The sequence below is a fragment of the Chamaea fasciata genome, unplaced genomic scaffold (assembly GCF_029207755.1).
Source record: "Chamaea fasciata isolate MVZ Bird 193981 ecotype frontalis unplaced genomic scaffold, bChaFas1.0.hap1 SCAF_27, whole genome shotgun sequence".
Lineage (NCBI taxonomy): Eukaryota > Metazoa > Chordata > Aves > Passeriformes > Sylviidae > Chamaea > Chamaea fasciata.
In genome coordinates this window covers 173,089-243,715 of record NW_027094112.1, presented here as the reverse complement: position 1 = coordinate 243,715, position 70,627 = coordinate 173,089, and the positions used below count along the sequence as shown (strand labels likewise).

Here is a 70,627-nt window from a genome sequence, read left to right as displayed (position 1 = left end):
TCCCTGGCTGGTTTTCTTAATCTCCACTGTTCATGAAGCATCAAAGCTGGAAACCCAACACTCCCAACCCCTCCCCAGTTCCAGAGCCAATGATAATGCAAAATATTTGTTGACACAGCCAGGCTATCTCCTGCCATGGATCAGTGCCAGTGCCTCTGGCTGGCTTTTTGCCCCCTGTCTGAGGTGTCCTGGTGTCACAGCTGAGCACAGGAATCTCCCTCCAGCATTCACTCATTCACACTCTCTCTGTCCTCTGCTTTTAAGTGGGGACTTAAAACATTGCAGCAGGGACCTTGTCACATTATATTAGCAGAGCATCTCTGGATAATTCCCTTCCATCAGCTCAACTAGATCTCATTTTTCAGGAAGGTTTTAGGAATTTTTTAATATGTGTCATCCAGAAAATAAGTCTGACTTTCACAGCAGAGTTCTCTTACAGACCAGCCAGTCCTTCACTCTCTGCTTTTGGTCCATTCTTTGAGCTGATTTTTCCCCTGTGTCTGATAACTTTCTTCCTTCTGTCTTGAATTCACTGAGAGTTTGATTTATCTGATCTAACAGATGTCTTGTTTCAGGTGGGAAGGAGTTTAAGGTGACTAGTTCCAGTCAGGAGACCTCCACAGTGAAAAAGTACAACCTTTCCCCACCAAACAATATAAAAGTTAAATCAAAATTAACTGAAAGGAAAAGGTGAAATATGTCATTTCACTATATGAAATATATCAGTGCCTTTAGAAACTTCTCCCATGCTCAGTACCAGGATTCCTTTAGGCCTTTTCCACTGTGAACCAATTCCATTTCCCACTGAATGGTGTTTTCCAGCCCCCAAATCATTCTGTGTTAAATATTCCCAGTTCCAGGCTGGTTAAATGGCAGCAGATAGCCATAGATCAGTCTGTCTCATCCCTCCAACCTGCTGATTACATGGAAGATGGATGGGCTGGGTAATATCCACAGAGCAGCTATTAGGCTGTCTGGGGCTGCTCCAGGTCCTCCGGCTGGAATAACGAGGTTAATCACACAGACTCCTTTCCCTGTGATTACTTTGGTGGCTTAGGCTCCCCCCTCACCTTCATCACAGCACCACAAGCACAGCAGACTCCCCTGGGCATGGCATGGGGGGAGATCCAGGCCCTGAGCTTATCCTGCTATTGGGAAACAGGATGATTTCAGCTTCCAGACATGGATTTGGGGGTGGAAACTGGTTGAGCCATTGCCCAGAATCCCACAGTCAAACCCTGGTCGGCATCAGCAGGGTTCTCCTTCCCAATCCATGAAGGGTGCTGCAGCCCTAGAAAGCTCATGGCAGAGTAAAACTAAGGCACAGTTGCGTGCTTATGGAGACTCCCATGAAATAAAAGCGATTTGAAGGGACCAGAGCAGCACCCAGATCTGATGGCACCATAGCAAACAACAGCTGATCACAATCAAGATGCACAGAACTCTTTTTCCCACCTCTGAAGTCAAGTGTTCCTGAGGCCTGGCTAACAGGGTGTCATGGTTTAACCTCTGAGCATGGGGGCTGGATGAGATGACCTTTGAAGTTCCCTTCCAATCTAAACCATTCTGTGATTGTGTGATTAGATTGCAGAGCTTTGCAAGTAACTCTGGAATTTGTCCTCTCCCCCATGTGAGGAGGGATGGAGGTGCTTCAGAGAAGCAGCTCCCTGACCTACCTCCCTTCACCGGAGAGCAGGATGTTCTCTGGAGCTGCTGCCCCTGGAGCACACATGGGATTCAGCTGGGAAGGCAGTTCAGTGCCCTGGGAAGAGCCAGGATGCAGTGGGATCCAGTGCTGGCTCAGCATGTTGGCAGCATGACATAAATCATTCCCTTCCTGCCCGTGCTGCTGCTCTGTGTGCTGGGAGTGCAGGAGGCACATTCCCTGTACTTGTACCAGCAGATAATAAATGTCTGGGCCGTGCTCGGAGGCACTGACAGATTGGAGACTCATTTTGTCCTGACCTCCTTGCACATGGAGGAGCTGAGGATTCAGCCCTGGTGGAAGCCATTCTGATATAATTCGTCCAAGGACAAGGACACAGCCCTCCACTTTCAAGACATTTTACTTTGCTAAGGCATATTTTAGATCCTTCACCTGGCATGTAAGGATACCAAGACCATAGTGCATCACTCAGAGGCTGGACTAGGCTCCCATTTAAACCCCAGCAGCCCAGAGAGGCTTTTATGCTCATCCTTGCATCCACCTGGTCCAGAGGAGCAAAATGAACCTGTGGGGACACCCTGACCTGACCTTATCCCTGGGCAGAAAAGAGACCTCTTGGCAAAGCCACAATTCATTCAATCCTGAACCTGTACAAGGTGATGAGTAGGTGATGCTATCAGAGCTGGCACTGGCTGGCTGGGATTAGCTGTCAGAAAGATAAACCAGCACTAGTAACCCCAGGAATGGAAGAGAACCACAAATAACATTCCTGGAGACCCCAGTGAGTGTCCCAAGCATCTTCTGCACTCCCAGTCTGCCTCGCCACCTGCTCCCCTGCCTGGGCCACACAGCCAATTCTAGGTTAAAGGCCTTTTATTGGCTGACAAGCCTCTGGAATGCTCCAGGCACTCTAGAAGAACTGAGTTGGTCCCCGTGGCTTCCCGGAGGGAAATATTTAGGTGGTTTTGAGGGCGCAGAAGTGACAGCTTCCTGTGAAGCAGCTGTACTGCCGGCAATCTGCCCTTGGAAGTGCCAAGGAAAATATCTCCTGGTCCAGAACTTTTCAAAGGGCATTTCTGTGCCTCACTCAACCAGTTTTGGCACCTTCAGCTTCAGGGGAGCCTCTCACCTGATGCTCAATGCATCTCTCACTGACTAGAAGGCCTTAGTTATTAGAAAGCCTAAATCTCTATGTGATTTATTAAAAAAAAAAAAAAATGCACTTTAGGGGTTTTATCCTCTTGTGTTGGGTATCTTTGGGTTGCTTTGGGCCTTTATTTTCTGACTTTCCTCTGTGAATGGACAGTGATCATTCCTGCAGGGTCAGGAGCTGGAGCATGAACACAGATCAGTATTTTGAGACTCAGAGCAGCAAAAACACCTCCATGCCAAGAAAGCAAATAGAGCCAGTTCCTTCCCATGTGAGGGGAAATTCATGGATACAGTGACACCTCTCATAGCAGCAGCAAAGCTTTCAAGGGCAAGCAGCTCACTCAGCCTTAGATGGACAAATTCTGCTCAGTGCCTTTGCTGAGTACACCCTCCAGCCAGAGGCAACTCTGGGCAGACCAGAGCACTGATGCCAAGCTGGAGCCAAACCTTGTCAAATTAATTAATTTAGATGCTTATTCTCGAGTTAATGGGAATGTGGAGGCTTTAGCTGTGTTGAGTCATCCTGTGTATCAACAAAATCTAAGTAGGAAAAGACCCGTGAGGTCATGTCCCTGCTCTGGAGTGGATGTGGTTGTGTTGGAAAGCTCCTGAGCTGGGCTGACAGACTGAGCCTGGCAGACCTGAGTGTGGCTTTCATCTGCTCACAGGTAAAAGTGCTGCCAGTGCACCTTCCTCTAGCACAGGAATAGAGGTGGCTCCAACTGCTTCCCATTCCCTTCCTGCATGGAAGATGTAACCCTGCCATTTTCTGTGGGGCTGCTTTCTGCACCGTCTCTCTGGATAACTGGCAAAACACAAGTAGCAAGATTGATTGTGGGATTGAATTAGATGCCAAGGCTGAAGCTGCACATCTCAGCCCTGCCCCAGGGTCCCAAAACTCTAGAGCCTGTCAGCTGTGCAGCAGGCAGGAAAAATCAGGGGGAAAGGATGGGAGGAAACAGTGAGCTGCAGCAGACATCTGTCAATGCAGCCATGAGGGCTCTGCTGTCGAATGGAATTGCAGTGCTGGGAGGTTCTGGGATGGTGTTCCATCTCCCAGTTCAGCACAGCAAATGCCAGGTGGCTGGGATATGGTGAGGACTGTCCTTGTCCAGTGCACCTCCCAACCATGGCAGGGACTGGTGACATCACACAGTCTGGAGGTGGCCCTGGGAAATCAGACCTTCCTGCAGCCCTGCATCAGCATGCATGAAGTCTGACCAGGCTGCATTTTCCCTAGTGAAAATCATTCCTGCCAGCAGGAATTCCCTGGTAGCCTGAGGTCAAAAAGAAGCCTGGATGTGGGAGATGCCTCTGGCTTCCCATCCCAGAGAGCTTGGGACCTGCACAGAGGAATTAGAAGAGTCAGGCAGCAAGGAGGAGAGATTGGCAAGAGGGAGGTGCTGCTGTTCAGAGAGATAGGAAAGGAGGAAAAGCAGGATTTTTCTCCTCTCCTCTCCTCTCCTCTCCTCTCCTCTCCTCTCCTCTCCTCTCCTCTCCTCTCCTCTCCTCTCCTCTCCTCTCCTCTCCTCTCCTCTCCTCTCCTCTCCTCTCCTCTCCTCTCCTCTCCTCTCCTCTCCTCTCCTCTCCTCTCCTCTCCTCTCCTCTCCTCTCCTCTCCTCTCCTCTCCTCTCCTCTCCTCTCCTCTCCTCTCCTCTCCTCTCCTCTCCTCTCCTCTCCTCTCCTCTCCTCTCCTCTCCTCTCCTCTCCTCTCCTCTCCTCTCCTCTCCTCTCCTCTCCTCTCCTCTCCTCTCCCTTCTTTTCTCATTTTTTCTTCTACATCCCAAAAGAGACCTGCCCCGCTCTGAGGGCAGCTGTTCCCTGTTCTTGGCTCCACAGAAGTCACTCGTGCAATGCCATAACAATGCTCCCCGTGCCTGCAGGGATCACCAGCTGCCACATACAAACTTCCCATTCACACATGGTGCCACCACAACACATATGAGGAAAGGGGAAATAGATCCCTGTGCGAACTGAATCCATTTTGGCAGAGCAGGTTTGTGATTTCCTCTTTCCCCTGTAATAGACTGCAGCCCTTTGGTCGACCCTTTACTTATTCCTAAAGAAGGAAAAATCCTGACTGAGCAATGACGGAGTAAAATATGCATGAAGAATACAGTTAGCAAACTGCCAAAACTTTAAACTCTCTGGGATGAAGCATTATATATATATTGATAATCTCTGGGCTTCTCATAGACTGAGGGACTTTATAGAACAAGAGGGCAAGCCCAAAGACATCCTAAATAAATGACTGGCCTTTATTCCCAGCAGAAGCACTGAGGACCTACAGGATCATAGTTAACCAGTGCCTGGAGAAAAATATTTGAAAGAGGATTTTTACTATGTGACTAAATTATTTTATAACCGCAACTATTAAACAAGGTACTCACACTACTTCCCACATCACCTGCACACTGGTAACAACCAGAGAAACAGAGATGGTGGAAAGTTTTTGGCCTCATCAAATGTCAGGAGATTATCTGTGAGATTATGTCTTTGGGTGACATCTTTTCTGTACAATAAAGAAAATGGGCTGAGAGGTCATGAACTGAACAAGACTGCCAGACTCCTTTTGGCTGCAAGTGCAAACCCTTTAGTACCAGCACCACCCACAGAAGCAGTGAATGTTTTCCAAGGGCCATCTCAGGAAGATGGAGCAGCGTGTCTCCTCAGATGGTTGCTGAGTCCAGTTTGAGGCTGCATCACCCTGCAAGCAGATGGAGTTGAGGCCTTGAAGGAGCTCTGCAGGGAGAATTCCCCTCTGGAATTCCGTCCTCACCAGGCTGCCAGTCTCCATCACACTGAACGGCTGCTCCCAGTGCCAGCTGCCACCACCTCCAGCACATCCACCATCTGCCTTCCCTCCACTCCCACCACAATGGCTTCTGCTGGCCGGTGCCTTGGCACCAGCCCACCCTTTAATTAAGGCACAAGAGAAGGAATGGGAAATCTTAAAAAAAATCCCACCAACAGTTCTCACGGAAAAGCTTCAGACCAACCTGAGCAACTGCCTGGTCCAACCTTTTCACCCTCTTCCCTCCATGGTTCTGCTTGGCCTCCCAAGCCCTGAGGACACCATGACACTTCGTCTCTGCCCTTTGAGCCAGTGCAGAGATGTCTTTTATAGAATTTTACATTACATTTTGAATTTTATTTCATTTTTATTTTGCTGCTTTTAGTTGTCTGTGTTGAGGCCCTGTGCGTCATCTCTTCTCAGTTTTATTTGATTGCCTTTTGGAGATGAGGAGATTAATATTTCATCAAATGTACAGGAAATAAAAAACCAGGTTTGAAAGACATCCAGAACCTTTCCTGCCTTGATGGGCATTCACAGATCTGAGGAGTGGGGACGTATTTTTACCACAGACTGTTTCTAAGGATGTCACAATCCCATGATCTCTGCAGGACCACCCATGACATGTCCATGACGCTATGGGGTTATGCCCAAAGGTGTGAGTGCAACACTTAGATATGCCCATTCCTCTGTGGGACAGAGGGAGGGCTCAGCCTGGAGAAAAGGAGGCTCAGGGGAGACCCTGTGGCTCTGCACAACTCCCTGACAGGAGGGGACAGCCGGGGAGGTCGGGCTCTGCTCCCAGGGAACAGGGACAGGAGGAGAGGGAACGGCCTCAGGCTGGGCCAGGGGAGGCTCAGGGTGGACATCAGGAGGTATTTCCTCATGGAAAGAGCTATTAAGCATTGCAAGGGGCTACCCAGGGAGGTTTGGAGTCCCTGTCCCTGGAGGCATCCAAGGAACACCAGGACATGGTACTCAGTGCTCTGGGCTTAGTAACAAGGTGGGGATGGGACACAGGTTGGACTCAATGGTCTGGGAGGGCTTTCCCGATCTTATGATTCCATGATCCATGCAAGAGCCTCTGTACATCCATGGAACTTGTCCATCTGCAACAACACCATGGCCAATGCAGCAAAATCATCATGGGTCCCTGTGCTGTCAAACACAGCCACAAAGAGGCTGACAGGTGCAGGGGGGAAATGGGCCACTGAATAACCAAATCAGTATGATTCCAATAGAAGCTGTTTATTGTTTACATTATGTCTTGGTTTGGGAAGACAGGTATCTGCCAAGTAATAAAAAAAAAACCCAACTGCAGTTTCCTTTGGGATGGAGAGTGTAAACCCCCCCTTCCACCCCCTTTTTTTCTTTTTCAATTATAAATTACAATCAGAGGCTCTTAGGCAAAGATTTGGGAAATAGGAATAGCAGTTCTTTACTAGTATGTATTACAAAGCAAACAAACACAAAAAAAAAAAAAAAAACCCCACCAAACAACTACAGCATTAATAACAAACGAAAACAGTACCAAGAACCTTGAGGGCTTTGTTTCACAAAACCCAGGGCAGTTCGGTCTCGGTGTCTCTGCAGGATCCTCAGAGCACCAAGCTGGAACAGTGGAAAAGTCCCGGGCTGGTAGCTGGGATGGCAGGGTGTCCCGGCAGCACAGGGGGTGCAGGGTCACGCTGCAGCAAGAGGAGCAGCGCCGAAGAAGCCGATGGCGAGGCAGCGCCTGGACCAGCTCCCGTGGGTGGCAGGGAAAACTCAGGATTCAGGCCGAACCGGTGATAGTAGATTTCCCAGGACTGGATCCCTTTGGCCACAGTGAAACTCTTCCAGCCAGAAACAGCCGTTCTCCCTCTCCCCGAATGCTGAACGCCTGAACGCCGGAAAAAGAAGAGCCCGCAGCTGCCTCAAGCTCTGTCTTTTACCTGCATTATCTCCCCCTTCCAACTTTGTCCACCTCTTTGTTTCGGTTAAGTACTCTCAAGTATCCAACACTTGGTCTCCTTGGTAACTTATGGGGAAAAAATTCTTTAGAGAAAGAAGGAACAAACATAACCCCCAACACATTACATGCCAGATGTAGATTCTAGGTCTGCTGTCCACATGGGCACCTCTGGGTTGGCCAAGCTTCTTCTTCATGAGGCAGGCACACAACCCTCAGGACATCCAATTGGTCAATGTCCATCCTCATGTTGTGCTTCCCCTATCCAGGCTTTACATTTTTTGCTGACATTTTCTCAGGCTCTTTTCTTATTTTTGATCCTGTTGTTTTCCCAGTAACCTTGATGAATTCCTGAGAGCTCTAACAACAAAACTGCAGGTGGTTTGATAATATTACTCACAACCAGTTTGGCTGGTGCATCAGAATGGCCTGTTATACAGATACATTGCTACAGACAGGGTTGGGCATCTCTGTCACAGAGTGTGTGAAGACAGAGCCACTTTCAGCTGGTGTATTGATGGAATCAGTTTCCAGAATAAAACCATGGAGGTTTTTCCCAACCACAAACCACTGTGATCTGTTTGATGGGAAATGTCAACTGCTGATTGGGAAATTTCAGTTGACTTAGCTTTGAATGAGAAAAATAATAATTACGACTTTTATTGTGATCAGCTTAGCATTCTGCCTTGAGGTTTAATTAGCTGTAAAACAAAAGCTTTTGTGTTTCTGTTCTATTCAAAATGGACACATCCTCCCAAAAGCAATTTGCAAACCATGGCAAACAGTTTTGAGAAGTTTGGGAAGCGAATGAGAAATTCAGTTAGATCTCAGATCTTTGTGGGTTTCCTTCAGTTTGCTTGTTTTAGTTTGCAGTTGCCATGTTTTTGTTAATGTGGGATCTCCTATCAATGCACATAGTGTGAGAAGAAGAAATGGCAGGCGGGAATTATTTGGGTAAATTAAAGAATCAGTCACTTACTGCATGGAGCAATGAGTCAGAGTAAACCCAGCTCCATGTGTCTGAGTTTTCCTTCTCCCAGCAGGATGCTGGTTTGTCTTCCTGCATGGACAACTTCTTCATCTCCAGCAGAGTGTGGTGGGATGAACAGGGGTCTGAAGTGTCCAGAGGTCACCCAAGTATTTTGCAAGGCCTTCAAGACCAAGAAAATCTGCCAGTCCAGCTCTAAGGTAACACTCACTAAATGAGTTTGGTAACAATCTTTGGTTTCCTTCCCTGCAATATTTTCAGCAGGGCTGTGGCTTCTGCTGTCCTGCTCCTCATCTCAGAGCAGCTGTGAAACTTGTAAGGGTGAATCAGGTGATACAGAGTGGTCAAATACAACAGGGATACCCAAATTTGAGGCATGATTATCCTATGTGGTGACCGGGAATGAGGGAAACCTGGTCCCAGCAGCCACTTTCTTTTTTCAGGCAGAGTTTGAAAGCATGTTCCCTCACTGCAGGTCTAGGAGGAGGGAAAAGGACACAGGACAGAAAACCTGGAAACTTAATTTTAAAAGCTGGGCAGAAAACAAGTCTCCTGTGAGAAACTTAATGCGTTGGGTTGGATTTTTTTCTCAGCCTGCAGTTGCTAACACAGCCCCGCGTGCTGACAGCCTGTCCTCCCCCGAGCAGCACTCAGAGCATTCGCAGCTCCACTCGACCTCCTGGGAAAGAAACAGTCCCAACACACAGGTGGGAAAATTGAGGCACACTGCTGATCTCAGCTGAGTTTTCAGCTGAGAAGCCAAATTCCACCCTTCCACCAACATGACCTAAATGTCCAGGACACTGAGGATTATTTTTTCCTACAGATGTCCCAGCTGGAAGCAAAGGCCTGCTACCAATGCCCCATGTGGGAAGCAGGGACACATTTCCCTGTACCCTGTCAGTACACAGACCAGTCTCAGTCTCATCCCTGTAGTGCAGGAGGGACACATGGAGTTTTCCCAGACCATGGGAGAGTTGGCTGCAGGGACAGGATAGGAGCAGGGCAGTGGTGTAAGTCCCACAAATAGCCCAGTAGAGCAGCTGTCATGGAGCTGCTCAGACGCAGGACCGTCAAACCACGTGCAGTGACATAAAATAATAATAATTTACCAAAGGCAGGTAAGTCAGACTAAACCCCTCCTCTGCCTCCTTCCTGGAGATCCAGTATGTCTCTTCATTGTCTCCATCCTTAATACCCATTCCCACGTTTGTCTCTGCACCACACCGAGGAGTTTGAGATTAACCATGATGAATGGACTGATTTCCATGTCTCAGTGAATGTTTTATTTTTCCTTTGCCACATCTGACAAGTTGCATTTTACTATAAATCCCCTCAATTAGGTGCTTCAAACAGCACTGAAGCCTTTTCCCTGGTCTATGGGGAAGGAATTATCTTCATGTCCCTGGCAACCAATTCCTTATGTAAAAATAGTTAGTATTCACTTCTGCCTTCCCTGCATCACCTCATACTTTGGGCACCTGAGCAAAGCACCACGTGTCCCACTTGGTGGCCATGGGCAGACTGAGATGGTGAAAGACAATCCTTGGCCTTGGTGCGGGAATGAGGTCTCTGGTGCTTCCCACTGCAAGGTCCCTTCTGTCCCCTGGTTGCACAAAGACCTGAGCAGCCCCCAAAACCAGAGTGTGTTTTGTGACCAGGAGCTGTGCCCTAGACCTGCAATGGTAGAAGGTGTCTCATGGCAAGGGGTTGGAACTACGTGATCTTCCAACTCCAACAATTCCATGATTCTATGATGCACTCAGCTGCATCCAGGCTGCTCAAAGTTATTGGGAGCTTTCTCAAGCCATTTTTAGAAAACTTTGCATTTTTCATGGGTTTATTGAAGTGAAAGGTAACACAAGAATGGCTCTGGAGTCTGTCTCATCCCATCCTTGTCAGGGGAGGGATGCTAAGAGACTTCAAAAACAAAAAGTTTCCTGAATTTACCAGAGCTTTATATATTTTCAGATTTCTTTGCCAAAGCAGTGACACAATTTATTAAATCCAGCTAATGCCAGAAGATTTATGTCTGTCTTGTTTATTCCTCTTAATTACTGGGCTGGGATGGGTCACTGGGTGCCCCCATATGCTGGGGCACAGCCCTGGCCAGTCCTTGTGCCTTGGTCCCACAGCTCAGGGAGGACCTTGATCCCTTCCTGCCCTCCTGGGTGCCCCAGAGACAAAGAACAGCTCAGTGAAAATGGATGGAGGCTGTGGCCATGAATTCATCAAAGGGACACTGTCCTCCTATTGATCCATCTGCAACCCGCTGTGGTCAGCAGCTATTCTCAGAGGCAGAGGCTGCCGTTGGGAGCACGATCCAGCACCCCATGAGAGGCTGGTGGTGGATGAACCATCATCAGCTAAGGGAAATATCACCCCCCTGGATGGTGGTCCCATGGCAATGTTTTCCAGCATCCCCCTCCAGCAGTACACCTCACTGATCCTTATTTCCTCAAGGAAAGAAGGAAGCACAATGTGTTGCCTGGCTGTCTGCTCCAGCTCACCTTGGGCTGATGGAGCATGGCTCACTCCCAGGATAGATGCAGCACCCACAGCTGGGGCACCCCCTAAACCTCAGTGGGTACAGAAGGCATGCTCTGAAACTGCCCCGGCATGGGGGAGCAGGTTTAACCCAGCCAGAAATTCATCCATCTCAGGGATGGAACCAATCCTGACCATGGCTTCCCAAAGATACGTGGGATCCCTCCCAGGAGAGCAGGGCACGGCTGCCAGGAGACGGCAGGAGCTGAGGCACAGAGATATGACAAGAGACCCTTTAAAGCCTGAGGGTTATGCTGGGGGAGAAAGGAAGTGTCATTATCGAAGACCTCAAGATCATCATCCAGGCTCTCCCACACCACTGTCCCCCACCCTCCCAGGACACTTGTCCTCCCCCTTCTCTATCAGTTCAAGCCCCCCTGCTCCTGCCCCATCGCCTCTGCCCCTCCCACCACCCATCCTCTGGGACAAAGCACGGTGCCAGCAGCACCTCCACCTCATCCGGGACCGCTCTTATGATTAAACACCCCCCGCACAGTCTCGCTGTGTGAAAGACCCGCATCCACCTGCCCCACATTCCCGTCCTCTCGTCAGGAGCATCTCCCTCACAAGGCAGGGCTGAAACCCTTTCCACCTCATCCCTGTGGAAGAGAAAAGGGGCTCTGCCCTCCCTTCGTGTTCACCATCCATTTTGCAAATGGGCTGCAAAGGCTGGCGGGGGAATCCTCGCCTTGTCCCAGTTCCTCTGCCAGAGCCCTGGAGTGAAATCCCCAAATGCGTAACACCCGCTCACCCTCTCATCCCCGGCAAATTCCAGCCCCAAACCCTTTGCAGACACAAGGGAAGCTCCCAGGCTCCGCAGGAGAGACCCCACAGCGTCTGCACGACGGAACGAGAGGGGCGGAGAGGAGAAACCCCACTCCAAGGAGAGCCAGGAGGGCGGTCCCTGGGCCGGTGGGAAGTTTCTGCTGCTGAAGATGCTGAGGGAGGGGAAGGAGAAAGGGGGGAAAAAAATCAAATGGAGTTGGAAGGCACCAGGGAGGTGGAGGAAGGAAAAGGGGAGGAGGGAGAGGAGGAGGGAGAGAAGGGGGGGTGGGAGGCTGGTGAGGAGGGATGTAGCCCATCGCCAGGCGAGCTGGAAGGTGGGCAGCCGGAGGACCGGCTCTAGGGAGGTTATAAAAGGCAGGACCGGGACGCAGAAGGACCCGCAGCCTCCGCGCAGCCCCGCGGGGACGCGCCACGCTCCTTCGCTGGAAGCCCAGAGAATTCTCTCCCCGACAGCAGAAGCAGCCCAGCAGGAGCGGGAACGCTGCCAGCCATGCCCCGGAGAGCGCAGGGGCGCAGGTGCAGCTGAGGATGGTGTCCAGCCTACGTCCTGCCCTCCTCCTCCTCCTACAGGTAAGATGCTTTCCTCTTCTCCCGTAAGGGCCCTTCTGCACCGTCCCCATCACCCCTGCGCCCTGCACCGCCTGCGTTCTCCGCAGTGACTTTTCAATTTCTTTGAAGGGAAAAGTAAAAAGAGAAACCGCAACACAAAGGGCCCCCGGGAGAATTCCTCCAGTCGAGGCGCTGGGGCTTGGCAGGAGCTCGTGATGCTCAAAAACCATCGCGGAGGGGGGCTGAAGTGAGTGATCATTTAAAGGACGGGAGAATTGTAGCCAGGTCCTCCTGAGCTCAGCCCAAGACTTCCAGCAACTCCCAGCCTTGTGCCTCCCAGTGAAACCAGCCGCCACCAGTTTCCGAGGCTGCTGGGAGGGGGTGGCCACTCTGGGGGTGTGATGGATGTGGACAATGCAACTGCAGAGCCCAATTGTATCCCCTGCAATTAATTTTCTAAGGAAGCCTCTCCTTCCTCCCCCCCCCCCCCCCCCCCCGCACCTGCAAAGCACAAGACTTTCTCTCTAATTTGCTCACTGTGGAAGTGTAGCAACTGCTAATTTTGCAGCTCTGCACAATATACAAATGCTTTGTCAGAAGCAATATTCCTTCTCCTTGAGGGCTTATCAATGAAGGAAATGTTCACAGCCCAAAGCGTGTTTAAATTCCAAACCCTGGACAAACGAGATGAAGGGGTTTCCAGTGAAATATTGAATTTTATTTGAACAAATCTACAGTGGCAGTTAAACAAAATGATCAGTTTTTGATAAAACCTCTGTGTCAAGGAAGGGTAAAAGAGCAAATCTACCTGTCTGGCTGCAGAATGGTGTCTCAGTGGCCCAGCTGGGACTGCAGCATTAAAACAGCATGTAAAGTGGAGGGAGAGCCCTCCCCATTCACACTGCTATGGGGAGGGGGTTGTGCACCCCACTGTTCAATTCACTGTGCATCTCACACATCACCTGCATCTCTGGGCCAGGAAAGTTCTCACCTAAGTGATGAGAAGAGCTGATGTGCACCAGGAGACCCCCCTCCCAAGCTGGTATTTCTTCTAAAAACTGCTCTTCTGAGCAACTGCTCTCTCCTATCGCTGCAACCCACTAAGCCTGATTGATAGGATTTATGGGAGCTCTTTTGCTGTTACTTTCTCTGGTTCAGGTTTTGTTTGCCTCTGATGTAAGAAATAAAGGTGAGACAGGGCAGGATCTTTTCCCACAGCCTAGGTCCTTCTTGGCCAGTCTGTGGGGACCAACACAGACCCAGTGCAGTCAGGTCATATTCTGGTGGGGACAGCCATATAGGTGTGACAGCTTCTGATAACCCTGGTGAGCAAAAATGGTCCAAAAGGAACCCAAGGGTGCTGAGGCACAGTTCCTCTATCCTCTATCAAAGCTCCTTTGGCTCAGGGGATTCCCTCACCATCCCCAGGTGTTCCCCAAGGATATTCTTCTTGTGAAGCTGGAGCAACAAGGTCCACAAAAATCTTCCAGAGTTTGAGCCAAAACCACCCCTATGCTGGGGCTGGGACCGGGAGGGGTGGGAAGGGGTCACAAAAACCAGTTCAGGCAGAGAAGCCTCTCCCAGCTGGCTCCAAAAAGAAATAGCCAATCTACAACCCTCCTCCCCCCCCTCCTTTGCAGTCAAGCTGTCTATTTTTCTTTACAAATACATGCATTCAAAACTCAGATACTTTTCCAGAACCTGTCCTAACCTTCTCCTGAGGACAGCATGGGCTAAAGCACCATGAAACTCCAGCTGTGAATGCATCCTTGCAGCCACATATACCTGCAGCAGCATCCAGCCTGTGAGTGCAGAGTCCTGCAGCAGCCCAGCTCCCACACAGAACTCAGAAGGGACAAACCTCCCCTGCAGATACTGGACTAGCACAGTTTAGGTGTTCCCCATGCACCTGGGTAGCACCTCCGCTTTAACATCAGTTTGCCCATGTTGCTTTACTGGGCAATCCCTCAGGGGGTTGGACAGACAGACTAGAAGACAGGCAGCCAAACTTGCTGCCAAGTGCTCCCTGGCATCCTGCAAGTCATTTAAACAAACTTAAAGAGTGATTAAAATAAACCAGTCCACCTGCAGCTCTGTCAGGAGCTGATAACATTTCTGGGGCTGATAAAACTGCAAAAACATTTTATGAAAAATCAGAGATTGATGCTGAGGGTGGGATAGTTTCCCATCACCTTTCACTTGACCACCTCCAGCAGCAATAAGCCCAAAAAACAGCCCCTTCCATGCTCTAATCCTTGCATAAGATGCAGAGCTGCAGTTGCAGGACATGCTGACCCTGGGGATCTTCCACTCCTCACTTTCCTTAGAAGCTGGAGTTGATTCAGTGTGTATGAAATCATCACTGTGGTTTCGCATCTTCAACAAAGTGAATGGAAAAGGCACAGCCTGTTCCCAGAATAACTACTCTGTCACCATAGGATGAATATATGGGTATACGATGAGAATATCATGCACCACCAGCTCAACTCTGCCCTGAAATCCAGCTCTGCTCACCCAAAATCCTGCACAGGGTTAGCCTAGAAGTTTGTTGTGAGCGACAAGCTCAAGCTGCAATTGAGTCTGCAGTGTTTAGAGAGGCTGCATCCATGGCTTTGTCTGTGAGAACAAGTTTTGAACCCAAAGAAAGCACAAATCAACCCCCAAATCATGGGGTTCCCTCACCAAGCACAGCCCAGGAGCCATTGCCTGACAACTCAGAGCTGTCACTCAGGAGAGCGTGACTCTTTCTGAAGATGGAATAACATACCTGGGGCCCATCTGTTATTTTTCCTTTTTTCCCTAACTGTATTCTGAGCCGATATAAGACACCCTCCTTCTCTGCTTTATCCACAGTCACCCTCCCAGGGGCAGTCGCCTCCATTCCAATGGCCAAGGGCAAAGTGCGTTGGCATTTTGCAGATTACAGTCCCTCTTCCACCCTGAAATCCTCACTATCCACCCTGGAAAGGCAATTGCAGATGCAGCTTTGGTGTGGCCCAGATTTCCTGAGCTATGAATGTGAATAAACTGGAAAAAAAAAAAGGGGGGGGAAATTAAATTGTGGCTGTTCATCCCAGGGCATAACCCTGGTAAAAAGGTGATGGGTGAAGGAGGGGGTTTGGAGCAGTCAAGATGTCGGGTTTGGGACAGAGCTGGAGGGAAAAATGTCCAATCCCAAATTGAAAATACCTGTCAATGCACAGGAGTTCCAAATGTACAATATGCAGGAGAGTTTAATAAAATTGCCTTAGAAAAACAGCCCTCCCTCTGGCTTGTGTCCATCACTCCAATCTTCCTCAGCAGCCGTTGCCCCTGCAAATCCAGATCCCGTAGGAGCTGCATGGATTTAGTTGGAAGCCTTTAGCTTCCAACACCCAGATGCCATTAGTCATTTTTTCACCTGTCCCCAAAAATCCATGTCTCTCTTGACAGATAAATGAGGTCACAATTACTTATGGCAAGCGAGGGAGACCTGAGCTTAATCCAGGAAAACCTTTAATTGTTCATAAATCAGTTTTTACAGGGCATTCATTTAGCCCTGATTAATATTCTTTTGTTAGGATCTGCATCCAGCAAAGTCAGAGAGGTACTCCAAACAGAATAAACACTCTTACCAAAGCTCCTGTCTACACACCACAGGGACTGGCCCTCCTAGATAATTTAATAAACTCGCAGATTTTAATGCCAGATGGAGATGTTCTCACTGCCTGCTCTCCCCCTGAGTAACATCAGACATGGAAAACCCCCCCACGGGTCTTGCTTTGAGCCTTGTTCCATTGCCTGAGTGTTGCCTTGATGCCTCAATGCTGGCAGGGCTTGGGATGAGGCTTTGGAAAAGCAATGAAGAAGAAACGGGCGCTTGGTAGGGCAGCAAAGGGGTTTGGAGGAACCCTGAGATCATGAGTGGCAATGCAGGTTACTGCCATGTCTAAGACAGAGGTGTAAAGAGGGTCCTTCACAGACCAGATGCTGTCTGGAGGTTTCATTTGCAGATTCAATTGAGGACGAAACTGTTCCAAGTGAAGGCCCTCCAGGTGGAGCAGGTAAGAAGCTCCCCTGCTGCAGAAAACAGTGCCTGGAACTCAGAGGTGACAAAGGCAAAGAGATCCCCTGCAGTGAAGGCAGGAGACACAGGGGTTTGGTGGCACCTCCAAGCACATTTACGGGGCAGCTCTTGTTGCAGGCCACCTCCAGCCTCCAGCTGCAGTCCTGGCAGGACGTGCTGCTCCCTTCCCACACCACTGATGCTGCTCTGCCCTCTGAAGTTGGCATCCAGCTCTTTTAACACTCCCTGTATTTAACACCCAAAGTCTGGCACCTTTTGCTACAGGCTCAGAGCCAAGAACAGACTCCATCCCCGACTAATGACCCAGGGAACCTCAGCAAAGGTCCAGGGCAGCAGTTGCTCAGCCCTTCCCTGCCTGTGTGTTCCAGGAGATCTTTCCTCTTCCACACCAAGTGCTGTAGTGAGCACCAAGCCCAGCCAAGCGTGGCTGATGGGTCAGAGAGGTCTCTACAGCAAGGACGACTCCAGAGTGGCCGGTGTTGTCATCCCTCCCAGGAAGGTCATGGTGGCCATCACTGTCCACTGCTCCCACTGCCCTCCACAGCTCTGTGCAAAGCCCCCGTCTCCCAGGGTTTCATCCCAGGCTACAATCCCACTAATCGCTCTGCTCTCCAATTACAGCCCCTCAGCACTAGACCTCCTAGACTGCTAATTAGGCTACAAGCCATCTATCTCGTGCTCAGAGCTGTCAGCCCTTCCTGCCATGCAGATCCCCTCTTTTTTGAGGCAAAATTATCACGGAGGGGAACACATGCTTGTCTCTGGGTAGCACAGCGCAGGGGGTGAGGTTGCAGTTGGATATGGATGTATTAATTACTATCTGTGGATTGCTTTGGAGAGCAAACGCACCACAAGGGGACATTAATTCCTAATTGTTATTAATTGAATTTTTCTGCCAGGTCAGTGGCAGGTCACAGAGACTTGACGCCATGTGTGTGTGATTGTGCTGCTCACCCTCACAGCAGCAGCCAGATTCCCAGTGCTGATGAGCTGACACTGTCCTAGTCCACTGTGCTGCATCTCCTGGCCCAGGGGACGCACCACCTTGACCCTTCACAGGCACAGGAACAGCTCCAAGAAATTCCAAATTTTTTGTTTGTTTGTTTGTTGGGTTTTTTGTTTGTTTTTTTTTTTGTTTGGTTTGGTTTGGTTTGATTTGTTTTTTTTTGGGCCCTGGTGGCACCAGGACATGATTGGTGTGTCCACATAGGAGAGATCTGCCCCACACGGTGCCCCACAGCCTGAGTGACCTTAGGCAGATGGTCCTCAGTGCCTCAGTTTCCCCTCTGGGACAGCCCTGGCATGGTGGATGGGGGAACACCAAACACAACAGATGCTTTCTCTGTGCAGGAAACATAGCACCAGTGTCAGGTTTTTGTATCTGAGCTGTGCAGTGAGGACCTGGGGGATGGGGGGGGGGGGGGGGGGGGGCTGTCCTACTACAGAAAATTTGAAGATGAAAGGAAGGAGCTGGTGCTCTGTGAGGTCCAGGGTTAAACCAGAACCATCCCTATGTATAAAACAGGGATGTTATACAGCCTGGAAGGGAGCTGGGTGGAGCTGAGCCAACAACAGTGGAGACAATGGTGGCTCCTGATGGAGAAGAAGCTGCTGCCAGAGTGGGCCCTCACGGGCCTGTGCAGGTCCCAGCAGAAACATCTTCCATCCCTGTGGGAGCAGCTCCCCGGGCTAACTGGGAGCACTGTGCGAAGTGGCTGCTTCCAGAGGAGCAGATTGCCTTCCTTTGTGGACAGCTGAGGGCTCAGCTGAGGCTCTCCAGGATTTTGGCAGGCTGGGAGAGGTCACAGAGGTGTTGCTGCCTGCAGGGCGGGATCTGCCATAGCTGTGAGAAGGCAGGGCTGGGAGGGCAGGGGAACACGGCCCCTCTCCGGCCCGAGCACGACCCATTGCCGTGCTGGGGCTCTTGAGGTGAGTTTGGCTCCAGCCCGGCCAGGCTGGGCCCTGCTGGGCACCATGTGGCATCTTACAGAGCAGCAATGCTCTGGCATGGCACGAGAAGCTCTTCAAGGACGGAGCTTTGACCTGTTCTCTCTGTAAAAGCATGAGGAGGGGTAACTCACAAAGAGCAAAACAGATAAGACGGCAACCAGCAAGTGCCAGATAAGAATTTTTTCACTGGGGCAAATCCCCCTGCAGCTGCCACCACTCCTGCTTATTCCCCTCAAAATGCTGACAGGAGTGGGACAAAACCTCTGCTTCTGTCAAGAGCTTTAGCCATACTGCAGTGAGACAAGACTCAGAGCCTGGTAAAAAAGCTCTTAGTATTTGATCTGTTTGGGGGATACTTTTTTTCCTTCCTTTCTTCTGTAGCTGATTCGGCTCACTTACAAAGCCTGCAAAGAGCCAGTGACTGCTCCATCCACACCCCTCCCTGCCTGTGGCTTGGTCCATGTGCTGCTCAGTGCCAAGACCTCTCCCTGTGTCTGGAAGGAGAATGGGCACTGCCAGGCTAGAGCAGGCTGGGATTAGGAGAAACGCATCCAATTAACACTTGAAAGGTTGTTCAGGTAGACAAACCATCCCAGCCATCTTTTGGGCAGAATTCTTCTGTCCCAGCTGCCCATGCCAGGAGCCACCAGGCGTGGTGGGCACCAGCTGTGGGCATCAACACAGAGGGGAGCAGACTCCCTACACCTTGATTCCTCCCTGTTTGGAGTTTAGGTGGTCTCAGCTTTCTGAAAGGAGACTCAGGAGGTGCTGGGCTCCTGCAGGATCACAAACCAGGATCTCCAAGCAGCTCCCATGCCAGGGCAGGGTTGAGCTGCCAGATCCCCTGTGCCATCTGGAGCAGTCATAACAAGGGAGCTATTCTCAACTCCATTTATACGTCTGCCTGACATCTCTCTTGCTGTCAAAACCAGCTTCCCAAGGCAGTAAACAGTTGTTTGGAAAAGAGCAAGTGGGTGCTGAGCTTGTCTTCGCCTGAATAAATCCTGCTAACGCCTTGGTAAGGCATGAGGATGGCTGGGTGTGCCAGCAAGAGCAGACAGTGTTTCGATGGCTCAAGGACAAGGGGAGGAATGTCGTCTCCCTATTCAGAGCAGTTTGGGAAGTAAATGGCACTCAGGAGGAGGGATCAGGGAATAGGAATCAGCCTGGCTGATGGGGGAGGCAGAGGTTGTTGTCCCCAAGGAGCTGGGAGCTTGCCTGCAAGCAGGGGAGTGCAGCCCTTCCTGCCTTCAAGCTCAGGGCTGTTTCTCAAGGGATCTGTATGTGACATATTTTGGGGCACAGCTCTGTCATTTAACCAGTGACTTTTCTCCAGGGAGTTTGGTCAGTCGTTGAAGGTGAAAGAAGTGGAGCTGAGCATCATCCACCATTAATGCTGGTGGAGCAGAGGGGATGAGCCTATGTCACCCTTCTCTGAGCTGGAGGAGGGAGTTGGCAGCTGCTTGTGTAGAAATCTGTGTTCTGCAAAATATCAGGTCCTCTCCTTCTCTCATCTGGCACCCTGGTGAGCTGTGAGACCAGCAGCACCATCCCTCTGCCATCCTTGCAATTCCTTCATCCTGGCAATTGCCTTTCTCACTTTTAGTTTCCCCAAACTCCTGCAAAGGCACAATAATTCAATAATCATTTTTCCAAAACAGCTTCTTGTGCAGAGTTTTAGCAGAGCTGGGTAGATCGTGGTCAGTGCTTTCTGACTCAATGGGAATGTTGGTGTTTGCTGACAATTCTCCTGAAAAAAGACTTCAGGCAGAGGTTTTTGTCTGTGGATCAGATCTCCTTAAGGATGTGTATGAACATCTTCCCACTGACGGCTTACAAGGCTGTGATTTCAGTGAGGGATTGAAAATCCAAACGTGGTGTCAGGCTCATCATGTTTCCCCTGTCTGCTCTCAGGATTGAAAGATGCTAAACCCAAAAGTGTTGACTAAAATGCTAAATAGCAGAGGTTCCATGATTCAGCAGGGGCTGCAGGAGGATTTGCTGAGGGGGGCATTCAAGGCAGGAGGGGATCACTGGGTGGGAAACAGAGAGCAGTGCCCCAGCCTTGGGCTTGGATAAGCACAGTTTCCATAGGAAACCATCCTGGAAATGGTACATGTCCATTGTGCAGCTTTGGGGGTGTTACCCACTCAGATATGGGCAAGCTCAGATCTGACCCAAGGAGGTATTTGGGAATGGAGAAGCATCATACTGCACATATAACTCCACCCCGTCTGCTCTCTCCCCATCCAGGCATTTCTCCTCTGCCATAGCCCAGTTGCAGCCTCCATCCAGGAGCAGTACTGCGAGAGCCTGCTGCCTGTCACCAACCACACTGGTGAGTGTCCCCCACCCCCAGCCCACTCGAGCCACTCCCCAGGGATCCAGTGCTTGGAAGAGGGTGTCAGGGGTGTCTCTGCTCTCATCTGCTGCTGCATGGATCCTTTTGGGGGAGGTGGGATGTGTGGACACTGCATCACAGCCCTCTGCTGCAGCCTCATTGCAGGGTGGCACTGGAGGAATGTAGAAGGTGCAGATCTCAGGAGATGAAAATAGGGAAAATAAATGTTTGTTGAGCAGAGGGGGAGATGGACAAAGAGACGTCAGGGCTGGCTGCCTGTTCTATGCCATGCCCAGGGACACCAGGACTTTGGCCCCTCTGTCCACCCACTCTACCATCCCTGTGCCCAGGGATGATGACTGGAGGTTTTGAATTTTTGTGGAGACCACGTCACCAGTGCAGTGTGGCCAGCACGGCTCCAGACTCAGGCAACTTTCGCCCCCCCCAGAGCTCCTGCACAGGTGTCATTGAGCACTTTGGGAGGTCACCCGTCACCAAGAGCTTCTGGGGATACAGCTATGGCCAGGGCTGGCTCAGCCCTGATGGGTGGGAGCAGCAGGGTCAACAGCCCACTCCTACTCAACACTCTACATGGGTTTGATCCAATCAGGTCAGAGCTTGCGCCAAAACAGGCTTTTAGCCTATATTCAGGATGTGACTTGGATATCACCTCAGCAATGACAGGTCTGGTTCAGTGACAGGTTTTGCGGGAGAAGTGTGAGAAGGAGTGGAGCTCACAGGGACAAGGAGAAAAGTCCTCCCCAGCTCTGGGATGCTGCAGTGCCGATTTTCCATGACTGAATGAGAATCAGAGCGGGCACCAAGGAACTCTCCGTCAGGGTGATGGATTGCCACAGGACTGGGCACTGAGGAATGGCCATGGGAACCCAGAGCTGAGGGATGGCTGCCTACCACCCATTAACAGCAGCATTAACAGCTCCTTTTTAACAAATCCCATCTTGGCAACAGCTGATCCAGTGTCTGGCCAAACCCAGGCTACCTTGCCCTGCAAGAATCTTCCCAAGCCCACAAGGTGGAGGCAGAAAGCCAGGCAACAGCAAAGCTGCCTGTGGAATGGCAATGCCTAGATGTCTGGTCAGACAAGAAGCATAGCCATCACTCATGTGCTTTGCTCCCTGAAGGTTTCATCACTCTTCTCAGGGAAGGCCTGTCCTTGGCCATGTTAAGCTGTGATAAATCCTGACCCAGGGCAGCAGGCAGGTCCCAGAGAATCCTCATGCCCAGCTCGTGGCCTTTTCCACCCACTGCCAGAACCCCCCAAGCCCCAAGGAGAGGTAAGAAATGGGGGAGAATTTCTGCTATGGTTTGCTGATGGATTGTCCTAGATCACCAACATCCTCAAGCACTAGGCGCTGCTTTCTGCAAGGATTGGGCTTCGCTGAGTGGGGATTTATCAGCATGATTCCAACCAGGATTTATTGCACCTCAGTGTCCATCTCCCTGACAGAGAGGAGAACATGAGGCTTCAGATTTGCAAATTGTCCATTATCTCTACACATCCAACCTGCAATTCCTGAGCAACCCATTAATTTGGATGGGGCTGGCACATGCAAGAGCCACTTCTATCTGGAGGAGGAGACTTAGAAGAAGCGGTAGAGGTGGAACTAATTGTCTTATGTCTGCTTGGAAGTGGAGTTCAGCACCAGCCCTGGTCCTTGGGGTCCATTTAGGCTCTGCCTGATGGAGACAGCGATTCCTATGGAGGGACATTTACTAAACTGGAAACTTTGATTTGAGTTATTTATCATGAAGAGTTGTTAGGATGATGCTAATGAGAATTGCAGCAGGGCCCTGAGATTTAATTTGTTAATGTCTTCACAACCCTTGGGAAAGGACACATGCTGGTAACATGAGCCCAGTGGTCCCCCAGTGCATGGCTCAGCACAGGATCTGCTGGATGCATGGACAGGCACTACCTTGTGCCTGTGTGCGGCATCCCTCCTCCAAAACACAGCCCAGCCTGGGCTCTCCTCCTCCCCTGGGTCAGAAGTCCCTTAATCTCTCTGTTTTAATGAGCATATGTGGCTGGACAGTGATGTCACCAGAGTGTCAGCACTCTCTAGGCATGTGCACTGAGCTGGAAAAGTTTCTGCCACATCAGTGGGATGGAGGGTGGAGGCACACTGGCATTATGTTGTCCAGGCTCAGGGGGTGCAGGTGGTGCAAGCACTCATCACAGGACATGGAGCACCTGAGCCTCACAGAACTCTCCTCTCCTGCCCTCTCATCACTGTGGTTTTACCCATCCTCCTTCAAGCCCCCAGTGCAGGGCAATATCCCTGGGAATTCAGACTCATTGTGATGCTCCAACTCGATAGTTTAGGTATCCATCAAAAATTCCTGTCAGTGAGCCCTGATTTTGGCTAGGACTGGGACATGGGGGCACAGCTGCACCCTCAAACATCTGCAAGCCATGAAAATCTCTGATTAAGCTTGAAAAGGAACACAATGAGGATCAGCATCCCTTGTCTGGGGTGGATAGGTGCTGTCCCAAGGGCTCCCAGCCCATGGACTGACTCAGACCATGGATTTCTCTGGCTGGTGATTTCAGCTCCCCAGTATCTGTGTACAGCTGCTTCTTGCCCTGTCACAAAACCCACCAGGGAGGGACAAGGTCATTTCATACACCAGGGCAAAGCATTCCCTGCAGCTGCAGGACCGCTTCTCTGGAGAGGGAAGGGGGAATCTGAGAAGATGGGAAAGCCTCTTCCTAATTAATAATGAGGCTTTTCCAAAGCAGCTCAGCAGAAAGCACTCAAGCAGAGCAAGCTTGGGGTATTCTCAAGGGGTTGTCTTGCCATTTGTAGCTCCTGGATCAGCCCAAGGAGTTGTCACCCAACTGCTCACATCCCCCTCTGGTCCTGGCTGCACAATCCACTCCTTTAAGCTTGTTATCATGATGAATTCTTATCCTCAATCCTGTCTGTGTGCTCAGGAGAGAGAGGGGAGCACAGAAAATTCCTTGTCAGGAAAAAAATGTTTCATGCCAGTGCCAGTTCACCTAAAGCAAAGAAAAATCACACCAAAGCTAAGCAGAAAAAAATAAATGTCTGTGGGTTTTTGACTGAAGGTTTTTTCAAGGGAGAAAGGGAGTGTAGCTTTGCATTAAATAAGGCAAATTTAATTGTTCCAGATACAGCAAAGTCCTGTGGCTAAGAAGCAGTGAGTGATGAGAACATATCCTTCACAGGCACTATCAGATAAGTTTGGTAACACATTTCACAGCAGGTGACAATTTGAGCAAGAGCCTTTCCACCCACTCCAGCTCAGCTCCCAAAGTGCTGATGCTGCTCCAGCAGCCCACGTGCCACTGCTCTTTCATTCACTTACTGACTCCCTTGGGGTGAGTCTGGAATTTAAATTCATAAAGGTCAAAATAACATTAGCGACTCTTTTCTCTTCGGTCTCATTGGCATCCCACCGAGGTGGAAATATTAATAAAGGAGCTGAGCAAGGATTAAAGATGTAGCAATGAGTCTAGGCAGGGACTTGAGGGAGAGACATGGTGCTGGACAGTTTAGGGAAACAAAACTCCCAACTATATTGAAAATCCTAGTGGTTTAAATATATACTTGTGTCCATAAGGCCATTCTGCTCCATCATCTGGGAAACAGGGATGTCAATAACAAGTCACTGATATTCACAGATTTTATTGTAGTGGAAGAGGGAAGATGATGAGGTTTCCCAGTAGGAAATGGTGTCCTGGCACTTCCCATTGTGAGCAGCAGCTACAGCACTTAAACTGTACTTTGGACTGGATGCAGTGAAGTCACTGCCAGAGAATGTTCAGTTGTAGCCAAACTAGAAGGTTCTGCTAGGAGGATTCTGCCAGGGAGGGATTTTGATGCTTCAGTCATCCACCACCAAATCCCAGCCAACCCCAGGAAATAAACAACTTCCTGCCATGCTTGATTGTAACACAACTCCAAACACTCTGTGGTTCATGTCAGGAGAACACGATAAGCCCCAAACACAACCCACTACATTATATACATTACATACATTGTATACATATACACACATATATATGCTGTGAAGCTGTCCATGGTTCATCTTAAATAACAACATTCAGCAGATGCATCAGATACCAACAGCGCAAGCTAGGTTTGGTGCCTTTTATTTATCCTTCTCCAGAGCAGCAGCAAAGACCTGAGGGGATAGACAGTGACAGTGAATAGCAACAAGCCAAAAATTAATTCCAAAGACCCATAGCTATCATAACACTTAATTAGCCTGGGTAATTATTTTACATTGAGGATCATGGAACTTGAATGCTTGGGAGGATTGCTGGGGATTTTTTAAGGACTGGAGTCTTACAAAGGTAAATAGAAGACCCCAAGACCCCTACCACCAAAAGCAGTCCTGGAGGGAGGGTGTAAGCAAGGACCTACTTTGAGGCAGCCACAGCTGCTCCCAGCCATCCTCAGCACCGACCCCTGCTCAGAGGGAAGGCAAACAGCTCCATCACCCCAATTTCTACCCCATGTTAATACAAATTGTCCCCCAGTGCCTTTTTCCTCAATGCCTCAAGGTGCTACTCAAGCATTTAACATCTGAGTGACTCCGCAGCTCAACCCGTCCACCCTCCCTGCCACCTCAGCACCTGGAAGTAAAAGCATCCCCCAAAGGCCCTTGTTTTTGGAAAATAAGGTGTGAAATGGGTCTTTCTTCTTCACCACTCTGGTGGAGCTGCCTGGGAGGCACAAAGAGATTTTTGTGCAATTTTGCAGTTGATGCATCAGACATCACAGTGAGTTGTGTTTTGATTAGACATGAAGTCCAAATTGATTGCCAAATGCAAATGTTGCAGCAGAGACACAGGGGACAGTCTCAGGGAGCCAGAGGCTCAAGGCAGCAGCAGCAATGCGGTCACAGAGGACATCAGGCTGGACAGAGATAACTATGGTTGAAGAAGAGCTCAGGACAGGTAGTGATATGAGTTTAAAACTTTCAGCTGTTAGACTCTTGAGACACCTTAGATAAATAACTCCATCACTCCCAGCACCAGGAATGAGCCTGTAGTTCAGATTTCCATCATCTCTCCTGGCCCCTTTGCATTGCAGAAGCGGGGGGAGAGGCTTCACCCTTCCACCCTTCAGAGTTGTGTCTGTGCACAGCAGCAAACTGGGACGTTGTGCTGGTGCACAGTTCTCCCCAGTGTAAAGCGGGGTGTGTTTACCAGCACAGTTATATCAGCACAGCCTTTACTTTACTCCTCTTCAGAGCATCCCAGCAATGGCTTGATGGTATGATAATACTTCAGACCTCCTGGCACCAACTCAAGAGCACTGTGGCCACACGTCTGGTACTGCTGGACCAAGATAAACATCCTCCATCCTCTTTAAATTTGCTCCAAATCTTATGGCAGATTATCTGGGAGTGGAGAGCTTTACCCTGCCAGGTGTCACATGGTTCCATGGCTTTAGCTCAGAGCCATCTAGGAGGCCCCTGTGAGTGGTGGGAACAGGCTGGAGAAGGATGTTTCCTAGAAACAGATGGGATATTGCTACAGTTATCTTGAGACAGTTATTGTCATACAGTTGTCTCAGTATAAGTCCCTGGACAGACGTTTTTTTCTTCAGAAGAAAGTAAATGTTTTATATTGCTTCAGAGCAGCCCAACCCAAAGGGTGAGAAGGGATTGGAGTGACTTCCCCTGTGCCACATTCCCTGTCTCAAAGTAGGGCCTGCTCCTTCCTCCTCCAAACACCATGTTTCTGTGTGGGAAGAAGCCAAACTAGGGGGATTGAGAGCAGGTAGGAAATTCACTGAGCCTTCTTGCTGTAAATCTGCAAAGACCCAACCTGTGCAGCCAATGGAGCTGAGAAGCCAGAGCACTCATGTGCAGAACCTGGAGAATAGTCCCCCTGCTAACACGGATGGGCAGCTGAGCAGGCAGGGAACCATTTAGTACTGATACATATAATTTCCATGCTAAACAGTGCTCTGAATGCTGGGAGCCAGGTGCCATTCAGGAGGAGCTGAAGCAAAGAGTTCTGCTGGGCAAAAGGGATGTTACAGTCCTTGTGGCACTCTTTGTCTTCACTGTTTCACTTATCACTTCCCCACCAGGTCGGGTTTTTTTTCCTTTTTTCTGTATGCTGGAGAGAGCAGAAAGAGCAGCATCTGCTTTCTGCAGCTTTTCTTTATCAAGCCGTTCTCAGTATGAGCCTGGGAAAAAATATTACAGCCACCCACTAGATGAAAATCTGGTGGGACAGAGGTCCAAATGCTGCCAAGTGGCAGCACAGGGATGAAGCACAGGGAGAGGTCCAGAAGCATCTGACAGCCTGGCTGAGCATCTCATCTGACTGCAGCCCCAGATTGCAATCTCACCCCGCAGCACCACCCCGACCCATGGGATCAGGAGGGCTGAGCTCCTGGTGATGTTGATACAACTTCCCTGTGGCGGGACTGGTGGGACCTACGGGGTTTGGTGTCTGGTAGGATCCTCTCATGCTCTAACGGGAGTGCCAAGTAGCATCCCACCAAGTGCCATGGAGAAAGGTGGAGATATTAAATCCAGCCTTGAGCAGACATATCACAGAATGATGCAACTCTGTCTGGCTACATCATTTCCAAGAGTCTCTCTTGGGTTTGGTTATTAATGGCATTGCTGTGAGTTTGTTTTACTGGTGGAAAGTATCATCATTGTTGCTCTCTGGCCCTGCCGACTTTTTATTACTCACTCTTCCTGTTTGTCCTCCCTGAACAATCTGTCCATCCCCCAGAACAGACCCTGGAATGCAGGAGGGAAACTAAGGCAAAAGAGGATGCAAAGAAAATGGAGTTTATGCTCAGCACTACCAGCCCCTGGGAGGGGTTGTGATAGCTGCATGAGCTGCGTGACTACATTAGTACTGTGCAAGCCTCATTTTCCTGTGCTGCTTTGTTCCAAGTGAAGCTTTTCCCGTTCCAGACATTCACACAGCTTCTCACCTCGGTGGCTAACAGGGAGAGCACTTGCAACTTAACTTTGTCCTCAGTTCAAGTAATTACTGGTTGTTTTTTCTTTAAATGGATGAATGTTATAAAATTTTTAGCTGTGACCCTCTATTTCTCTGTCAAATTTGGGTCAAAACAACGAAGAAGCTCAAGAAATTCAAATGGATGCAGAAAGACACAGACACACACGTGATAAAACTCACCTTGTTTCCTACAAAATACAGGCATAAAACAGTTAACTTAAAGGGAAGGTTGCCACAGCAACCCTACACATTAGCAAAGCTAAATGCAAAGGTCATTGTTACAATTAATTTCTCCCTACAAGCTATGGGAGGCAGAAAGTAGCACTCACCATGCTCTGATGCTTCCCCAGCTCACATGCTTGGAAGCTGTTTTCCTTTGCTAAGATATTTGAAGACACTGAAAGCCCTGAAAATTTTCTCTGAGAACATTGCAAAATAACAAGGAGCCAATTTTTCAGATAATCGATGAAAACAAATATTCCTCCATAAAAACCTTCATCATTATCATCAACAATATTTCGCTTTTTTTCCTTTGGTCACTCTTCAGCCAGCTCCATCCATTGGAATTTTGGGGAAAGGCATTCAAATAACCACAAATAGAGGAGGATAAGAAACGTGTTCTCGTACCCAAGGAGCTGGGAATTTGTCTTAGGAAACGGCAATTTCTGTCTCTGTGCCAGCAGCACAAACATCTCTGGTACCCAGGAGTGGTTTGGACTGCACTCTGCCCCTTCCAGCATCTCCTGATCACCCATTTTCTGCTTGTCTTGGATTGTAGTACATGGATATTGCAGCCATTGTGCTTCCAACCTCACTGTGAGATAGAGCAGGGACATATTTAGTTAGCTACAGTACATGTTGTTCTAAATATACACAAATTATACATAAAAAAGCCTGCAATCTGGCCTACCTAATGCCTATGTTAGCACGCTTGTGTAGCTGGGAGAAACACACAAAACTGAAATAGCTGCAGTTTTGGAGTTTTCCACCTGGGAAAGACTGGAAGAGACCAACAGGAATGGATGGGAAAAAGATTTTGCAGCCAGGAGGTGTGAGATGTTTGAAGAGGCTTAGAACTAGACTGGATAGGCCACTGAGGAAGAGAAAGTCTGGCTTATCGTCTTTCGTGGGGCTAGATGCCAAAGTCATGGCTGAAGGAAAGAACAGGGCTGAGAAACCAGAGCCAGGTAACCCTTCATGACCATGATGGTTCAACCAGCTCTTGCAAGTCTCGCACAGCCCCCAGTTGGTGTCTGCCATGAGGGTTTTCTGGGGGCTGAGTTTGACCCATCAGCTCATCCAGCAGCCCTAGCTCTACAGGCAAATCCTGACCTTTCAACAGCCCATGGAAGTGGCCCATGCTAGCCCACAGGCCTCTGCTAACCCTGTGCACTTCATCCTTGCAGGTCCCCAGTGCAACGCCTCGGTGGACCTGATTGGTACCTGCTGGCCCCGGAGCGCAGTGGGACAGCTGGTGGCTCGGCCCTGCCCCGAGTACTTCTACGGCGTGCGGTACAACACCACCAGTAAGAGGGGCAGCACTGCTGGGGACACAGCGGGCAAGGGTTCTGGGTCACAAGTGACAATACCCCTGTGGGAAAAAAGCTCATCAACCATAAAGGAAACAGCGCCTTAGACCCCAGATTTCAGGGAGGGTCATTTCAGAGAAGCAGCTTTATAAGCAGGTTCTCCTGGGAGGAGGAGAGGGCTGATGTCCTTGTCTTGGGGACAAAGGCAGAGGAGTGATCCTGCCCTGCCCTTCAAGGTGGTACAGGGGTCTGAAGCCCCCAGCTGAGCAAAGAGTGGGAGACTTTGAACCTCATCCCCTACTGGCACAGGTGGCTGCACTGTCACTACCAGTGACATGCTGGGAGTAGAGGATAAAGCAATAGCATATGAAAAGTGCCCAAAGTCATTCCTAGAATAAGGTTGAGTTTCTGACCACCCAAGTGCTGTTTTTGATGAAAGAAACACCTTGCTTCTCACAAAAAACATACATTTTTCCATCCTGCACATTCTTGCAGCCATGGAGGATGGCACAGACACACAGCTCCTCCATTGTGGTGCCTCCTGTGCTGCTGTAGGAGCCTCTCTGCATTAATCACAACTTGAGCCTGTCTCTGAGCCTTTCCCAGCCCATCACACTGATGAGGCTCACGGCCTCCATTTAATGGAAGCCCAGTCTCACCCAGTGCTGGCATCGCCCCACTGCTGACGCCAATCACAGACTCTCTGGGGCACCTGGGCCATTCCTTCCCAATTAGCCTTGCCACCTATTGTCCTCGCTAGGAGGCAAAAAAGCTCCTAATCCATGGAGAGAAGTGAAACTTGGTGCTGCCATCTCAGCAGAGATCCTGGGCTGGCACAGGATCTTGATCACCCAAGCAAACAGCTGAGTGAAAGGGAAGAAGAGTCTAGCTGGTGCTGGTTCCACTGCATCCCTGTGTATGGTGAGGAGGTATTGGGTCCCCCAGAGCTGGTGCAGACCCAAAGCTCTCGAGTGGGTCTGAAATATTTCAAGGATTTTGGTTCTGCAATTGTGACCAAGGCAACAGCTGAGCTGCCTTCAAAGCAGAAGATGCCACTGGCCTGATGTCAATTCCCTGCATTAGTGACTGTCAGGTCACATGTCTGTGCTCATCTCCACACTCTATTAACCCTTGAATGGGCATCCTGTCTTTCAGATAATGGGTACAGGGAATGCCTGGCGAACGGGAGCTGGGCAGCACGTGTCAACTACTCCCAGTGCCAGGAGATCCTCAGTGAAGAGGTAGGAGCTTGGGAGTCCCTGGGGTCTGGGCAAGATGGCAAGAGACAATGGAGTTTTGAAAGGCAACAGCATCCAGGCCAGGAATGGCCCATGGGACCTGAGGGCTGAGAATGCAACACCACCCCAGTGACAAAGTTGCATGTGGCAATTATGACCCCTTCTTGATTTGCATTTTTATCACCATCAGAAATTATGCCATGCCTGTTTCCATCCCCATTAAAAATCCAAGAGAATTGGCAGTGTGAGGTCCCCAGGGCCTCTAGGTACAGATCAGCCCTGCAGCTCCCTCTTGACACAGCACTCAGTGAAAACCCCATTCTTCCCTGCTGGCAATGAAATAAAGGAGATATTTAGGAAGCTGAAAAAGATAAATAAATGGAGATCAAGAATTACATGCCCCTGAGCAGGTCAAGCCACCCCTTGAAGCAGAGGAGATGAGTTTTTCATTTGCAGTTGATATCAACTCTGGTATTTAAGATGCTGATGTCTATTGCCAGGAATGGTTTTCTCATTCTCACTAAATGGCTAATTCACTGATTGGATGAGTGCCTAACAGCAGCAGTGATCAATTAATTCAATTATCACTCACACTTTTCCTCTGCCCAAATTCATCCCAGCCTCTCAGCTGCCCTGAGGGCCATTGGGATGAACTGTGATACAAAATTCCAGTGAGTTCTAGCAGCATTTCCCCAGAGGATGGTTGGGATGTTCCAGCATTTAGTTGTCCCATGAGCTACTCTGGTATTAGTGGGATGTGAAACCAGGCTGGTGCCTCTCCTTCCCACATTAGCCACATCTCCTTCCGTTCCCACTGTCCTGTCCCAGGGTGGGCTCCAATTCCTTCCTGAAAAAGGGCCCAAAATTTGAGGTGCAGCTGCCAAAGGTGATGTGGTGGAGGAGGTGGGTTTATGCTGGTACCAGAGCTGCTGCTGACCCTCTGCCCATCTCCCCCACTCCCAGAAGAAGAGCAAGCTGCACTACCACATCGCCGTCATCATCAACTACCTGGGCCACTGTATTTCGCTGGGGGCCCTCCTCATGGCCTTTGTCCTCTTCATGCGCCTGCGGTGAGTGACAAACCTGCTGCCATGTTCCCGTGAGGCCATCTCAGGCAAGGATGGACCCAGTTCCTGTGCTTTGCCATCGCCTCCCCCACAGCCACTGCCCTCTAGGCTGGAGGGATCCTGCCTATCTCAGGGTTGTTTTTCTTCCGCTATTTTTTCAAAGCACCTGGTTAGGGAGGCAGAGGGTCCTCCTTGGTGCCTTCCACCTCCTGGTCTTCTTCCTGCCCACCTCACTCAGGACATGGTCCCAGCAGGTCACCCTCACCCAAAAGAGACACTCAACTCCACAAACAGCACTGTCCCCAGTCCCCGTGCTCTGATGGTGCCTTGTTCCACCCCTCTCCAGGAGCATCCGGTGTCTGAGAAACATCATCCACTGGAACCTGATCACAGCCTTCATCCTACGCAATGCCACGTGGTTCGTGGTGCAGCTCATCATGAGCCCAGAGGTGCACGAGAGCAATGTGGTAGGTGCAGCTCTGCCAGCCTGAGCCCAGCCCTGAGCAGCTGGGGGGGTGCAAGGACCCTGGAGATCACAGAACCACAAAATGGCTTGGGTCTGAAGGGACTTTAAGGATCCTTTAGTTCCAAGTCCCTTGCCATGGGCAGGGCCACCTTCCCTATCTCAGGTTGCTCCAAGCCCCATCCAACCTGGCCTTGGACACTTCCAGGGATGGAGCAGTCCCAGCTTCTCTGGGCAACCCATTCCAGGGCCTCACCACCTTCCCAGGGAAGAATTTCTTCCCTAAACCTACTCTCTTTCGGTTTGAAGTTACTAAGATTTGGCTACAAAAGCAACTTCAGGCAACAAATAGGGCTGACTGGTGGCTGGCAGGCACCCCATGTGTATGAGAAACACAGGTTTGATTGCTCTGCTGGGGTCTGTGCTGCTCCTTGCATTGTTTGCCCCACTGACACAGAGCTCAACAGGCTCCACGTCTCCTGGCAGGTTTGGTGCCGCTTGGTCACTGCTGCCTACAATTACTTCCACGTCACCAACTTTTTCTGGATGTTCGGTGAGGGTTGCTACCTGCACACGGCCATCGTGCTCACCTACTCCACGGACAAGCTCCGCAAGTGGATGTTCATCTGCATCGGCTGGTGTGAGTGCCAGGCTTCCCCATACCCAGGGTTTAGTGATGGGTGATGCCCCCTCCATCCCCTGCTCCAGTTCTTCTTGCACACAAAGAGCTGCAAAAAGGGTGCCAGGAGCAGGAGGATGGGACTTGCATGGACACATCATCTCACTGTGTGGTTTGTGTGCAAGAAAAGTCCTGTCACCATGTGGTTTTGTGGCAACCTTGTACCTCTGAGACTCACCTGTGCGTTCCCCTGCAGGTATCCCCTTTCCCATCATCGTTGCCTGGGCCATTGGGAAGCTCTACTACGACAACGAGAAGTAAGCCTGATTGCTCTTATCCTCCTTTCTTCTTTCTATCCAAAATCCTCAGGGATCAGCTGTGTCAGGAATTCTGTCAGGGAGGAAAAAAAGGATACTATTCTTCCATTCTTTCTTTTATCCCACCTTTCAGCTCTCTGCAGCACAAGCCCTGCCCCTGCTTGTTTCTCCTCAAAAGGCAAATATGATTTTTAAGGGGAAAAAGAGATTAAACCAGATCCCCTACAATAGGTTTGCTAAAGGGAGCTGGGATTTAACCAGCAGAGATCTAAATTACCACCACCTGAGCCATTTTCACAAACACCTGATAATGAAGGTCTTAACAGGTGCCTGAGAGTTCATCCCAGAGTGGGAAGTTGAAAGGAGCCCATTGAGATAAATGGCAGCTTGTTCTGTTTTCCAGAGGTAGTTTTCCCTGCTGACTTCAGAACCCCCATGCTACTCACACGGGCACTGATTGAACAACCCTGACAAGGTGCTCCCAGGACGGGGATACACCTGAGTGAGCTCCTTTAGCATTTGCTGGACAGAGGACAGAGCCGACCCAGACCTGTGTGTGTGAGATTATGGAGAATCATGCAATATGCTGAGTTGGAAGAAACCCACAAGGATCATCAAGTCCCACCCCTGGCCCTGCACAGACCCCCAACAGTCCCACCCTGGGCATCCCTGGCAGCACTGTCCAAACACTCCTGGAGCTCTGGCTGCCTCAGGGCTGTAACCATTCCCTAGGGAGGCTGGGCAGTGCCCAGCACCCTCTGGGGGAACAACCTTTCCCTGATATCCATCCAAAATTCCCCTGTGACACAACCTCAGGCCATATCCTTGGGTCCTGTCCCTGTTGCAGGGAGCAGAGATGAGGGCTGCCCCTGGGGAGGAGCTGCAGTGCCTGGTGAAGTCTAAACTCAGTCTCGTCTGCCTCAGCTGAACATTCCAAGTGCCCTCAGCTGCTTCTTATGTGGCCCCTCCAGACTGCTTGCCCTCTTCATGTCCCTCCTTTGGACACTCTCTAATGACTTCAGATCTTTCTTACATGGTTGAGCCCAAAACTGCCCCCGCGATGTGAAGTGAAGTGAAGTGAAGCTGCCCCCATGCAGAACAGAGTGGGGACAGCCACCTCCTTTGTGAGGAGGATGTCCCTGCTTGTCCTGCAATAACCAGCTCCCACATCCACATGGGGTCCATAAACACTCCCACGAGCCCACATGCACCTCCTTTAACTGAGTTCCCAGGGAAGCTATTCCACAATGGCTGCAGCAGTTTCAGTTTTAGTGCTTTCACCTCACTGACAGTGACTTCCAGAGACTGTGCAAGGACAGGAGTCTATCCAGGTTGCTCCCATGTCAGGCTTGTCCCTGACACCACTTGTCCTTGTTTTGCAGGTGCTGGTTTGGGAAGCGAGCAGGTGTTTATACTGACTACATTTACCAAGGCCCCATGATCCTGGTGCTTCTGGTAAGAGCAAAATGACCTTGTGTGCTAAATAGAAAGTCCTTCTGTGTGCAGGTGGGACACAGCTGCTTCTGTAACAGGGTATGGCCCCCTCCTTTAGCTTCACTCTGCTGGGGCTGCTGCCCCACAGCAGCACTGCTCCTCACCCAAACTGCCCCTTGAGCAATTTTGGACTTGGGGTGGGCTGCAGAAGGAGCCTGGAAACCTCATTCCGACAGGGACATCCGATCAGCAGACACTCCAACACGCATCAGTAGGTCCCTCCACCCCTGCCCTGGCACTGTGTGGGTGTGGGTGGATGCTTTGCCAAGCATTTGCAGAAGCCTGGGGTCCTTGACTCCATTACTTGATCCTGATTCCACCTCTCTGTTCCTGGTCCCCACCTGAGTAGCAATGCTTGATCCAAGGGTCACGTGGATGGGGCTTTGTCTTTTGGGGCTGGACAAGGAAGAGCAGAGATGGCAGGCCACAAGATGGGGGTCCAACCTGAATTTGCAGGGGGAAAGCCATGCATGAAGTCCCAAAACTGTTCCTTCCTCCTTGCCCAATGCTGAGAAAACTCAAAGGAGTAAAAAGCACTGGCATAATGGAATGATTGATCCTTCTTCCCATTTCCCTTCCCACCAGGCAGCCAGGCCACTACTAATTCCTGTCAATTGTGCTCAGCTCCAAAGATGCCTTCCCATTCCCTTGTTAGTGATTTGGCAGTCAGGAGAGCAGCCAGGCAGATCTTGGCTGTGATGACAGCCTCTCTCCACCTTAGATTCTTCCTCTTCCTCTACTTTTTCACCTTCAGCCCTTTCTCTAGCACTTGTACTTCCTTGGAAATCTCCTGGCATGCCCTGCTGCCCTGATCCCTTAACCAAACTCCTAAATCTTATTGTTCAAGTGTTTTTAACAAAGGCAGACATCCTCTCACGGTGCATGGAAGGCAGTAGATCATGTTCAAGAGGAAACATTCTCATTTCCCCTGCCTCCCCCACCTCCCTACCCTGCCCCACTGCAGAGGAAATGAGAGGAAATACTGAAGGAGCAGACACTAACCAGTGAACCTGTTCCTCCCAGATCAACTTCATCTTTCTATTCAACATTGTCCGAATCCTCATGACAAAGCTCCGAGCTTCAACCACATCAGAGACAATCCAGTACAGGTAAGAGTACGAGTGACCCTGCAGGAAACCAACCTAGGAACTGGGTTCTCTCATGACTAGTGAGGATGGGAACAGCCCCATTAGCCAGGTAGCAAGGGGATGGGAGCATGGAGAGACACCTAAGAGCACCTCAAATGCTCTTTGGAGGCCCATGGTCATTAAATCTGGCTAGAGAGAGCCTTGTGATATAGAGTGTGGATGGCTGCTTCTGCCTTTGAAGTGAACCCTTGGGATCTGAGTCTCTTTGCAAAAGCCTGTTTTGGTGGGACCTGAGGAGCTCTCCAGGCTGGGAGCTGCAAATCCTGGCATGGAGGTGAGAATTAAATCACTGCTTGACAGAAAAGCAAGAGCTGAGGAAGAAGTGATGAATTGATGCCACCCCAACACCTCCTTGTAAAGAAGAAGGCAGTACTCCCACAGCACAGGGCAGGAAGATTTAACCCTTCCTTGCTGATGGGGAATATTTTGCAGACATCATAAGAGGTGCACAGTCAGAGCAGCTCCCAAAAGTACCAGGAATAGAAGACACTTTGGGCTTCATCATTGCCTCTGTCTGGATCATTTTGTGGGCAGGAATTGGGGAATCTCACTGTGTGTCAGGTCAAGAGAAGCTGTTTTGAGGTGGAAGGTGGCTTTTTCAGCTGAAAATGGAAAAATTCTGGTTCTGTTATTGGGAAATGCCAGCTTTCCTCATCACAGAGCATTGAACTGGGATGAGTGGTTCAGCTTAGGGTAAGCAAAGATAAAAGTTCTTGGAAAAGGCTGGTTAGCCCCAGTCTGCATCTTTGAGAGACTTTTGGTTTTCCAGTATTTGCCTCATTTAAAGGGTTTATCACCTTTGGGCAAGAGAACATTTTCATTTCCCAGAAATCTTCCATGGGACAGGAAAACTTGGAGAACTTGGTATGTCATAAACTGTGCACTTCTGCTTAAACCAGGCAAGGGACAGCCCTGGAGGGCTCCAGCTCACCTTAGATGGTAAAAAGCTGATGTGCCCCTGCTGCCATGGCTGCTCCCTTGGAGAAGCTACACCAGTGAATGTGCTATACTGTAGTTTTCCAGCTCCTACCCTTGGTGCCCTCCGGCTCCTCCATGTCATCAGCCTATTTGTGTCAGGGACTCTTTTCTCCTCTAAGTCAGAGATGCAAAACAGGTCCCAGACCCCTCCCTGCCCAGCTCAGACCCTCCAGGGGATGACCATCACTGTTGGAATCTTCCATTAACAGGATCTTTAAGCAAAAAGTGATGACTTAGCATTGTTCTTGTCCCCTGATCCAAAGGGGAATGAGGTGCCAAGCCCCAATCCTTCCTGCACTCTCTGTATCAGCACTATAACTTTTCACAAACTGCACTTGTAATCTCATCAAGATATCGAATTAATTACCTGAGATAAGGTTTTCACAAACTCATGTTGAAGGGTGTGAATTATTATACCCTCCTTAATTCCTTTTTAATTGAGCTGTAGATCAGCCAAGCAATCATTCCATGCCAGCTCAAGGTCAGGCCTCTGCTCTCTGCTGCCCTTTTCTGGGTGGAGAAGCAGAGCAGGGGCCCAGTGCTCAAACCAGCTCAGTCCCTCGGGAATTGCACTGGAAACAGCCTAACTTGGCTCCATCCTCCCCCAGTCACTGGTTTTCAATTCCTAGTAGACCTGTCCAAGCCATGCTGGTGCTGGGAGTGAGATGGGCAGTGTCCTTGTGCCCAGGGCTGCACTGCAGCAGCTCAGGTCCCTGTTTTCTCCCTAGGAAAGCAGTCAAGGCCACACTGGTGCTGCTGCCCTTGCTGGGGATCACCTACATGCTGTTCTTTGTCAACCCAGGGGAGGATGAGATCTCCAGGATAGTCTTCATCTACTTCAACTCCTTTCTGGAGTCTTTCCAGGTAATGGTTCTCCACACTGGCTTCCATCCCACTCCTTTCACCAAGGGATGTGGAGAAGCCCATCCTGGCTGATGCCTCATACTGCTTCTGCCCCCTCCCCAAACCCCAGAGCTGCTCCAAAGCTCCTGGGCTGGGGGTACCTGTTGGCTGTGACTCTTCTGCTTGTCTCCTTCCAGGGCTTCTTTGTCTCTGTTTTCTACTGCTTCCTGAACAGCGAGGTGAGCACAAGGGGCTGGGGTTTTTTGGGGCATTCTTCCTTGCAAGCAGATAAGTTCAGCACAAGGCTCTACTGCTGCACAGTGCTTGGGGGGTGGTGGTTCCTAATTCCTCATCTGAAGGTCTTTGGTGATTGGAGTTGGTCCTATACCTGCAGCCCCAGATTTTGCCCAGACAGGAATGGCTGCTGTCTGTGTCCTCCTCTGAAGGAGGAGAATCCACTCCCAAGAACAGATGCTCTCAGGGTGCACCTGTGTGATTTGGTGCAGCAGTGCCAAGAGTCCACCCCATCCCAGGGAAATCCTTCCCCAGGGTGGGCCCCACACAAATGGGGATTGCACAAGGATGAGGACATCTCCCAGGCTCTGACCCAAAACGCAAACAGCAGAAAGCAAAGGAGCTGAGAGTAGAAGTGAATCCTGGGGCCAGATATTTAGGCAGCTCTTTCCTCTGCCTCCTCAAAATGCTCCCACACCTTTGCTGGCTCAGGAAAGTTTAGCCCACATGAACCTGTTTTGTTACCAAATCACACACCATTAATCCTTTTTTTGGCTGGATGACTGAGGAGAAGGATGGCTGGTGCCTCTGAACAGCCTCTGTGTGATGACCAAACATCCCTCATTCATCTCACCCAGGTGCGATCAGCCGTACGGAAGCGGTGGCACCGGTGGCAGGACAAACACTCCATCCGTGCCCGCGTGGCAAGGGCCATGTCCATCCCCACCTCCCCAACCCGTGTCAGCTTCCACAGCATCAAGCAATCCACAGCTGTCTGAGCCAGGAGCAAGAGGCCGCACCAATGCTGATGTCCTCACTGTGGGGAACCCCTGGGAGCGGGGCATGGCACAGGACCAGGTCCTGCCTGTGGCCCCAGCCCCGCAAGGAGAGCATGAACTCACTTGGTCATGGGACACTTGCACAGCTCCTGCCCCATCTGCTGAGCAGGCCTGGAAGACAGGACAGCTGAGATGCTGCTTTGTCATCTCCCTGGCATCTGTGTGACCTGCTGGCATGGCAGAAAGAGCCAGAAGAACCTGGAGAGGTTGCAGCAGCTTTCTGCCAGCTCCATCCTGGGCAGGATGTCTCATGTCACTGCCTTTATCGGGTTTGTCTGCTTTGAGGTGACAGGACACCAGAACATTGCTGGGACAGCTTATGGGGCTAATTACATTGGAAGCTGGGCCAGCCTTCCAAAGAGCACATGCTGGAATGCTGCTGGTGCGGGGAAACCCTCTAGAGGAGCATAAGTCCTATGTGTTAGAAGGGGACGGATGAAGAGCCCTGGAGTGATTGCAGACATTGCTTCATGTGACTGTGTTTTTGTAGCACTGGGTTTGAGTCCTTCCCCTGTCTCTTGCTGGGTTTCCAGATGTCCTGTAACTGCTGCTTGGTCTGACCGGTTCATTTCTTATCTTGACACCAAATGTGAGGTAAAGCAATGGGGTGGGAGAGGGGAGGGAACTCCTCTCCCATGAGGATGGGTCCTAGGGGCTCTGAACAGTTCTGAATAGAGTGGGCTTGACCTGGAGGGAAGCACAGGAATTAGTTAAATCCTCTGGTCCAGCCCAGATGTATCCACATGTCTCTGCAAACCCCTGGACCTCAGGCTGACTCCATGTCCGTGCTCAGAGGGTGAAAAAGTGAGGGAGCCCTGCAGTTGAGCAGTGGCTGAGATCCCCAAAGGCAGCTAACGCAGGGACAGGCCCTTGCTTATCCTCCTCTCCCTTGCCCTGCTTTTACCTGGGCAGGTGGGCCCAGTGCCAAAGCTGCTCCTTGCTCTTGTGCAGGGGATGGGACCAAACCATCCCCATGTTGGGGTTAAGTGCCTTGGAGGAGCAGCAGTCTCCTTCCCTCCCTTCCCTTCCTTCCTATCTCCCTCCCCATTCTGGGGACTCCAGATTGTCCCCAGTTCCCCTCTCCTATTGCCCTCCTCCATGTGGTCATCAAAAGCAGCTGATCAGAGAGGTCCTTGTAAGTGGAGGGATTTGCCTTGACCTCTTTGGAACCACCTTTTCCTTGTCCCATACAAGGTCTGGAGATACCCAGGCAGGGGACATATTACAGCAGGTTTATGGACTGTCTGCCCTTTGCATCCCAGGGATTTTGCCACTGGGGGGTACAGGGCCTGGTGTGAGCCCCTTCATACTTCTGTGCCTCAGTTTTCCCACTATGAAGAACTGACATAAATGTTTCCTGCCCTGGGGAGATTTAAACATCTTTAAAATTGCAGTATTCAGTGATTTCCTCAGGGTATACTACCAGAAAGGAATAAAATCTTGCCTTTTTTTTTTTTTTTTTTGCTTTTTTTTTTATTTAAAGGGAAGCATGGGGGAAACCTCTGGGTTCTTTCTTCAAACATTTGTGAAATTTAGTAGTTCGAAGCGAATTCCTCCTACTTTCCTCCCATTTTGATTTTCTATCAGCATGACTACAGTGCAGCCAAACTGGAACTATCTTACTGACTGCCAACAGTCCAAATAACTGCCCCTTCTTCAAAATATGGGAGTTACGAAATGAGAAAAGTGACAGTTCCCAGCTCTATGGACACTCTGCTGGTGCCCTACAAGGAGTAGACTTGTGTCTTCTGTGTCTTGGTTTCTCTCTTGGGTACTTTGGAAGGAGCTAATAAAGATCTGCTGGCAATGGAGAAGGGGAAATGCCCCAGAGAGCTTTTTCATCATCCCTGCAAGTGATGTGTCAAAAAATGATGTGCTACATGTTCAATTTGGATTTTTCTAAAGTGGGGTCTTTTGGTGAAAAGAAGCTGAAAATTGAAAAACCAAAGAAAGAAACCTAAACAGAAGCATCTCTGTTCACATCACTGTTTTTCCCTTTTCTTGGTGGTCTGCTCCAACTGACGTGACTTTGCTTTCCGTAGCTCGAGTGTGTATTCTCAGTCTCGTTTGATTAAAAATACTTCAATTCCTCTTACAAGGACTTTTGGGGCATGTTTTCTTTTGGAAAAGACAACCCTGGCATGGCCCCTTCCTTGTTTCCAAGGGAGCATCCTCACACAGGATGGGCTCAGCATCCCACTGGTCCAGAGGCTTTTTTTTTCTCCTTTTTACTCCAAATCCACATGCCTAAAGCATGGAGGTGGCTCTTCACAAAGGTGTCCACACCATCCAATCCAAGAGAATCCCACACAGGTTTTCCAGACAAGTACAATCTCAGGATTGGAGAAAGTCCTCCAGGTTTTCTCCCTTGCCAGGTGAGTTAATACAGAATAAAAATGTAATGTGTTTCCCAGCAGGAGGGAGGGCCAATTAAACTTGACTTTCATTTCATACATCTGTTTACAAGTGAAATTCAGACACAAACAGACTTCTGCTCAAGCTCTTCTGATGCAGAATTAATTTGTTCATCACACAGAGCCTTGGAGAGCATTGTAATTTAGTAAGCACCATGCACATAAATAATAATTACAGGTTCCTGCTGATTACATGATTGTATTTAAAGTTATCAAGTAACTCTGAGATTAATGACCTACCAATCCAATGCTCCTGACAAGACTGAAACCTCTTGGGATCATTCTGTGTTAACCCTTTATGTTGTCCTGGTACCTTTCAGGGCTGGGAAAAGCAAAATGGGACCCCAAGGATGGGATCTCATGGTGCTAAAGGATATCCCAGTGGGATAATGCACGGGACCTTCTCCAGCACCCTGAGATGGATTTTTATTTAGCTTGTTTATTTGGTTGACACATTAGACCCACCATGGAGGTTGTTGCCAGCTCTGAAGTCACTTCCCACCCTCAGTCTCACCACCTGGGATCAAAGTTTGGGTGCCCTGAGATACATCCCAAGCAAACCAAGGGCCAGCAATGGAGAGAACCTGCCCCCTAGAGCCTGAATGGAGGCAGAGGGAAGCTTATGATCCTGATTCTCTGTGGAGGATCTGTGCCTTCATTCCACCTTCCAACCAAACTGCCCTGTGCAAATATCTCACTGCCAGAGCCAGGACTACCCAGTTCCACGGCGCGTCAATCGGAGGGTTTATGGCTGGTATTTAAAGCAAAGCAGGGCTGTCATTCCCCTTCATCAGACAACACATAACTGTGTGGTGGTCCACCGCTTTGGGCTATTCCCAGACACTGAACCCTGCTGTACCTTCTCAGGCAGGTAAGGACTCTGGAAAGGGTGGGAGATCGGGAGGGAGAGGAAATCTTGTGGCAGTTTTACAGCCGAGTGGGTTCAGTTGTGGCTTTCAGCACTGTCTGCCCCAAGATGCTTCTCATCTGTGATGTGCTGTCATTTGAGCACTGCTGAACTCCCAAGTAAATATTTCATCCTTTAATTCCAATGCCCCCTCTTCACTGCTCTCTCCAGCGCAAACCTTGTGCTGACATTTGTCACCACAAATACGGTTCTCAGTCACATGTGGTGGCGAGAGACACGCAGCTCTGCCACCGTCAGGAAAATTTCAAAGGGACATATTTTTCCAATTTGGAGAAAAACTAAAGATCAGAGAACAAAAGTGATTCCATGAGAGAGCTCATCTGCTCAGCCATGGAGAAAAGGATCCTTGAGGAGCCCCCGGGCTGTACTGAAGACAGCAGAGGTATGTGGTCACACGGCCTTCTGGAACTGGCACCTGCACAAAGCAGGGATGGGTTAATCCCACAACCAGCAATTTGTGAGCTTACCCACAGCTGAGTCCCTCCTCTCAGCTGGTCCCCTCATCCAGACCGATATGCACCAAGGACTCTCCAGGTTTTCTGAGTTTGTTAGGAAATAGTTGCAGTCCCCAACCACCTGCTCCCAGGAGAGCCTCTGCAAGCACCATGGCTGAGGTCCCTGGCCCTGCCCTCCTCCCTGTCAGGCAAAATTTTGCATGGGAAATTTGCCTTTAGGCTGCTGAAATCTGTTGCTGAACCTCCTGCCTGTGTGGAAACTGAGGCACAGATTTGCTATGGATTTGGGAAATATTGGACTCTGGCTGAGCACCATCCTGAGAGACACCTCTGCTGCAGAGCACCTTCCAGCCCCAGAGCATCCTCCAAACAGGTCTGAGACCTGTTTCAGGAGCCTTCAGTGTCAAGGGGCTTGGGACCCTCCTCAGCAGCCCAGAGTCTCCTTCTGCCCAAAGGAAATGTCCCCAGCACCCCACCCTGACCCAGCCAACCCCACCAAACACAACTGCTGTCTGTTCTGAGCAGCTTCCACCTCCAGACAGCTGGCTGATGTATCCTGATGCCCTGCTAGACCTTACCTTCTGGGTGCAGCAGGAGAAGGGTAACAACTTCCGTCGCTCAGCACTGTGCCCATGGGCCAGTACCCCGCAGGCCCAATGCAGATGCTTGAGTTCCAGATGTCCATGTCTTCTCCTGGTCCCTGGCTGCTTCATGTTCTGCGTCCCCATTTTTCATAGAGGCAAATCACCAAGGAACTGTCCCCGCTTGCCCTTCTCAGCACATGGTGTTGGTGACATGGCTGTCAAAGCCCAGCCAGCAAAAAGTCTTTGGGATTTGTGTGCTGACTGTGGCTGACCTCCATACACGAGGTGTCAGAGCCCCTGGCTCAGTCCCAAAGGATCTTCTGTGGCTGCTGGGGACTATTAACATCTCTCTCCTTCCAGAAGAATGTCAGATTTGTTTGGGATGAAACCAGCCTTTGGAAAGGCAGATGATCCAGTGATGTTGCAACTAGTAGGGTTTCCTGATCTGTGCTTGCAGCTCTGGGGGTGCCAGGTGAGGTCTTGGAGGGTGGATGAGGCTCTTCCTGCAGTGGGATGGCTAGAGAGTCGCAAGGACCTGGTGGTTCTGAAGAATCCTGTGGGCATGTGAAATATGGGGCAAAAAGGGAAGCCCTGGGTTAAGCACTTCCAGCAGGCCCAGTAGCAGAGGAGCCACAGACTTGGAGAAACACAAACCAGGGAAACTGCAGCCTGAGAGTGAAACACACAAGCACAGAAGTAGGATCTTAGTACAAGTCAGGAAAAAGCAGTGTGACTGTGCCAGTCAGTTCAAAAGAAAAATAGGATGAGGTATTCAGGAAAACCCTTGGATCATAGGCAAGAATAATTGCATCCTGATTGGAGTTTGAGTGACACTCCATCACTAATCCAAGCCAGAGTAATAGAAATGCTTATGTTTCTGATTAAAATTATTTGGGTGGCTAAAGGGAGCTATATTTTAATGCATTAATGTGGTTAAGGTGTGTTTAGAGACTGCACATTGAATAATAATAAATAAGCATATAAAGTAGACTATTTTTTCCCTCTGAGGAATGTCCTTCACCATTTGCATGCAGGGAGAGCTGTGTCCAGTTCTAGAAACCTCAAAAAAGAAAGGACATGGAACCTTCGGCAGTGATTCCAGAGTAGGTCCTGGAGATGCTCCTCTACTCTGGAGACATGCATGGAGAGCTTGTTGTTCAGCTGGAGAAGGCTCCAGGGAGACCTTAGAGCCCTTTCAGGTGCCCAAAGGGGCTCCAAGAGAGCTGGAGAGAGACTTCGGACAAGGGCCTGAACTACCGGGAAAAGGGGGAGTGGCTTCCCACTGCCAGAATTGAGGTTTGACACATAAATCACAAACTGGATCAAAGTGCATCTCACCCACTTCTGCAGCAGTCCCACTGCTTCCACCCAGGTTCAGGTGCCCCCAGTACAACTGAGTCCACCTGGATGCTGGCCCCCAGCTCCTTATCAAAACTCATCAGCTTCCTTGTTCCTTTGGTCAGGAGGGTTCTAACTCCTTTTCTCCTTGTTGTTAGCGCTTGCACACAAACTCAACCTTAAAATGGATAAATCCTACATATTTCAATTCAGATCAGCTTACAAAGGCTTCATTCATCTCTTTTGACCCCCAGGGTAAAACTTGAGTCTTAAACAATTAATTCTGCTTGGTTGGGTTTATTTTTTTCCAAAGAAGATACATTTCCTGCAGCTAAATTTCCCACCTGTGTGTAATTCCCGTGTTTTTCCATTTCTTTTTCCAAAAGCAGTGCCCCCACACATAATGGGATGGCAAGGAACAAAGCCTAGCCCAGTCCCCGGAGATTTTCTCCTATAGAGGTTGCAACTCAGGCATGGTACACCTAAATTGTGTGGGGAGCTTTGAAGGCCCTGGCACAGCTCAAATCATCACAAATCCCAGTCTGGCAAAACAAGGCACAAGTCAAACGCTGCTGGAGAGGAGGAAGTGTGGAGCCAGTACCATGGCAAACAAGGGAAATCTGTGCAAAATGGGAAGCAATTAAAAGAGAATTAACTGAGCTGCAGAAGAAGCAAATTGCTTCTTTCAAACCATCTTGATTATAGGGCTACAATGGCCCAGAGTTTCCAGGGCTTATCACCAGCACCAAGAGATGAAGAGGCTGTTAATCAGGATTGTAAGAAGCTCTCTCAAAGCCAAACATCCTCACTGGAGCGAGGGCTGGCAGGGAACTCTGCTGTTCCACAGCTTCCTCTGCTCAGCCCTCACCCATGAATGTGCTGGTCAGAGGAGGCCCAGTGGCTTGTCAGTCTATCCAGAAAAGGGCTAGGGATTTCACACTGGTGGTTGGGAAGGTGACTTCTCTGGTGGAGCTGGATGGAAATGGACACTTCACAGCCTGTCCCCATCCCACACAGCCCTTCTCCTTCCCCAACATCCTGAAAGGCCAACAGTGTTGGTGCTGTGGGGAGGAGTTTGTCAGACTCTGAAAGCCAAGCTGTGGCATGGGCTGATACCTTACCAAGGTGGGACGGGGCTAGTGTATGGCTGGGAGTGGGCAGACATGTGATTCCTTCCCTCGTCCACCCTCATCCTCCTGGCAATGACCACAGGGACAGTCACAAGGAGAATAAAGGGCTTAGAAAAGGACCTGTGTCCAGCCAAGGTCAGATTTGGTCCTCTGACCTCCTAAAAGGATAAACCCCAGGTCCGCATCCTGCAGCTCTGGGAAGCAGCTGTGACACCCCTCGTCAGGCTCCCTGAAACAGCTCTGGGAGTTTGAAGCAAGAACAGAGGGTAGGGAATTGCTTTCTATGGGAGCTGAAGTAAGCAAGGAGCAGGAGGGTGCACAGCCAGGGCTGCACAGAGAAACCAGACTGTCCAGTGCTTGAGCAGGGGATCACCAGCTCTTCCCTTTCACCGACCGCAGATAAATCCCAAAATAGGAGCCTTGTGGTGCTCAGCAGCTGAGCTGCAGCTGTCTCGGTGCCAATTACACACTTTTGCTAATGCCACCCTGCTAATTTGATTAATGGGACACTAATCACACACCTAACGGATATAAACGGGAGCTAATTGCTCTACAGTGACACTGTGCTCCATGCAGAGATGTCCATCCCTTCGAAGAGCAGCTGTTCCTGCAAGCATCCTGCTGCTCCCAGGAGCACCCCGTTGGCAGCCCCAGGGCTCTCCCGGTGCCCAAGCCGTAGCCTGTGATGAGCAGTGGCGGACACAGAGTGGCACTTGGCCATATCTGCCACTAACCCTCAGCAGGAATAGCCTCTTCGAGATTCATCTGATTCTTTCCAAGGCAAATGAAGCCTCTTGTATGGTGAAGTGTGTTCAGGTTGGCAGAGGCATCTGACTGTATATCCAGATCACCCATGGTGAAGAGGTCTGCCAGTGTCCATCAGGGGGTCTTGCCTTTCTCCTGGGCCAGCCTGGGTATGACCAGAGGCTGTGGGTCTGTGGGAAGTGGATTTGTAGAGAATTCTCAAAGCCTGACAGAAGGGTCACGTAGTATGTATCTGTATGCAAACTTGGAGATAAGAAATACTGACTTAGAAATGCCATGGAATAGAACAGACATTATTGAGAGAGAAATGGAACTACTTTCAAATGATGGCCTTGCAAATAAGACTAGATACTTTAGAGAAATAGAACTATGAAAGAAGCATTGTAGTAGGACCCACAAGGGGTAATTTTAGATGACTGGCTTTCAGGCATTAACGGCATTGTGTGGTAAAATCTGATAGGCCAAGAAACGCTTATAATGTATTGTAATTAGGAAATAGTTAGCTTCTGATTGTGATGGCGTGAATTGTAATAGCTACATTGTCTCACCCTTCACATTGTTATAAATGATCACGAGCCAATTCAAAATCCAAAGATTTATTTAGCAATTTCAAAAATCAATTTTGAAACGCCACGATAAATCAGGACAACATCGATCGAATGTTGGGTGGACAACCGGGCAGCAGCAAGGGTGCCTTCCTACATTGCCCACGAATTCAGAGTCTCAGTGCAGGGTTTTTATCCAGTTTTTCTGCCCGGAGGCAATGTCCATTGAAAAAGTCCGAATGTTTTAGTGTTCTTTTCTCCCCGAGTGAGGTTTTGAAAGGATTTCCTGTGGAATTGAAAAGACGTCTCAAAATACTTACTTGATCTTCTTTTGGGGCACTTGATGAAATCATCCGCTAGGTTTTCCATCGAGATCGGTATCAGATTCTTAAGTAGATGCGAATATGTGACCCACCCTTGATTAATGAGCCGTCTCCACGTTATCTCTACTGTTCGTTGCAAATTTCGTGGTTTCACAGTTTGGACAATGGACTTTGGAATTTTGGAGACGCCCTCAGATTGCTACCGAGAATCCAGGTTTTAGTTACAACGTATAATTTTACCATGTACAATTTTAATACGCTAATTTATACACTGCATCTATTACAACATGAGACTGAAAATGGAATAAAAGTTTTTAAAACGCCTCTCAGTTGCCCCATCTCTGGGTCAGAAAAGGGTATAATCCAACAAACCCAGTATGCCTGACAAGAGGGTAGGAAATGGGTTATTCCTGCCTGGAAGGAGCAAGCAGGAGCTGGGGGAGGCACTGACCCTGCTCAGGTGCTGCATGAACTGTTTTTGCACCGTCTTCCTATTTCTCATGGCCGGCCCCATGCTCCCTGCACTTCACAGCCACTTGCTAACACCCATCCCTCAGACTCCCCCAGCTCCCTGCCTCTGGCACATGGAAACTGAGCTGGAATTTCTCATGGACTCAACCAGAGCTCCTCTTCCCAAGGGATATCACAGCCTGGTGCTAACCAGGAAGGACATGCAGGTGCCTTCCCTGCAGGCTCTGTGGCCTTCTGCCTCTTGCTGGAGGGTAATTAATGCCTCTTGACTTGCTCGTGTGACAAAACTACAGCAGCAGTGGCACAGCGAGGGCAGCAGAGTAGGAACAGGATGCAGCTGGGTGTCCTGGCTTCAAAATCCAGCCTCAGGCAGTTCAGTCACACTCGCAGGGTTTGGGATGAATTTAAACCCATTTCTCTAACCATGGCACTGCACTAACAAGGGCCAGGTCACTCAGGGGCTGTCTCTTGTTACAGCCCATCAAAGCAAAGCAGTCCTCGAAATACCCTTAACCCTGACCTTGATGCTGTTCAGGACCAAAGTCTTTGAGAAAGTAAAATGTGTCTGGGAAGGAGGGAAAAACTGGATTTAGAGGTAACATTTTTCAGATAATTAGAGAGCCCATTTAGCAGGTAGGCTAAAATCTTCAGGAGGCAAAAGTGCATTGAGGGAGGAACTGGTGAAAATTCTTCCCAGGGCATGTGGCCCAATAAAGAATTGGGATGTATCATAACCAACCAAGAGCAAGAGGCGGAAAATCATCTGTGCCACTGGAAATGAAACACACAATGTTCTTTGCAACCTTCCCCCAGCAGAGCCTGAGCCAGCAGCTCTGCAGCACTGCGGGCAGAGCTGCAAAGCAACTGCAGAGAAAAGCCCGGCTGGGCTCTCCTCGCACTTGGAGAGGGTGATTGCTTGGTATGAGAGGAATCTTAATGGCACAGGAGGTAGATACAGCAGCGTTTATCACCTCAGCCGTCCCTCACAGGCCGCACAGGGCTGGAACTGCAGGAAGGGGCAAGGGCAGCTCTCTCAGGGCACAGAGAGTGCAGTGTCAGCAGCTGTCCTCATTGCAATGCTCAGGACACGGACAGTGCCATAGGCTCCTGAAAATGAGAGACACGACACCACTTTCCCAGTTTTTTGTTACAAGAAGATCGTACAGTGTCACACTGATGTGGCAAATTTGGCCACAGAAGCAACAGTCTAGAGTTGCCCAGCGGCACAAGTCAAAAACATACCTGGGATTCAAACGGTGGAGGACGAAGTCATAGAATCCTGGAATACCAGAATGGTACTGGCTTGGAAGGGACCGCCCAGTTCCATACTGCTGCCATGTGAAGGGACACCTTGTGTTGGAGTTTAGGAATTTTTCCTTTTGTTTTCTTAGGGAATTTTCTCCCATTTTTGTTGCGAAGAAGCAATAGAGATCAGTACTTAAGAGAGAGAAAAGAAGTTACAGAGAAGGGGGAGGCTTGCAGCTGGCTTTGCTGTGGGGGCTGAGGAGTTTCTCTCAGAGGGGCAGAGTTACCGGGAATTGGGCTGGGGAAAAAAGGGCTAGGCACAGCTCCTAGGCATCCTATGCTCTTGGCATTCGGAGGGGAGAGAGGCTGCCATCTCTGTGGGGAGAATTCGTCACCACTGCTGGGTTCCATCTCCTGCTGCCTTTCTTCTACCGTGAGTGGGGCTTTGCTCGTAAGAGCGGCTGCTGCACCTCACCAAACTGGGGACCCTTCGCCATCTGCTGGGGTGCCTCAGGGGAAACCCCGGGATCCCCTAGCCCCTTCCCTCTCCAAGGGAGCCTCTCCCTGCCGTGTTTGGGAGCCAGGCTACCACTGCCCAGCCCCTCCGTTTCTTTGACACTGCTCCAGGTTTTTTGCTGCGCTGTAGCCCCACAACCTTCTGGGACACTCGCCCCGCGGTTCCAGCTACAGCTGCAGGGTTTCTGAAACATCTCATCTACCACCCTGGGATGTTTGCTCATTCCTGCTGAGAGGAACGACGGACTTGTCTTTACAAGCAAGCAGTGGGTCTGCTGGTAGATAAAACTAGTACTGAGAGATAAAAGAAACAATGCGAAGGATTCCTCTGATTAATGAATGGAAAAGAAGATATTTGCCTTTACAAACAAACTGTAAGTTTGCTGATAAATGAAACTGGATATTGAAAGATGAAAGAAACAATGGGGAAAACCTATAAATTCCATAAGAATTAAAAATTAAAAGGGGGGGTTATACATTAAAGGAGAATCTTAGGTATTAGGCACTACGGGAAGTCTGTACCTCTCAAGTACCTCAGCCAATGGGGAAAGAGAGGGAAATGTGACTGGGAAGTTAGGATAAAAAGGAGGCTGCATCCTCTAGCAATGTAAGAGACCCCATGGGAAATGCCCCATGGCCTCTGCCTTTATTCGAATAAATTAAAGAACTCCTCTGTCTCCTCTTTGGACATAAACCTCTGGCGTTCATGGATTAATTTTCCCAACACTTCCATTCCATCTTGCTGCTTCTGAGGGTCCTGCTGGGGCATCAGGATTGGCTGCCCCTGGGAGGTTTGTTGTCTTGGGGTAATTTTATGATAATACTGTTGTGAAAAACGAGGTTTACTTTCCTGGTAAAATTTAAAAGTTTTAATAAAAAGACAATAAGAGACACAAAAGCAGAAATACAAATTATAGCCAGGTGCTTGGCATTCAGCCAAGAGCACGCACTAACTCAGAAAACACTTCTTTAAATGCTTCAATGTGTTGCATATTCATAGACCTCATGCATTATTCAAAACATTCCTTCGAGTTCCCCCAACCTGCCCCCATTCCATCCTGCAGATATGGGTCCATCCTGCCCTCCCCACTCCCTGATAACGGAGAGGCAGTACATTCTTCCTTTGGAGTTCTGTTGTCTGCTGCTGTTATATTCATCCAGATACGATGATCCTAAGACATGAGGAATTTCCTGATCATCTTTACTATTCTCTGAGTTAGCTACAAAAAGCATTTTATATATCACACTACTATTTCTGAGTTTTGTTAACTGCAGAAATAAAAGAAACTCTATTCATACAGCAAAATTTCCCAACATTATACATATAGCATTCGTTTTAATATTTGCAAAAACCAATAATATAATATGTACTTATAACACTGTATTCCCCTATTGTCTGCTTTATGCCGAGAAATGTAGCTTAAGCTAGGTCCAGGAGAGGGAGGAAGCCAGGTGAATTCTTCAGCACAGTTTGTATTCAAGCTCTCATACTCTCCCATGCTCAGCCTTGCAGCAGAGAGGGACTTACATTCCTTGCTTTTAGCTAACTTCCTTTTGTTAGCTGAAGCAAGACGTTTTCCTGGGACTGCATATTGCAATCCTCTGGTCACTTCTGTGGCTTCTTCTAGAACTGTTCACCTTACCTTCAGTCCTAAAACCAGACCATTGGTGGGAACCTGACACTGTGGACAGGTGGGGCACTGCGGGACACTGCAGCCCAGCTCTAGACCTCAGAGGAAGCCAGCTTTAGAAAGAACTCTGAATCCACTAGCTTTCTCCTCACTGAGGAGATTTAATATTATTCATTTTTAACCCGTGCTCTGCGGGCACTCTGTTTGTTAAATAAACAGGTTTTTTCACTTTCCTCCAGGAAAATCCTTTCTTATCAGTGGGGGAGGAAGTGCTGAAACCTACATTCTGTGTAGAAGAAGTTCATTCCAGGCCATTTTCCTCCTAAAATTGTCTCAAAACCAAGACATTAGTAAAGCAGGCCTTTTTCCCCTCCCCTCCCATCTCCGCCAAGCCGCCATTACCACATGGTCCCCCAACTCACGCCACAGCGCCCCCTGCAGCCGCGGGGGAATCAGTGCACCTGCCCTGCCAGGAGCCAGCAGCGCCCCTGCTGGCTGTGCCCGGAACTGCACCGAAGGGGAAACGCTTAAAGAGCAGGGAACAGACTGTTTATTGGGTTTTCTGGGTTGTTTTCTTTATTTCTTTTGCTTCTTGTTGCTGTGATTGTTGTTGTTTGTTTGCCTTGTTATACACACTACTAAATAACTGTTATAACTTTTCCTGTGTCATTGCCTGAAAGCCCCTTAATTTCAAGGTTATAATAATTCAGAGGGAAGGGGGTCATATTCTCCATTCCAAGGGAGGTTCCCACCTTCCTTGGAAGACACCTGTTTTTCAAACAATGACACCTTGCATTAGACTAAATTTCTCAAGTAAAAGTGTTTCTTTACCCCCTTCCCCACCACTGATTCTGTTCTTGGATTAGGAATTCCTCAGTGGATGAGAGCAGATGAGAACCCAAGAAAATGCAAAACAAACCCTACCTAAAAAAAGGCTTGAAAAGTGTCAAGAAAATTAATCCACAAACACCAGAGGTGTATGTTCAAGAAAGAGACAGAGGAGTTCTGTGACTTTATTTGAATAAAGTGAGAAGCCATGGAGCATTTCCCATGGGGTCTCTCACATTGCTAGAGGATGCAGCCTCCTTTTTATCCTAACTTCCCAGTCACATTTCCCTCTCTTTCCCCATTGGCTGAGGTACTTGAGAGGTACAGAATTACCGAATCACCTGATACAGACCTCCTTCTAATATGTACCCACCCATCTTTTTCTTTGTATCTCTGTTCTTTTTCTCTAACTCCAGGAATTATCACAGACTTGGGTGAGCAACAGTCTGTGTCAATTAGTGGAATTCCTAGGGAATTTATGGTTCCACCCATTGTTTCTTTCACCTAACAGTATCTGGGCTTATTTACCAGCAGTCCCACATTTTGTTTGTAAAGACACCTCTCTCTCATTCCTTTCAACTGTAAATTTCCACCCAGTCTTCTGGGAGGGATCCACATCATACAATTTCAAAATATCACAGGAAAATATTTCAAGCTTGAGGGACAAAAAAAAGTAATTCTGGATTTTAGGGAAGACTGACTAATTCCACCAGAAGCCACTTCATTGTGTGCCAGCACTGCTTATAACACAAAATGCTTTTGTTTGAATTCTTATTTCCACGCTGGGACAGACATTTTCTAGTGGGTGCAACCTGGGCAGATCAGCTGCATTTTCCCTCAGTGGAGCATTATTTATTTTACCATCCCGTTAAACCTTTGTGGCTATACCACACTGTGACCTCTCTCTAAGGAAGGGGCTGTATTTCATTAGCAGGGGAAAGCACTCAGCTAGCAAAGGAAAATCAATACCTGTCATCTGTATGAGCTTTTATTAATGTGGACTTTGGATCTGAGCTGATGTTCTCTGTCTGTCCCTAATACCCCCTGCTCCTCGGGCTCTCCCTGCACCACTCAATAGCCAATCCTGTTTCCAAAGAGATGCACTTTAAAAAGCATCTGCACCACTTCCTTTACACAGAGGAGTGAGGTTTTTTCAGCAGTTCAATAATATTCACGTACAATATAACATTATACAATCATATCCTTTGATGCCGTGTCCAGCTTGACGGTGTTTCTCTTTTCTCCATCATCTTTTTCCTAAAATAAAAGGAAAAAATTAGTCAGGGCTCATAAAAAACTCTCAGTCAAATATATCTTTTCTTTTGCATTTTGGGATTGGTTACTGTTTTCCTTCTTAATAAATTATTTCTTTTTTGCTTTTCTTTCCCACTAGAAGATCAAAAGCCCAAGCGATATTTTATTGGCAAAGTGTTCAGCTTTCAGCTGTTGAAAACCTGACATGTTTTGACCTGGAACCAAAATCATGAAAGAATTTCCAAGGAGCATTTTAAAACCTCAAAACTCTTCTTAGTATTTAATGTTTTCATTTAAAATTTATTTTTTAAAAGTCCTGGAGCAGACACAGTCTGGGAGGGGGCTGTGCATTCATCACCTCTGTCTACAGGTCATGTGTTCTCATGCCTGTGGCAGGGTGAGAGTTGAGGATCCCTGGCATGTTCCTCCACATCCCAGCTCCTTCTGCATAGTGCTTTATGGTTTAATTGGAAGCTCTGAGCTGGTTTCACATTCCGTAAGCCCAAGCAGGGATCTCCAGATAGGACATATTGGCAAGGCATCTGTTTTGGGTAGCAGCAATACACTAGTGGAGGCAGCTTCCTAACTTGGCATCTCCCCACAGCAGCAGTGAAAAACAATTTAAAATTTAAAAAAAAAAAATTAAAAACTTAATTGAATGGGATGACAGAAATGCAGAGACTGGAGTGTCTTCTGCCTGCAGCTCAGCTGGACCTGCCTTTTGCCCATGGCTTCTGAGGATGTTTTGAAGTCCTGGATGCTCCTGGCCACATCTGGATCCTCTTTTTCTCTTCACTCATTCACTGCCCAAGAGTGGACTTAACCTGTGGAGTTGCTCATTTCCCTGTGAAGAATTACTTGATTTAAGCACCCTTATCCCTTGCTCCTCCCCATCCCTCCAATCCTTCCCCTGCAAAAAGAAAACAAAGGATGGAAACCACTGTAGGCACTAAGCTTGGCATGCATAGTGCGGACAGTGTGGCATGGAGAAATGGGTCACGGCGTGTGTGGGAACCTTGATTTCTTTCAAATGGAAAATTAATGACTGAACCTCAGTGCCTCAGAGCTGGAGAGATTTTCTCCTCATTTACTCAAAACTAAAAAGGAGAGGCAAGGTGAACTTTGCTCACATGGATCCTCGAGGAATTTGATGTGCAAGGGGCTTCTCATCTCACTGTGTTGCTTTCCATGAAAGGAATTTCTCAGGAAATCCTGAATGCTGGGAAAGTCATGTAGGTGTGACCCCATTCCCTTTTTCTCTAATAAATTGCTTTCATCTCCACTAAAATTCTTACAAAATTCGGGGGTTTAATTCATCTGGAAAACTCCTTTCTGCTCCTTTCACTTGAAGGAAAATTACTGGTGAAGCCTCTCATTCATGGAGAAAAACTGGAGGGAGACCCAAGGCATGTCATGTTTTTCTCTGCGGCATTTTCATGCCACACCAATGCAATGTTGAAAAGAGGGTTTCCCAAGAGAGTGGCAGCTCTGCTGTGTCCTGCATCACTCTTCAGCAGCTCCTGCTGCAGTGTGGGGGGTGGGGAAGGGGGGAGAATCTGCAGCTGCTGGATGATCCTGAAGCATCACTAGCAGTCACAGAATCATGAAATGTCCTGAGCTGGAAGGGACACACAAGGATCATCAAGTTCAATGCCTGGCCCTGCACAGACATCATAACAATCCCACCCTGTGCATCCCTGGGTCCAAATGCTCCTGGAGCTGTGGCAGCCTTGGGGCTGTGACCGTTCCCTAGGGAGCCTGGGCAGTGCCCCAGGACCCTCTGGGGGAAAAACCTTTTCCTGACATCCAGTCTAAACTTCCCCTAACACAGCTCCAAGACCAAGCTCCCACTGAAAGAGCAGCAGCCAGGATAACACAGGAATATGTGCACCAATACAGGCAACTACTTGAGGATAAAGGAATAAACAGGAGAAAACACCTTCCTAGTGCAAAGCTGCTCATCCTGGGTGGAAGTGCCTGTGTTGCCAGGAAGTGCTACTGGCTGTGATAGCTGCAGGGAGATGGATACACAGAAGAACCACAGCACTGTGACACTTTTATCTCCAGGGCTGCCTCTGAGAGGCACAAAACTGGTGTTGGGCTCAAAATGAGAAAGAAGAGGCCAAGCTGGCTGCTGACCTGCAGCAGCCAAACACCAACAGCTGGGCTCCTGCCAGAGGAGCAAGGCACCTGCTCATTTTTCAAAGCAGTGGATACATTGACACATCTCAGTGAGTTTAGGCAGCTCAGACAGCTCCTCTCTGTTTTGGGGAGAGAAGGGCACAAATTAAGGAGAATTCCAGTCCTGCAGGCTTTCACTGCACTGTAATTCCATCACACAGGCAGGATGAGCACTCAGTGATGGCAGCGAATGTCTAGAGTATTTATTGCTATCTGAGCCAGCTGTGCTCTGTGTGGAGCATCCTTCTTCACAATGGTATGTTTGGGAATGCCTGGGTGACTCACGGAGAAAAGGAGAGAGACCTGTGATGGAAACTTAGAAGGGGCAGCAGGAAAGCCATGGAGAACTTAGAATGACAGAAATTTCAGAGCAGCTGAAAAGGAGTCAGCAAGGAGACTTGTGGAGAGCTGAAGTAAGATCAGATGGGATTTCCCCATAGGATTGAGACCAGCTGCAGTTTCACACAGCTCCTGCTGCATCCCGGGTAGTCCATTAACTCTGCGTGGAATAATCAGGTTTTCTATCTTCATTAAGATGCAAAGGCGATCTCCATGAAGTCATTCCTGCTTGGCAGGAAGCTCCTGGGAGAGCCCTGCCTGCAGACCTGTAAAATTAAAGGCATCACATTAATTCAGCATTCTGACTGCTGGGGAGGGCATCAGATGCTCACATCCACATCCAGCCCTGTGCAGTGCAAGAGTCTCCATATCAGCAGCATCACTTCTGGCCACTTGGTTTCCTCTCGCTGGTGGCTCCCTGAGGATGGTGCATCCAAGGAAGCCTAGTCTGGTCCCTCGAGTTGGGCTGGGCAGTGCAGCTGGACCATTACCGCCCCAGCCACATGGTGTCACCTGGAAAAGTCAAAGTTATTTGAAAGCATCTCTGCCAGCAAAGAAAGCAGGGCTTGGACCAGTGGTTTGGTACTCATGGGTTCAGTGCTTGCAGGATGAAGCTGCCTCAACAACCCTGCAATTTGAGGGAATACCCCTGTGATGCCCCCATCTCAGAGCTGCCCCAGGTGCTGTGTTCAACCCTCCGTTCAAACCAGGCAGCTGGTGAACATGGCTGTGCCAAACACTGAGTCTTCCTTATCACCCTGCATTCTCAGAATTCTGGGCATGCCTTGGGATGCAGGCTGTGAACATGGAGAGGGAGAGAGACATTATCTTGTTGCTCTGCCAGTAAGAGCTTCAACAAGGCAACCACAAAATAGAATCACAGAATACCCTGAGCAGGAAGGGTCCCACAAGAATCATCCAGTCCCACCCCTGGCCCTGCACAGACCCCTCAACAACCCACCCTGGGCATCCCTGGCAGCGCTGTCCAGACACTCCTGGAGCTCTGGCAGCCTCGGGCTGGGACCATTCCCTGGGGAGCCTGGGCAGTGCCCAGCACCCTCTGGGGGAACAACCTTTCCCTGAGATCCATCCCAACCCCCTGGCACAGCTCCAGCCATTCCCTGGGTCCTGTCCCCAGTCACAGGGAGCAGAGATTTGAGCTGCCCCTGGGGATAAGCTGCTGCCCCTGGTAAGCTCTGCCCTCAGCCTCCTCTCCTCCAGCTGAACAGACCAAGTAACCTTGGCCACTCCTGGTGTGACCACTCCAGACTATTCACCATCTTCATGTCCCTCTTTTGGATACTCTCTAATAACTTTTTTATCTTTTTTACACTGTAGTACCAAAAATTTCCTCCAGACTTGAGGCGGGGCTGCCCCAGCCCAGGGCAGAGCAGGACAATCTCCTCTCTCAGCTGAGACAGCTGACAACTTTGCTGACAGCTGAGAGAAATTGCTGCTGCAGCCAGAGATTGTCTGCACAGGGACAGCACAGTGTTTATTGTCAGGCTGGTTTGTGTTGACTTTTCCCTTCCTTGAGGCAAGAGAAGGTCAGTGATGCTGCAGAGTCTTTAACAGCAGGTTAAATACAACAAATTGCAGGAATCTGCAAGTCAAGCCATGCCATTGCTCAAAAGCAGAACCTGTTAAAGCCATTTGGGAATTTATGTTTCATGGGTGAAGGATTTCTTGGCCTGCAGAGAGATATGGGTGAGTGTGACAGAGCATTTGAACACCTCTTAGTTGGGTGATAAATAAGAGCTGGAGCAGAAAGCCAGACTCAGCATGCCTAGCATGATCCTAAGGACATTTTACTGCTACCTTTAGCTTTCTCTAGTAACTGCTGAATTTATTAACTTACTACCCCTGCTCATTTCCAAATCCCCATTCTCCATTCCTAACAGATTAAATTTATCTCTAAAACATGCTGAACCAGCCTGTTCAGGCAGATGGTAATGCAGGAAGGAAAAGAAGCAGGGCCATCCCATTGTGACCAGAGGAACTCTCTTCCCAAGGCTGCTCCCCTCTCCTGCCTGGGATGGAAATGATTTAGAATTAGCAATTCATAGAATGCTTTAGGTTGGAACGGACCTTAAAGTCCGTCCAGTTCCAACCCCCTGCCATGGGCCAGGACAACTTCCACTATCCCAGGTTGCTACAAGCCCCATCCAAACTGGCCTTGGACACTTCCAGGGATGGAATTTAGACCCAAGCATGAACATTTTTTGACTCACACACTCCCATGAGAATTTTTTTATCATTTGATTATTTGTTCACAGTTGTAAACCCCCCCCCAAAAAAAAACCTTCATCTGCTACAAATGCCAAATGTGTTTAATGCAGTGCCTTTTTCAACAGGTGAGAACAGGTAGCAGCAGGTTGCAGAGATTTAAGTTACCTTTACCTTCTCTAGCAGGAGAGTGCTTCCCTGGCTATACTATACGTGTTTAATTACAATAGCTTCTACCTAATTTTTGTCCTATTACTTACTTTTCACTAAGAGTCCACCAGCTGCTCACAAATTGGATTACACTGGAATTGATTCCACAAGTGTAATCACAGAATCATAGAATTATTTATGTTGGAAAAGAACCATAGGATCATCAAATCCAACAATTTCTCCCTTTCTTCCTCCTTTTTTCTTCCTGTTCCTTATTTTACTCCCCTTTTCCCTTTTCTTTGAGGAATTCCTCTGCCACAGAATCCTGCAGCAATAAATGCCCAGTAGTTCACAGGACATGGGTACACATCCATGCTGACGATCTGTAAGAGGTATGATGCTTCTGAGATTAAGTTGTCGAGGACTGTCCCAGTTTAATCTCCATTTTTTCATGGTGATTTCCCAGATGAAGCTGCTGTTTGGAGACAAAGCTCCAGTCATGCTACCTGTGCTCTCAAGTGGGACCAGTGTAACTTCAGAAAAAATGAATTTAAAATCCGTACAGGAGCTGTAGTGGGAAGGACACAGGGTTGCCTTTTCCACAGGGCAGTGTTGGGGATGTTGTACTGTTGGGCACTGGCACAGAGCCTTACCCTGGTCCATAGGATGAGGCATCACCTCCAAACACCTGGACAGAGGGTTGAGCTTGCAGGGGCTGTTTTTAAATAATTGCAACAAAATATCTTACTAGAGACAAGAGTCACACGTGCAGGTGTTTGACTCCAAACAGCTGCCTTGGCTCATTTCCCAATATTCTGTGAATTTCAGTGGGAATAGATTTCAAAGCTCTGGGACTTACCTCTGAGAAGGGCTCCAGCTCCTGGAGCTCAAATCTAAAATCAGCCAAATGCTTCCAAAAACTTGCCTTTCCCTCTGCATTGAGGATGTGCTGTTTGGAGACTGGATCACCTCCCAGCCCTGACACTTACCCTCTTACCTGCGTCCCTGGATCTTTCCAGTCCCCTGTTCCCCTGCATGGGAACACTTAGTCCACCCTACTTAAGGTTTAATCCGTGGTTCAGCTCTCCTCTTCCCAAAACAACATTAGCAGCAGGGAGCAGCACTGAAGGGAGAGGTGCCTTTGCTCATGTTCTGGTTTGTGACAAATTTGGAAGGGAACTTCCAAAGGGCAAAGGGATTCCCTAAAGGGCAATATTCAACAGCCCTTCCCCCCACCTATTTGGGAGATAAACCTCCTTCAAGAAAAGTGGAAAAAAACTGTTTTCTTAAACAAGCAAAGTATTCACAAGCATAAAAAAAAAATAATAGTAAACAGTAAAACCTCTCGCTGTTCTGAAGAGATGGCAAATTCAGAAAGTCCTTCTGTAGTTCAGAGAGGGTCCTCTGTGGGTGTTTCTTGGCTCACTGAGTGTCTCTCAGTCCCTCCAGAACTGGAATGCAGCATCCTGGGCACCAGTGGGCCACAAGTGTGAGCTCTCAATGGTTTTTCTGGGTTTTTGGTCTAGAGCAGGTTTGAACAGTTCCAGGAAAAGAAAAAGCCACAGTCCAGGGAATTTCTCTGCCTCAGCTAGCAAAAAAAAACTAACTAAAAGCAAAGGAGAGTTCTCTCCTGCTCCCTGTCCGTGCTGCAGATAACATGCACTGAGAGAGAGCTGAAGCTTTTATCTCTATGTTTTTGAATACAGCCATGAAAAAATTCCACCACTTTTCCTTCTCCCCACCTTCACTCTTGGATCTAGTTTTAAAGGCACAGAATGTATTTCTGGGCTAAACAGATGAAGGGGGATACAATTCAACATCATAAAGTCACCCCAGAACAGCTCAAAAGCCACTCAAAGTACCAGGTAGGCCCAAAAAATTGTGCAGGGCTCAGCTGGCTGCTCTCCTGCTCCATGCCAGGCTGGCCACCTCTGGCCATTGCAGCTGGAGTGAATCTGCTGCAGGGCTGAATTAAAGGTTTTCTTAACACAGCTAATCTTGGCTAAATCCTTGCCTAACCCAGATCCCGCCTGCTGTTATTGCTTTACAGGCTGATTGACCAGAGCCCGCTGCTGTCTGTTCAGCAAAGGGATGCAGCTGGGCTGCTGCAGAGCAGCAGGGGTGGGAGCAGAGAAGCCAGGAGGGAGCAGGGTTTTGCTCATTGCTTCTGATGGAAAATCCAAGTATTCCCAAATAGGAAACTGGTGCCCCTGGGGCCAAAGCCAAGGCTCACACAGAGGTTGAACTCATCCTTATCTAATAAAATCTGTGTCATGCAGTCTGTTGGTGTGGGGGAGGTCAGAAAGGTGCTTGGTGTCCCCAGGAGGTTGTTCAAGGACATCCAGCTGCATCTGTGGGAGTATGGGGGAGACCAGATAACCATGTAGGAAGGCAATTCAGAGAGTCAGTGCACAGAGAAACCACCTCAGCCTCACCAATCCCCAAAGCCACAAATAGCTGGAGGTGAGGAACACACCTCAGGGTGCTTCTGCTCTTACCCATCACCTGGTTTTGGCCACTGATGATGGGCAGTGTGAGAAGAAGTTCCACTGTAACCCATGAGAATGCTCCTATGCTGGGCCTGACTGCAGTATGGGGACCTGAGCTTGTGGCTCAGCTCCATCCCAGGACCAAGCTGGAGCTGTGTTGCTGCAGGAGTCCACAGCCTGTGTTTGCTGGAGGGAGGTGATGCAGGAGCATCTCTGACAGCAATGTAGACACTCAGGGATGAGGGCAGCATCCTCCTCGCAGTGTAAATAGGCCTTCAGGCATCAGGGTAATAACTCAGACAGACAGGATTAATCTTTATTCTCTTGCTGGAAATGGTGAAAAGCAGGAACAGAAAGATCCTGAGCCTGCCTTTGACATCAGTCAAATATGCACAGAAATAATTTGTTGGTGGTGACAAAGCAGTGGGGAGGAGGAGTGCAGGAGGGGTTCATGAATCACAGAACAAGTGTGAGAGGGGGCAGCTGGCTGGGAGGCTGAAAGCAGCAGCCTGAGGCCTGACCTCTGCTCAGCTCTGGAGCCAGGAATGGAACTGGGATATTGCCTATGGATTTCCAGCTGTTGTGGAGCAAGTCTGAGCACAGAGCATCCAATATATGGGGCACGCCCTGATACTCCCAGATCGCCTCCACTAGCCATCACCCAGTGCTGTCTAAGGCCAAATGCTACAGCAGCTCTTATTGTGCTGGCCAGGAACTCATTTAAAAGAGCACTGAGCTCCAACAAACCCACTCTGTGCAGGTTAGAAGGCATTGGCAGGTGACAATAACTTCCTGCCACTGTTGGCCTAGATGATGGGGCTGAGTCTGGACTCACACCCATGGTCCTCATGGCTCAGCTTGGACTTAAAGACAGAAATTGCCCACAGTGAGGCAGTCAAAGACCACATATCCCTATTGGAGGTGGCTCAGAGGCTGGAAATGAGCTGGTGCTGATTCCAGCCATCCATCCTTTGTCCTTATCTTTCACCCAGCCCCAGAAGGGATTTTAAGGCAGACTCTGCTCTTGTAGTGTTACAAAAATTTGTGTTCTGGATTCAGTGCTTTTTGCAACAGGGTGGTGTGAATGTACCTCTCCTCTCCCCACCACCGCCAGTATCACCTGGATGTGTCCAGATGTTCAGCAGCACAAGCAGACTGCCTGAGGATAACCTTTCCCTACCTCCCAAATTGAAGAGGATTCAAATTTTTACTGGAAAAGGTTACAAAAATGTACTGAAACCTCAGATTAGGTGAGGCTTTCTTCAGTAACAGGGCTCTTTTTCTCTGCCTTTATTGGTTCTGCAGGAAAAAGATAAGCACAAACTTCTCTAAAAGTTTTCATCTGTTTTTTCCCCCAAGCTTCTAAAAACTTCAGTTCCGGGTTGTATGTGAGTCACACCTTGAGAAGCAAAGGGGGCTGATGGATGTGAGTGTGGGGCTGGCAGAGCTGAGTAATGATGCCCCACAGAGCCACACAGCATCTCTTCCTCCTTCCAGCAGCTTCTTAACCACAGCCATACAGCCATAGACACAGAAAGTGTTACCCTGAGGATCCTTGGCAAGAAACAACTGCTCTGCTGGGCTAAACCAGGAGAGTGACTTGGACCAGCCCCTACGGAAAGGGATGGGGTTGCTCCTCCACCTTATCCCACCAACAACAGGCATGAGAACCAGGGTATTAGAGGTGGTTTTTTCCTCACTGACTCCTGGAGCCCAGCCAGAGAACTCAGGTGTCCTGCTGCTCCACCACCAGTAACTGCAGCTTGCAGATATGATTTTCAGTGCAAACTCTGAGCTGAAAATTATTTAAACTTTTTTTTTAGCAAAAAAATCCTCCAAGGAGGGGATTTTTTTTTCCTGCCACTATTCTCCAGGGAGAAAATATCCCTGAGGGAGTTTGCCTCTTCATCCCTCTGGAAGTATCTCAGTTCCCAGTTTTGCCATTCTTTGGGTGTCTACCAGCTAAAAATACCTTGTATAAAAATAATCAGTTCTCTGTCACCCCTGGAAATGGGGCTGACAGGTGCTTATGAGTTTCACTGGTTGAAATAAAAGCTCCTCAAACAAAACTGAGGGAGATTTCCAGTGTCTCGCTGTGTTGTGCTGTGAAACTGCTGCATGGTGGCAGGAAAGTACTTTAAAGCACCTGTGAAGGTGATGCCAAGTGAAAAATTGTCACCCAGAGTGGGGTGTGCTGGTGCTAGGCTCTTAAGCACATTATGTGGTAGGTGAGCAATGGGGTCATACATCAGATCCAAAGGGTGACAGTGGCTGAGGTCACATCAGACTGCCACCAGTCATCCCACAAGGCTCCATCCTCAGTCCTGTGGTCTTCAACATCTTCATAAATGACTGGGGTGCAAGACTGGAAGGGATGCTAAACAAGTTCACAGATGAAATTACATTGGGAGGAGCAGTTGACTGTTGAGGGCAGAGAGGCCTCAACAAATCAGAGAAATGGGCAGTCACCAACCGTGTGAAGTTCCACAAGGGAAAGTGCTGGATTCTGCACCTGGGATGGGGCAACCCTGGATGTGTGGATGGATATCTGGTAAGCTCATCTTGTTCCAATCCCCTGCCATGGGCAGGGGCACTTGCACTGTCTGGGAAGGAGAGCTTATAGCAAAAGTTCATTGAAAGGCAGACTCTTTTATACAGTGTTTCAGTACAATCAATATGATTGGTCATTTAGAGCAACACCTCTCGACCGTTTCTTACAAGTAACCAACAAGTAAGAAAAATATCAGCTGCCAAGGGTTTTCTACCTTAACAGTTTTCCACCTTAACAGTTTTTCACCTTCCAAGGATTGTTTTGATTCCCCCTTACGATTTCCCAGGCCAGTGTGAGAGAGTTCTGTACTTGGCTTTCCCACAGGCCCAAGGTACTGCCTGAAAGCCTAAAAGTCTATGTTCTGACCACTGTCAGTTCCCACAGTACCTGGGTTTGTTTTTCCTCTCTTTTCTGGTTTGACTCACTGAACAATACCATCTGGCTTTTCCAAACAGCAGTTTTGCTCATCCTGCTATCATGGGGATCCATAATAAACACTCCTTTGGTCAATAATGAAAGAGCAAGGAAAATAGCAGCACTTCTGCCAGTAGTGCTAGTGCCAGTAAATCCCAAAGAAATGCCATGGCACCAACAGAACTCGCTGGAATAGATCCCCACATCTCCCTTCTCCATCTTTTTCTCTTTATCTGAAGTATTCTTCTTCCTGTGATGCTGAAGGATGTCTCTGGTGTAATCTCAGAGCTGCAGCAAAATCCTCCCCAAGTGGCCCAGCCACAGCGGTTTGTGGCCATAGCCCTTCCTGCCAGGATGGATGTGAACCATGCCAGACCACTGGCTCCAGGTCTGTTCTTTTCTGTTCTTCCCAAGAGTGGTTTAAATTGAAGCTTTCCTCAGCAGCTGATGGCTCCTCCGTGTATTCCTCACATCAAGGAAAGATTTGGCAAAGCTTTAAAATCATCCTAGATTTTGGTTTATGCTGCTTTGAGGTGAAAAGCCAGTATTCTGGTTCAAAATAGATTTTGGCTCTAATTACTAATGTTGATAAAATAAAACAAGTATTTAGATACAAATGGTCCAAGGCAAATGTAACATCATGAATCACTGAACAGTTTGGTCTGATTTTTTCTCTCCAGTTGAGAATTTTTTCCCTTTCCATTTAAAGCATTAAAACACTTTACATGTCCAAATTGGCTGACTGTTTTCCATCCAGCCTCGTGTCTTAGGTTTTGTAACCAAAAAAAAAAAAAGTTTATTCTATTCCATCTATTAAAACCCGGTTGGGGAGATTTTTTTATCTGTTGTAACTCCAGGAGGGAGGGGGTAACTGCCTGCTCTGATAACAAGCCAGCTGTTAAAGACCGGGTGGATCAGTGTTGCTTATCTCTGCTCAGATGGGGCAGTGTTGCTTACCTCTGTTCATTGTTCCACTACTGCCCTAGGGATACTTTCTGTTAATGGACCACCACAGCTCACCAATGACATGACACATTACATCATACTATTGTAAGATGCTCTACCCAGGGAAGAGGAGCCAGACCATCTTCACCTAGATAAAAAGGAGCCACAAATGTCACCAGGCATCCAGTTTTTCCACTGGATTCCTGGAGGAAGACCGGACCCATCTCACCACTACTGGACCCTTTTTCTACAGGACCGTCTCTACTCCAACAGAACCACATCTGCCACTCCAGGAGGACTTACTCTGGACTGCTTCCAACACCCTGACCAACAGGGCATCAGGTTGTATTTCTGACTCTGTCAGGGTTTTCTAGGATTTCTTGTTTGCTTGCTTGTTTGCTTATTCTGTACTGCAACATTTGTATTTTTTTTTATCCTTAGTAAAGAACTTCTATACCTATTCCCAAAATCTTTGCCTGACAGCCTTTTAATTGCAAATTTATAATAATTTGGAAAGGGGGGAGAGGGGCTTACATTCCAAGGGAGACTCCAATCTTCCCTGACAGATACCTGTCTATCTAAACCAAGACACCTTGGAATGATCTCACTACTGTAATACACAATGTTTTCCTCTACACCTATAGTGTCTTACTCAATTGTTACATGGAGGAGGAATGACTGTAGGTGATGTAACTCCTCCATCCTAGGGGCAATGGATGAACAGCCAGCAATGCTGCTGCAGGACTGTGAGAGTTTAAGTGTCAGTTAGAGACACAGTGGATGGAGCTTAGAAATGAGGGGAGGGAAAATCCCTGTGCTGGAGCCACATTGACACTCCAGGCAGGCAGATCCAGCTGGAGTTGTGATGACTCAGCTTCAGGGAGAAAATTGCAATCTCCAAGTATCAAAGGATGTCACTGCCAAGGAAGGAAAGGAAATATTTTATGGTGGGAGAGAGTTCAAAGGGAGCATGGCTGAGCTGCCTGTGTGAAAGGTATGATGATCTAGGCTGAGCAGTCAGAAAAAGTGTCAGCTTGTAAAAGTGGAGGAGTTAGAAATGCCATCATTTGGGATGCTCAGAATTACACCAAACAACATCTGAGTGAGTTCCCCTCAGGAAGCAATCATGCAGCATCTTCTTTTCAGCACCCCTCATGAAAAGAGGCATTGGGTGGCACTGGCATCGTGGCAGCAGGGGCCACGTGACTGGCAGCGAGGGGCATGGTGAGTGATTCCCCAACATGGGGCCTGGATGAGATCAGCTTCTCAGCACTGCAAAATCCTGCAGAAATCTTTGAATTGGTGGAATTTGTTTGCAATGGTGCTTACAAGCAGCAGGAAATTTTTTCTTCTTAGTCCAAGAAAGAGGAGAAAGTGATGACATGTGGCAGAAGACAACATAGCGACACCACAGTTAGTGAAAGGAAGAGGGGGAGGAGGTGCTCCAAGTGTCTGAGTCGAGATCTCTCTGCAAGCAGTTATGAGGACTATAATAAAACAAACTGTCTCCCTGTAATTTGTCAAGTCCATGGGGGGATGCAGAGATCCATTCACAGCCCATGAGAAAAGGTGCTCATGCTGGAGCGAGTGGATGCTAGAAAGCTGTAATCTGGTGGGAGACTCAAACAAAGAAAGAGAACCCTGCCTTCCAGAAATAGAGAGAGAGCCTTTGCTTCCAGAGATAAAGGAAGAGGGCCCTTGCTTTCAAACCAGAGCAGCTTATCCTTAAAAGACCACACCCCATGGACTAAAATGACCTACGCCATGCAGTTTTGGGAAGACTGTTTTGCCTGTGGGAGGTACTCACATAACAGAAGGTTGGGCAGGACTGCTACTTGTGAAAATTAGAACCATGTTGGAGAAGTTCACAGAGAACTGTCTTCCATGGGAAGGACCCCATGGCATAGCAGAAGAGACTCCTCCCCCTAAGCAAACTGAAAAAAGATTTTGAGTGAAGGACTGACCAAAATTCCCATGCCCTGTCTCCCTGTGCTGTTGATGGAAAGGAGGGAGGGGCTGGGGGGAGGAAAGGTGTTTTAAAGGCTTATTTTATTCCTCATTATCCTGCTCTAACCCTGTTAATAATAAATTTACTTTATATCTTTGTGTTTAAGCCTATTTTGCCCTTAGACTGTTTTCTCCTAATCCTTACCTCACTTCATGAGCCCTTTAGTTTTTTCCCCCCTCCTCTGCTCAGCTATAACAGAGGAAAATGAATGAATAGTTTTTCGTGGATGCCTGGCGTTTGGCCAGTGTCAAACCACGACACTTTGGCAAAAGACAGGATCTTTTTCTGCCGTAGGAGGTACTGAGATGCAGCAAAGTGACTCGGATGTATTCATTCAAATTATCTCAAGCAGAACAGACACGGAAAATCCCACTTTCCAGCCCTGAGCAAATAACCCATTTCACAGACCCAACATCCCACCCTGTTTGCCAAGCACTTCGTTTTTGTTTGCTCTCACTTTCAGGGAGAGGCTGAATTACCCCTAATTACAGCCGAAATAAGAGGAACCATGGCTTCTTCAGCCATCAGCACAGGGGAAACCAGCTGGAAGGAAGAGGTGCTCTCAGCCATGTCAGGAATTCAGGCTGATGTTTCAAGCTGCCATTTTTCCAGTATCTTATGGCCAGGGGACTGTGTTTGGCTGTGGATTTCCATGCCAGGAGGACAAAATGATAAGACTCAAGCCCAAATGAGGAATATTGACCCTACAAGCCCAAAAATGCATCTCCCATTTGCTCTCTGGTTTGTGATTTCTCTCCTGCTCTATGTGCCTGTGAATTTAAGTAGAGACTTCCTCCCAAATGCTCCTGTCTCATGCGTAACCCACTTACTGTACTCAAGACTCATCACAGAAACAAGCAGTGGAGATCACTTGAAGTGCCACCTATGAGCACAGAAGATGCTGCTCTTGTGTTTCTGCAAGAGCCTCTTTGGCAGATGACATGATCCTGAAAACTCATGCTATCAAACTTAATATGCCTCAATGAGAAAGCTCTATTCCTTCATGCTTGGCAGAGGCACCTACAGTCATAAAAATAATTAAGTGAGGATTGAAAAGATTTTCAGTGAAGAGCAGGGATCAGCCTTAACTCTGCCCTGGGATACCCCAGGTGCCACCAGGCCAGGACTGACCACTGCAATTGTTCCCTGCCAGGGCTCTGTGTCCCTCACCACCTAAAAATCCTAAACCCCCCCAGCCAAAGGGCAGGGAATGGCCTGGCAGACATGGCTCTGCTCAGCCAGCTCTCTCATGAAGATGAATGATCCTATTTGATGTGATGACATGAGCCAGCAGTTTAGGCCATCTCCCAGCTGCTTTAGGGGCAAAGGCAAGCACTGAGCCTGACTTGGATAATCTACATCTGCAGGGAAAGAGAGAAGGAGTCTGCCTAATGATCAACCCAATGCTGCTAATGAAACTTAGAGCAGTTATAATCATCCCCCCGCCCCATCCCCCGCAGTAAACAGGGAACATGCAGCATGCAAAGAGAAGCAGGAAACTTGGATGTGCCAGGTGTGAAACCTCAGCAGGATCAGCTGAGCTGGTGTGCAGGGGCAGGGTTGTGAGAGGGATTCAGGCCCAGGGATAACTTCAGGTCCTAAAATACGAGTGCAAAGCCCTGCTGGGCTTTTGGTTTGTAGCTGGGTGTGTTTGCAAGGAAAACTGCTTCCCCTCCAAATGAGTGAGAGCAGTGTGGCATGTGGAGGGTACCCAGGGGTGAAGATTTCCATCTTTTCAATCCACAGGCACCAGCAGAACTGGGCAAAGCTCAGACTTTAAAAGTTAGGAAGAAGATGCCCAAATAGAAACCAACACTGCTGCTGTTCCTGGGAAATGAAATCCTCACACAGAGAAGTTTCTTTTCACTTGGTCAAAACCTTCTCCTCTGTTTCTAATCAAAGCCTCACATTCTGCCTCGCCTTCTCCCTGTCGGTAGTGGGGTCACTAGGGATATCTTGGCAGGAAATTTCTAAAGGCAAAGTCTTTCAGAACAAGCCTTTGTGGTGAGAACATATCTGTCTCATCAAAATGCCTTGTTCCCCCTTTTGTCTTTAAATAAAATCTGCCCGGATGTGCGCTGTGCACCTGCACCAGGCTGCACACGCTGCTGAGCCTGTGGCTCACAAGAGCCCGGGAGAGGAATCCAGTCATTTGCTACCCTCTGCTGTCCTTTTCCCGCTATCTCACCTCCCTCTGGCAGAGGCCACCACTATTTTCCTCCCTCCTTTATGTCCCTGTGTCACCTGCCCTACGGGCATCATTATCCTGCAAATGCTGCCCTGAGCCTCTCCGGGTGCCTTCAGGCTGAGCCTGCTGCCCCCTCAACCCTCTGCTCCCCCAGACCACCCAGACACATGTCCCAGATATTATAATATCCAAAATACAGAGTAGCTGTACTTCCCTTCACTCCCAGCCTGCTCTTCCACACTGTTCTTTCTGCTCCCCAGCCAGTCCCCCTGTTCCTGCCCCTACTTTTATGTTGCTTCTCCCTCTGCATTGCTCACAACGGGAGAGGTGGACTCTGCTGACCACTGAAAGCCCTTCTCAGGTATCAGAGAATGGCCTGGCACTACCAGAGCTAATCCTGAGTAGGTATCAGGGCAGCTCCTGCCTTTATTAATAACCCTTAGCCCTTCACAGTGTTAAACAAGCCAAGGGATGCATGCAAAATGCCCACCAATCCCAGATCTCTCAATTCCAGCCATGGAGAGATACAGGAACTACTCCTGTATCAATTCTTATTTATGAATGGAGTTAGCATGTGGGGGTAACTCACTTTGCTTCTTTGGAGGGAGGGAGGTTAGATCCTAATCAGGACAACACAGGATGGCTTTTCCATGTGCTTACTGAGGTACTGATTGTGCTTTTTGCAAGACAAGCAAAGGAATAACAAACACTATAAGGTGGTAAGAAAGTGAATCGGTATTCTTGGCATTTTCCTATGGATGAGCCAAGTTCAGTTTCACATGTGAGCTCGAATTCTGTATTTCAAGCAGGAATTTCTTTACTATGTAGGAAGGGTATCCCTCCTCCTGCCACCACAGCACATGTTCAGTGACTGCTAAACTCATCTGAGAACTCACAGACAAATCCTTTAATGAGCTGATGAGTTAAAATGAATGCAAAACCAGGGAATTTTAGAAATGTTGCACCTGCCTCAGATCATTTATATTTTTAGCCTGGTTCCCTCAGGAAATGAAATCCATTGGGTCATTCAGAGTCTGGCCTGGCTGGCTGCCTTCTTTGTGATAACTTCTGAACATGAGTTTCAGTCTAATTTGATTAAGTGGAGATCTCAAAGGTACTAACTATCAAGTTCCAGCATGTTCAGTAAAAAAGGTGATCAGGGAGATCCCCATGGCTCAGCCCTCACCAGGCAGGAGGGATGCACAGCCCCACACCAGAAACCACATTCCTTGTCCTGCTTGGTTTTATCCCAGTTGATTTCAGACCAGACTTGGTTTGTTTATGCTAAAACTGTCAGGAAACAAAAACCAACTTAGATCTAGGGTGTAGTGCGATTTTTTTTTTTTTTTAAGAAACATTAAGGATTTGCTCATCCCATTGTTCACCAGGGTGAAGTTTTCTCCATAGGCACAGCCTGGAAACAAACACACTTCCCCAGCCCTGCCCTTTCCTTTGGCTCCAGCCAGGATGAGGGGTGAGGCTGCTCTTGCTCCCCACCCTCCCAGCCATGGGGCTGGGAAGTGTAAGTTTTTCATGGATTTTCTCATTATTTCATCATTCTGAGAGGAGAGGGAGTGACGCCGTAGCCTGACAAGATTTTCCCCAAGAATAGTTGCTTCTGCCTTCTGCTGTCTCTGAGCTGTTGTGTGCACTTTGTTTCTGTTGGATCTTAAATGAAGTGGGGTATTTTCATATTTCTCTTCTTTTTTTTTTCTTTACCGTGTGCTGTTTTCTCATAGACATGTTTTTTCACAAGTCAGCAGGATGATCTGAACATATTTACCCGAAAAGCACTTCTCCCTCCCCCCACCTCCCACCTCTAGAAACCTTGGTACAAGTGAGAAGGAGTTTTTAGCTTTACTCTTCCCAATGTTCTGGCTATCTGTATATTTAAACTGCTCACTTGCAGATCTCAATAGATAATTGTAGGAATCTAAACTTCATTTCCAGAACAAACTGCAACACTAAGAAAACACACCCTTCTTAAAAGAGATTCTAATCCAAACTAAGAGATTGCCTAAAGATTCCAGGCTTGAATCCAAACTTCCAATTGGAAGCTGGTGATGTGCTTTTTAGGATGACCCACGCTGGCAGGAAGTCCTCCCCAGTGTATGGCCACACCTTGATCTTTGCTCAGCAACTTGTCTTTTCTTCCCCTGAGA

At 48.8% G+C, this 70,627-nt stretch overlaps 1 protein-coding gene and 1 long non-coding RNA gene across 4 annotated transcripts; one reads left to right on the top strand and one right to left on the bottom strand.

The window, feature by feature from the left end:
* The first annotated feature begins 12,226 nt into the window (after window positions 1-12,226).
* CRHR1 (corticotropin releasing hormone receptor 1) lies at window positions 12,227-40,986 on the top strand. 3 transcript variants are annotated; one of them, XM_066205123.1, is made up of 13 exons: window positions 12,227-12,454; window positions 20,703-20,787; window positions 29,185-29,304; window positions 30,463-30,548; window positions 31,509-31,615; window positions 31,959-32,079; window positions 32,562-32,715; window positions 32,951-33,011; window positions 34,394-34,466; window positions 35,529-35,614; window positions 37,360-37,495; window positions 37,672-37,713; window positions 38,347-40,986. In XM_066205123.1, exons 1-13 carry the CDS (start codon window positions 12,413-12,415, stop codon window positions 38,485-38,487), a joined length of 1,254 nt encoding a protein of 417 aa, XP_066061220.1. In that variant the 5' UTR covers window positions 12,227-12,412; the 3' UTR covers window positions 38,488-40,986. The 3 variants fall into 3 exon arrangements, with proteins under 3 accessions (XP_066061220.1, XP_066061221.1, XP_066061222.1); XM_066205124.1 differs by lacking the exons at window positions 12,227-12,454; window positions 20,703-20,787; window positions 29,185-29,304; window positions 30,463-30,548 and adding an exon at window positions 30,567-31,216; XM_066205125.1 differs by lacking the exons at window positions 12,227-12,454; window positions 20,703-20,787; window positions 29,185-29,304; window positions 30,463-30,548 and adding an exon at window positions 31,339-31,431.
* LOC136301895 (uncharacterized) lies at window positions 27,893-33,925 on the bottom strand. The gene is made up of 3 exons (XR_010723952.1): window positions 33,823-33,925; window positions 32,933-33,084; window positions 27,893-28,592 (listed from the first exon to the last, which is right to left on the bottom strand). It is a non-coding gene; the product is annotated as an uncharacterized lncRNA (long non-coding RNA).
* Window positions 40,987-70,627: the final 29,641 nt, after the last annotated feature.

Coding starts and splice junctions, on each gene's coding strand:
- CRHR1 (XM_066205123.1), top strand. CDS start 12,413: ATGGTGTCCAGCCTACGTCCTGCCCTCCTCCTCCTCCTACAG. Junction 12,455..20,702: donor CCCTCCTCCTCCTCCTACAG/GTAAGATGCTTT, acceptor CTCCCCATCCAG/GCATTTCTCCTCTGCCATAG. Junction 37,714..38,346: donor ACTGCTTCCTGAACAGCGAG/GTGAGCACAAGG, acceptor CATCTCACCCAG/GTGCGATCAGCCGTACGGAA.